This window comes from Rattus norvegicus, chromosome 2 (genome assembly GCF_036323735.1).
Source record: "Rattus norvegicus strain BN/NHsdMcwi chromosome 2, GRCr8, whole genome shotgun sequence".
Lineage (NCBI taxonomy): Eukaryota > Metazoa > Chordata > Mammalia > Rodentia > Muridae > Rattus > Rattus norvegicus.
Genome location: NC_086020.1, coordinates 12668661 through 12740749, shown reverse-complemented (window position 1 = coordinate 12740749; position 72089 = coordinate 12668661). Strand labels below are relative to the sequence as shown.

Sequence of the window (72089 nt, the reverse complement as noted above, 5' to 3'; positions counted from 1 at the left end):
CTTCGAGTGATGTTGGGAAATGATGGAATTAGCTCATACCCTAGACTATTATGCAAATGACAAAGTATCTATTTTGCATCTAGTAGAGGGAAAGAAGACATAGTTTCCTAACCTAGGAAGAGGTATTTTTGCTGCCCATAACTAGGGCATTTCATGTTTAGGAAATGGCAGCGGTCATGTATTAAGGAACAGGTAAACAAAAGATTAATGCATTAAGTTTTGAAGAGTTTATCAAAATTCCTTGTTATTCTTATTATTCCTTTTTATTCTATGTTGAGGCACAATTATAGAAACACCACTATATTATTTATACCTCAAGGTTTATTTTTCTTTCTTTCTTTTTAAACAATTATTTATTTATTTATTTATTTATTTATTTATTTATTTATTTATTTATTTAATGTGTATGAGTACACTGTAGCTACCTTCAGACACACCAGAAAGGGGTATCGGATCCCATTATAGTCGGTTGTGAGCCACCATGTGGTTGCTGGGACTTGAACTGAGGACCTGTGGAAGAGCAGTCTGAGCTCTTAACCCAAGGCTTACTTTTCTATGTAAAAGCAGATACAACAACACTTAAGTTATAGGTTTTTCTGGTGACTGAGATTATACATATTGCTAAGAATATGTATTTAACGAAAAACTGGACAAGCTTGTCTTGTCTCTAGTATTGAAATGAGTAATTAATTGGTAATTCTGAATTGTAGTGGCTTAGATCATTCTTTTTTTTTTTAATTAACTTGAGTATTTCTTATATACATTTCGAGTGTTATTCCCTTTCCCGGTTTCCAGGCAAACATCCCCCTCCCCCCTCCCCTTCCTTATGGGTGTTCCCCTCCCCACCCTCCCCCCATTGCCGCCCTCCCCCTAACAGTCTAGTTCACTGGAGGTTCAGTCTTAGCAGGACCCAGGGCTTCCCCCTCCACTGGTGCTCTTACTAGGATATTCATTGCTACCTATGAGGTCAGAGTCCAGGGTCAGTCCATGTATAGTCTTTAGGTAGTGGCTTAGTCCCTGGAAGCTCTGGTTGCTTGGCATTGTTGTACATATGGGGTCTTGAGCCCCTTCAAGCTCTTCCAGTTCTTTCTTTGATTCCTTCAAAGGGGTCCTATTCTCAAATCAGTGGTTTGCTGCTGGCATTCACCTCTGTATTTGCTGTATTCTGGCTGTGTCTCTCAGGAGCGATCTACATCCGGCTCCTGTCGGTCTGCACTTCTTTGCTTCATCCATCTTGTCTAATTGGGTGGCTGTATATGTATGGGCCACATGTGGGGCAGGCTCTGAATGGGTGTTCTTTCAGTCTCTGTTTTAATCTTTGCCTCTCTCTTCCCTGCCAAGGGTATTCTTGTTCCCCTTTTAAAGAAGGAGTGAAGCATTCACATTTTGATCATCCGTCTTGAGTTTCATTTGTTCTAGGCATCTAGGGTAACTCAAGCATTTGGGCTAATAGCCACTTATCAATGAGTGCATACCATGTATGTCTTTCTGTGATTGGGTTAGCTCACTCAGGATGATATTTTCCAGTTCCAACCATTTGCCTACGAATTTCATAAAGTCATTGTTTTTGATAGCTGAGTAATATTCCATTGTGTAGATGTACCACATTTTCTGTATCCATTCCTCTGTTGAAGGGCATCTGGGTTCTTTCCAGCTTCTGGCTATTATAAATAAGGCTGCTATGAACATAGTGGAGCACGTGTCTTTTTTATATGTTGGGGCATCTTTTGGGTATATGCCCAAGAGAGGTATAGCTGGATCCTCAGGCAGTTCAATGTCCAATTTTCTGAGGATCCTCCAGACTGATTTCCAGAATGGTTGTACCAGTCTGCAACCCCACCAACAATGGAGGAGTGTTCCTCTTTCTCCGCATCCTGGCCAGCATTTGCTGTCACCTGAGTTTTTGATCTTAGTCATTCTCACTGGCGTGAGGTGAAATCTCAGGGTTGTTTTGATTTGCATTTCCCTTATGACTAAAGATGTTGAACATTTCTTTAGGTGTTTCTCAGCCATTCGGCATTCCTCAGCTATGAATTCTGTGTTTAGCTCTGAACCCCATTTTTTAATAGGGTTATTTGTCTCCCTGCGGTCTAACTTCTTGAGTTCTTTGTATATTTTGGATATAAGGCCTCTATCTGTTGTAGGATTGGTAAAGATCCTTTCCCAATCTGTTGGTTGGCGTTTTGTCCTAACCACAGTGTCCTTTGCCTTACAGAAGCTTTGCAGTTTTATGAGATCCCATTTGTCGATTCTTGATCTTAGAGCATAAGCCATTGGTGTTTTGTTCAGGACATTTTTTCCAGTGCCCATGTGTTCCAGATGCTTCCCTAGTTTTTCTCCTATTAGTTTGAGTGTGTCTGGTTTGATGTGGAGGTCCTTGATCCACTTGGACTTAAGCTTTGTACAGGGTGATAAGCATGGATCGATCTGCATTCTTCTACATGTTGACCTCCAGTTGAACCAGCACCATTTGCTGAAAATGCTATCTTTTTTCCATTGGATGGTTTTGGCTTCGTTGTCAAAAATCAAGTGACCATAGGTGTGTGGGCTCATTTCTGGGTCTTCAATTCTATTCCATTGGTCTATCTGTCTGTCTCTGTACCAATACCATGCAGTTTTTATCACTATTGCTCTGTAATACTGCTTGAGTTCAGGGATAGTGATTCCCCCTGAAGTCCTTTTATTGTTGAGGATAGTTTTAGCTGTCCTGGGTTTTTTGTTATTCCAGATGAATTTGCATATTGTTCTGTCTAACTCTTTGAAGAATTGGATTGGTATTTTGATGGGGATTGCAATGAATCTGTAGATCGTTTTTGGTAAAATGGCCATTTTTACTATATTAATTCTGCCAATCCATGAGCATGGGATATCTTTCCATCTTCTGAGGTCTTCTTCAATTTCTTTCTTCAGAGTCTTGAAGTTCTTATTGTACAGATCTTTTACTTGCTTGGTTAAAGTCACGCCGAGGTACTTTATATTATTTGGGTCTATTATGAAGGGTGTCGTTTCCCTAATTTCTTTCTCGGCTAGTTTCTCTTTTGTGTAGAAGAAGGCTACTGATTTATTTGAGTTAATTTTATACCCAGCCACTTTGCTGAAGTTGTTTATCAGCTTTAGTAGTTCTCTGGTGGAACTTTTGGGATCATTTAAATATACTATCATATCATCTGCAAATAGTGGTATTTTGACTTCTTCTTTTCCGATCTGTATCCCCTTGACCTCCTTTTGTTGTCTGATTGCTCTGGCTAGAACTTCAAGAACTATATTGAATAAGTAGGGAGAGCGTGGGCAGCCTTGTCTAGTCCCTGATTTTAGTGGGATTGCTTCAAGTTTCTCTCCATTTAGTTTAATGTTAGCAACTGGTTTGCTGTATATGGCTTTTACTATGTTTAGGTATGGGCCTTGAATTCCTATTCTTTCCAGGACTTTTATCATGAAGGGGTCTTGAATTTTGTCAAGTGCTTTCTCAGCATCTAATGAAATGATCATGTGGTTTTCTTCTTTCAGTTTGTTTATATAATGGATCATGTTGATGGTTTTCCATATATTAAACCATCCCTGCATGCCTGGGATGAAGCCTACTTGATCATGGTGGATGATTGTTTTGATGTGCTCTTGGATTCGGTTTGCCAGAATTTTATTGAGTATTTTTGCGCCGATATTCATAAGGGAAATTGGTCTGAAGTTCTCTTTCTTTGTTGGGTCTTTGTGTGGTTTAGGTATAAGAGTAATTGTGGCTTCATAGCAGGAATTCGGAAGTGCTCCATCTGTTTCAATTTTGTGGAATAGTTTGGATAATATTGGTATGAGGTCTTCTATGAAGTTCTGATAGAATTCTGCACTAAACCCGTCTGGACCTGGTCTCTTTTTGGTTGGGAGACCTTTAATGACTGCTTCTATTTCCTTAGGAGTTATGGGGTTGTTTAACTGGTTTATCTGTTCCTGATTTAACTTCGGTACCTGGTATCTGTCTAGGAAATTGTCCATTTCCTGCAGATTTTCAAGTTTTGTTGAATATAGGCTTTTATAGTAAGATCTGATGATTTTTTGAATTTCCTCTGAATCTGTAGTTATGTCTCCCTTTCCATTTCTGATTTTGTTAATTTGGACGCACTCTCTGTGTCCTCTCGTTATTCTGGCTAAGGGTTTATCTATCTTGTTGATTTTCTCAAAGAACCAACTTGGTTCTGTTGATTCTTTCTATGGACCTTTTTATTTCTACTTGGTTGATTTCAGCTGTGAGTTTGATTATTTCCTGCCTTCTACTCCTCCTGGGTTTATTTGCTTCTTTTTGTTCTAGAGCTTTTAGGTGTGCTGTCAAGGTGCTTACATATGCTCTTTCCTGTTTCTTTCTGCAGGCACTCAGCGCTATGAGTTCTCCTCTTAGCACAGCTTTCATTGTGTCCCATAAGTTTGGGTATGTTGTACCTTCATTTTCATTAAATTCTAAAAAGTTTTTAATTTCTTTCTTTATTTCTTCCTTGACCAGGTTATCATTGAGTAGAGCATTGTTCAATTTCCACGTATATGTTGGCATTCTTCCCTTATTGTTATTGAAGACCAGTTTTAGGCCGTGGTGGTCTGATAGCACGCATGGGATTATTTCTATCTTTCTGTACCTGTTGAGGCCCGTTTTTTGACCAATTATATTGTCAATTTTGGAGAAAGTACCATGAGGAGCTGAGAAGAAGGTATATCCTTTTGCTTTAGGGTAGAATGTTCTATAAATAACTGTTAAGTCCATTTGGCTCATGACTTCTCTTAGTCTGTGTACGTCTCTGTGTAATTTCTGTTTCCATGATCTGTCCATTGATGAGAGTGGGGTGTTGAAATCTCTTACTATTATTGTGTGAGGTGCAATGTGTGTTTTGAGCTTTAGTAAGGTTTCTTTTACGTATGTAGGTGCCCTTGCATAGATATTTAGGATTGAGAGTTCATCTTGGTGGATTTTTCCTTTGATGAATATGAAGTGTCCTTCCTTATCTTTTTTGATGACTTTTAGTTGAAAATTGACTTTATTTGATATTAGAATGGCTACTCCAGCTTGCTTCTTCTGACCATTTGCTTGGAAAGTTGTTTTCCAGCCTTTCACTCTGAGGTAGTGTCTGTCTTTGTTTCTGAGGTGTGTTTCCTGTAGGCAGCAGAATGCAGGGTCCTCATTGCATATCCAGTTTGTTAATCTATGTCTTTTTATTGGGGAGTTGAGGCCATTGATGTTGAGAGATATTAAGGAATAGTGATTATTGCTTCCTGTTATATTCATATTTGGATGTGAGGTTATGTTTGTGTGCTTTTCTTCTCTTTGTTTTGTTGCCAAGATGATTAGTTTCTTGCTTCTTCTAGGGTATAGCTTGCCTCCTTATGTTGGGCTTTACCATTTATTATCCTTTGTAGTGCTGGATTTGTAGAAAGATATTGTGTAAATTTGGTTTTGTCATGGAATATCTTGGTTTCTCCATCTATGTTAATTGAGAGTTTTGCTGGATACAGTAACCTGGGCTGGCATTTGTGTTCTCTTAGGGTCTGTATGACATCAGTCCAGGATCTTCTGGCCTTCAAAGTTTCTGGAGAAAAGTCTGGTGTGATTCTGATAGGTCTGCCTTTATATGTTACTTGACCTTTTTCCCTTACTGCTTTTAATATTCTTTCTTTATTTTGTGCGTTTGGTGTTTTGACTATTATGTGACAGGAGGTGTTTCTTTTCTGGTCCAATCTATTTGGAGTTCTGTAGGCTTCTTGTATGCCTATGGGTATCTCTTTTTTTTGGTTAGGGAAGTTTTCTTCTATGATTTTGTTGAAGATATTTACTGGTCCTTTGAGCTGGGAGTCTTCACTCTCTTCTATAACTATTATCCTTAGGTTTGATCTTCTCATTGAGTCCTGGATTTCCTGTATGTTTTGGACCAGTAGCTTTTTCCGCTTTACATTATCTTTGACAGTTGAGTCAATGATTTCTATGGAAGCTTCTGCTCCTGAGATTCTCTCTTCCATCTCTTGTATTCTGTTGGTGAAGCTCGTATCTACAGCTCCTTGTCTCTTCTTTTGGTTTTGTATATCCAGGGTTGTTTCCATGTGTTCTTTCTTGATTGCTTCTATTTCCATTTTTAATTCCTTCAGCTGTTTGATTGTGTTTTCCTCGAATTCTTTCAGGGATTTTTGTGACTCCTCTCTATGGGCTTCTACTTGTTTATTTATGATTTCCTGGCATTCTTTCAAGGATTTCTGCGATTCCTCTCTGTAGGCTTCTACTTGTTCTCTAACGGAGTTCTTCACGTCTTTCTTGAAGTCCTCCAGCATCATGATCAAATATGATTTTGAAACTAGATCTTGCTTTTCTGGTGTGTTTGGATAGTCCATGTTTGTTTTGATGGGAGAATTGGGCTCCGATGGTGCCATGTAGTCTTGGTTTCTGTTGCTTGGGTTCCTGCGCTTGCCTCTCGCCATCAGATTATCTCTAGTGTTACTTTGTTCTGCTATTTCTGACAGTGGCTAGACTGTCCTATAAGCCTGTGTGTCAGGAGTGCTGTAGACCTGTTTTCCTGTTTTCTTTCAGCCTGTTATGTGGACAGAGTCATCTGCTTTCGGGCGTGTAGTTTTTCCTCTGTACAGGTCTTCAGCTGTTCCTGTGGGCCTGTGTTTTGAGTTCACCAGACAGGTCACTTGCAGCAGAAATGTTGGTTTACCTGTGGTCCCGAGGCTCAAGTTTGCTCGCGGGGTGCTGCCCACGAGCTGTCTGCTGAGGCAGCAACCAGGAAGATCTGTGCTGCCGTTTCCAGGAGCTTCAGTGCACCAGGGTTCCAGATGGCATTTGGTGTTTTCCTCTGGTGTCCGAGATGTTTGTGTAGAGTGCAGTCTCTTCTGGTTTCCCAGGCGTGTCTGCCTCTCTGAAGGTGTAGCTCTCCCTCCCACGGGATTTGGGTGCAGAGAACTGTTTATCCGGTCTGTTTCTTCAGGTTCCAGCGGTGTCTCAGGCGCAGGGGTCCTGCCGCTCCTGGGCCCTCCCCCACGGGAACCCAGAGGCCTTATACAGTTTCCTCTTGGGCCAGGGATGTGGGCAGTGTTGGTGGTCTCTTCTGCTTTGCAGCCTCAGGAGTGCCCACCTTACCAGTCGGCGAGGTCTCTCTCCCACGGGGTCTGGGAGCAGAGAGCTGCTGCGGGCCGGGATCTGCAGGTGTGGGACTCCCGGTAAACACAGGGAGTGCCCGGTCCTAGAGGAATTCTGCCTCTGTGTGTCCCGAGTTCACCAGGCAGGTCACTTGCAGAAGAAAAGTTGGTCTTACCTGTGGTCCCTAGGCTCAAGTTTGCTCGCGGGGTGCTGCCCACGAGCTCTCTGCGGCGGCATCAACCAGGCGGCTTAGATCATTCTTATCTGATTTGAATAGCTGCATGTTGAATGCTCGGGCTCGAACATTAATTTCATTCCCAGCACAGCTTTAGGAGAAAGGCTGTACTATTTACAGTTTGTACCGTTTAGGTGGGAGCTTTTGCTCTGACACCTGTTCTGATGCAGCGGTCTACATGCACTATATTGTGCCGCCTCCTGTGACCATATCCTAAGAACAGGCATTGTATTTTAAATTTGTGAACTTGAGCAAACATTCCATAGTGGCTAGCAGGTTGAGTGTAATGTGGACTAAAAGTAGCTGAAAATGATTTCTCCAGCTTGAGAACAACTCTTAAAAGCATGGACCATAGAAGCAGGGTTCTTAGGTTTGTATTCTAGCTCCACTACTTAGTAAGTATGTAATATAGGGCAAGCTCAGTCTTCTGAGCCCCACGTACCTTAACTATCACTCATTTCAAGGAGTTATTATGGCAGTCAACTACATCCAAACAGTGTCCTTACTTAAAACAGTGACTGACCATTGAGCAGTAGCTGGATACTCTTCGTACCCTTTGCAGGCATCTTTCTGTTACAGAGTCATCCTTTACCTAAAGAAATGCTCAACACCCTTAGTCATCGGGAAATGCAAATCAAAACAGCTCTGAGATTCCACCTCACACCAGTCAGAATGGCTAAGATCAAAAACTCAGGTGACAACAGATGTTGCTGAGGATGTAGATAAAGAGGAACACTCCTCCATTGTTGGTGGGATTGCAAGCTCTACAACCACTCTGGAAATCAGTCTGGAGGTTTCTCAGAAAATTGGACATTGCACTACCTGAGGACCCAGCTATATCTCTCCTGGGCATATAGTCAAAAGAAGCTTCAACATACAACAAAGACACATGCTCCACTATGTTCATAGCAGCCTTATTTATAATAGCCAGAAGCTGGAAAGAACCCAGATGCCCTTCAACAGAGGAATGGATACAGAAAATGTGGTACATCTACACAATGGAATATTACTCAGCTATCAAAAACAATGCCTTTATGAAATTCATAGACAAATGGTTGGAACTGGAAAATATCATCCTGAGTGAGGTAACCCAATCACAGAAAAACACACATGGTATGCACTCACTGATAAGTGGATATTAGCCAAAAAGCTCAAATTACCCAAGATACAGTACACAGACCACATGAAGCTCAAGAAGGATGACCAAAAGGCGGATGCTTCACTCCTTCTTAAGGGGGGGACAAAAATATTCATAGTAGGGAATATGGAGATAAAGTTTGGAGCATAGACTGAAGGAACAGCCATTTAGAGCTTGTCCCAAATATAAATACAGCCACCAAAACTAGATAAGATTGATGAGGCTATGGAGTGCATGCTGACAGGAACCGGATATAGATGTCTCCTGAGAGACACAGCCAGAGCATGTCAAATACAGAGACGAATACTAGTAGCAAACCATTGAACTGAGAATGGGACCCCCATTGGAGGAATTAGAGAAAGAATTTAAAGAGCTGAAGGGGCTTGCAACCCCATAAGAACAACAATGCCAACCAACCAGAGCTCCCAGGGACTAAACCACTACCCAAAGACTCTACATGTACTGACCCATGGTTCCAGCTACATATGTAGCAGAGGATGGCCTTATTGGGCACCAATGGAAAGAGAAGCCCTCGGTCCTGCCAAGTTTGGATCCCCAGTGTAGGGGATGTTAGGGGGGCGGGCAGGAAGGGGGTGGATGTGGAGGGAAACACCCTTACATAAGAAGGGTAGGGGGATGGGATAAGGGTCTTTGGTTCAGGAAAACGAGAAAGGGAATAACATTTGAAATGTAAATAAAAAATCCAATAAAAGAACAAAAAAGAAACTTAAAAAAGAAAACAAAAGGAAGAAAAATCAAGAAAAAAAAAGAACAATGCATGGACTTTCTAGAAATGTTTTAATGTGCAGCATCAGAGTCAAGTTGAGGGGTTTTTAGCACTAAATATCTTTTTAAATGTTTAATTCTGACTTCACATCCCAACTTCACCTTTACAAAATTTAAACGTGTTGAAAATATTCATATAGGCACAATATATTAAAAGTTCGAGTTGACCTTTTCTTCAGAAATGGCCTCAGATTAGAAGTGAATCTAAAACATGTGACCAGGCAAGATATAGTGGTTCTTGCTTGTAGTCCCAGCACTTGGGAAACAGAAGGATAGCTGTGACTTCTAGGCTAGTCTGAGGTTTGCAGTGAGCTCCACCAAGAAAATTCTGTATTAAAACAAACAAACAAACAAACAAACAAACACAATTCATAAGCATCCTCCGTCCCAAACCCAGACAAAATCAAAACCCAAGTGAAAGCAACAAGCCACATGGAATCACATTGTCTATTTCCTGTATGCATCTCTGTGGGTGCGGGACATGGTGAGACGTCTCAGCCTTTGTTCTCAGCTCAAGGCAGAGTTAATAAAGTAGCAGTATGCACAGTGCATTGTACTTCCCAGGAGAGACGTGTTATATTAATACCTGTCTCACAGTGATGTTTTCAGACTTAATGATGGAAAGTTTGTAAATTGCCTTGGAAGTCCCAGACACATCCTGATGAAGCATCATTTTGTTTTATTGCAAAGAGCTCAAAGTTACACTGAGTGCAAGTTAAGGGGGAGATCATATCCCAGCCATTCATTTATAACAGAAGCACATGCAATAAGGAAAAGTCATTTTACTCTATTTGTGAATGGTAAAGTTGATAATTTTTATCTTTTATTCCATGTTGGTTTTGGGAGGAGGTAGGATTTATAATGCAGTTCAACCAAACACTTGTTTAGAGTTTATAGTGGCAGAAATAATTATCATGATACAATGAGATCTTTAAAGATAACACTATTCAAATATTTAAAATTTTAAATTCCAGTTTTAAAAGAGTCAAACTCCCTTTATATGATTACTATTAAGTTTGACATTTTTGAAACATGTCTCAAATCAATACTGGTAATACTTACAAATATCAGTAGGGAGAGCAGTATTGTAAACACATATTCTTGCCGTAGGGTACATTTAAATGTCTAAATACTAATCAATAGAGCAAAATTAAGTATTGACTAAAATAGCTTTATAATAAGTAATTATTGGTTTGCTCTTTTAGAAATTAGACATTTTCACTTTGGGAATAAAGAGTAAATTTACTGTCATGAAATTAAAGTGTTTTTGACCTTTTTGTGCAACTTTCCGCTATCTATGAAATGATTAGGTTTAAATATGATTGCACAGCTGTATTATGTTGCAAGCATCAATTTTTAATTATTATAAGGTCAATGTTGGAACAAATGTGATTGGTGTACTACCTCAGTGCACTTGTTTGCTTTCTACTCAAAAACCATTCTCTGTTAGCCCAAACTAGCGAAGTCTCTCTGTTGATACAGCAAATTAGACTTATGCCAAATCCCATTTGGTTCTTAGTGTTTATCTTTGTATGGTATTTTGTCAAATCTTTCCATTTTTAAAAGTATAAATTGCTTCTTCTTTCTTTCATAAAAGGATGTTTATTTTCTGTATTATCTGTGGGTACACATCCCCTTCATGTGTATAAGCACATATAACAGTAGTTTCAAAATCCTTTCTTATAGGTCATGAACATTTTTTCATGTAGTGTTACTGAGGACTGCTGTGTATGAAGCCTATAAAAAGAGAAAGAGAGTTACTTTTCCAGCCAAGGATTTCTATGGTTCTATGCTTTTAGGAATTAGTCATGGGTCCTTTTGGGTCTAGTGCTGTATGACATGGACCTGGCTACTTAAGTTAAAGTATACAGCTTGTAAAAATCTCTAAAACAATGCATGCATTATTCATAAAATAATAAAAATATGTAAAATTATAAGTAAAATATAATAAATAAGTAAAACAAAATATGTATGATGATTTCATTCAAGGTATCCCTTAAAATTGTCAGATATTTTAGCTTAAACAGTAGTTAAGTTTTTTTTATAAGCAAGTGGTTATTTAATTCTATCAAAATATCTATTGTTTTTATCTCATGTGTATGACTGTGTGTCTGCATTGGATGTATGCCTGGTGCCTGAGGAAGTCAGAAAAGAGAATTCTATCCTTTGAAACTGGAGTTACAGATGGTTGTGTTTGGCTCCTGCCATTCATAAGGTAGGAGCCAAACCCAGGTCTTCAGCAAGAGAGCACGCTTTCGTCACCTCTAGGTCATTTATAGTCTCAGATCACTTAATTCTTAAGTAATTATCAGACTTTCACTTTCTGTTGCTCTATGATTACAAATTTTAATTAAATTTATTTTTGTGTGCTAAGGATCAAGAGTTGGAGTTTTGAACATTTTAGGCAAGTGCTCTAACTCTGAACTATATTCACAGCCTATTATTAATACCCGTCATCAACCGTATTAGATCAAACTGGTGGGGGTGGTGCACACCTGTACTTCTAGCACCTCAGAGGCAGAAGTGGGTGGAGTTTTAGGCTAGCCTGGTCTACAGAGTGAGCTTTATGATAGCTGGCACTACATGGAGATATTCTGTCTCAGAAAATAACCCCCCAAATACTAATATTGGACAATGGACTGTTCTTTTCCCTTGGAAAAAAGATTACTCCCACTTTCTGCATTCCTGAATTTCTTCTAGACCTTTATTTCCAGAAGAATCAAAACCCAAAACACAAAAAGCAGCAACAACAAAAACCAAAACAATATTAGATCGAAAACTGTTGATATTTTTTATTTAAACAGCATATGGTTTTCTGCAAAAGATGAAGTATGAGATGTTAGATGTGCTCTCCTTGCAGGGATGTGATAATGTGGGGAACAGGATATCATTTCCTGGGACAGGAAGATAGAGGGCTAAGAAGAACCCAAACCTTTCATACCATAAGCAAAGCTATGCATGGTGGAACATGGCTATAATCTTGAAACTCAGAAGGCTGAAACAGGAGGATTGTGAATTTGAGATATCCTAGGCTTCATATAATGTATTATAAAAAAGAAAGCACCAATGAGGAGGTAGGTGATCATAAAGAGTTAAGAAGATAAAGTTTGTCTTTAATTGCTTCATGCTCTTTGTCAGTCAATTAAATATATGAACTTATTTCTCTATGAAATGATATAGTCTCTCCATTTATCATTCATTGTACTATTTTTTTGAGGCATGTATTCTGAAAATAGTTTCTATTAATAAAATGCATAAGTTCTTTTTGTTCAAAACTTTCAAGGTTTTATTATGGCACTTCAAGCCTTTGGGGATTTGAATGTTGAATTTGTAAGTTATAATATTTTGAGTGGCTTTAGACCACCCCAGTCAAAGCAGCCGATGCTATGGGCCTATATGGAATGCTTGTGCATCAGTGCTCTAGGACCTCTGGCTATACAGTGTGGCCGTAGAGCAAACTTGCATTTCAGTCCCCAGTTTCAGAAGACACACACTTTGTTGCTAGAAGATGTAGCCTTGATCTACTTCTTAAATTTGTGTCTGTTCTCCCAACTGTTTAACAAATCAACAAAAATGTAGTTGCAAAATTGTATTTTCTTCATCATGTTTACATTGTCATTGTATAAGTACATTCCATGATTTTAAAACAAATCCAACTTCCACATTTTCCTAATTTCCCCACTTTTGTTTTTCTTCCTGCTTTTACTTGGGTGACTCAGAAACTAAAACATTTATGAGCACCATACCATACATTTCCACAGAAATTCTTTTACTCACAATCAGGGAAACATGAGAGCTAACAAAATATTGCCATTAGATGCTCAGGTGTCAAAAAGACCATGCGTGCTTTAGTGGGGTATAAAACTTTCAACAACATTGCTAATTACAGTTAAAATCCTTGCTTTTCCACGTCAACCACGGAAGATGGGCAAACTCTTTTGGACCACTCATGTACAGTTACATTGGCAGTTCTGAAGTTTGAGTTAGAGAGCAACAGAGCTCTTTATCTGCTGCTTTCACTCAGCCTGCCTCTCCACAGGACACATTGAAACATCTTAAAAGAAAAATAAGATCCAGTCTTGATCCTTCGTTTTAAATTTCCAACTCCTTTTCATTTGTTATGACTTTTAAGGTTGTACTAGTTTCATCCAGAGTTGCACTGATCATGATTTACACAGATTATACAAGTATATAATGTACACAAATTATACAAATGTATGATATACATAATGTATACTACATAATGCAAATTGTTTTCTGTTCAACTTAGTTGCCAGAGTAGTCTAGTGTAGGGCATGTATATATCTGTGTCCACAACATGAAGACGTGAGCAGTATCTATAGCTATGGCTTTATAATCAAAGGATATCAGAATGTGCTTTATCCACCCTCTTTTGTTCAGATATCGAATATAGGTCATAATACATTTGCTATTTTCTTATTTGATGTGATAAAGGAAACTCAAGTATCCCACATAGAAAGTGAAGGAAGGCTTTTGTTAGTCACCAATTGTTATTGATGTTCCTGAATGGTCCATTTGGAAGTATAAGACTTCACTCACACTGAAGCACACTGGCAGGGATACTTGTCTAAGCCGTGTTCCTTTAATGACTATTATGAAAGGAGTGATTGAATAGCCTGCAGTCTTCTTGCCTAGCTAGTCATATCAGCCTCTCTCTGGTGTTATGAAAAAATTCATGAAGTCATGTGAATAGTTAATTATAATCATGAAATCATGATCAAACCCATCAGTAAAATAAAAACTACCATCATAATGAGATAGTTTATACTCATTAGATAGTAGATATTACATAGAGGGAGCAATGAAATTTATAAGTTATTGAAGAGAGTATCACCATGTGCAACCACAGGGCAATATTCACAATGTTTAAGCACTGTGTCAGGCAGTAAGACATTAGTTACTGAGTTTTGGGAAAATCTCTGGTGGTGAGGATGCTGACTTCGGGTGACCTTGTCCTAGTTTACCAGAAACTTCTCTGAGTTAAAGGTAATTGGCATATGTCTCAGAAACATTCTCAGTCTTAGCAAACTACGATAGTTTTGGTATTCCTGTTGTTCATACCAACTACTGAGGGAGTCTCAATGGATATTTTAAGCACTATTTGTCATGTGTGGAAGTATATGAATATCTAAGAATACATATATGCATGTGTACCTATATGTGACTATGAATATATATATATATATATATATATATATATAAGATTTTGATACTCATTTTGGAAGGGCTCTGACATTTGTCCAAGAATATTAAAATATTGAAGTATTAATATACCTTCTGATTCCCAGCTTTGGTGGTAGATCAATTAAATCAACTTTTGAATAATATACTAGGTGGTATGCTCAGTAATTTCACAGCAGCATGTAATCATTAATGGAACATCTATATTATACCTCTCTCCCCAAGGGCCATGGAACATCGTGGAAGAAAGGGCAGAAAAATTTTAAGAGTGAGAAGCTGATGAAGAGTGTGGCACTGTGGACATAACAGGACAACTGCACTTATTAGCTCACAAGACTTGTATACAATCAAGCCAGTCAATTCCAGTACAAATGGGGTAGGGGACTCCCAACCACTTAGTCATAGCTGGAAAGGCATTGACAGTTGATGCATGTTAGTAGAGGGACAACTAGTACTTTTTAGGGGCACAGTCCCTGGTAGGTTGATCATTTATCGGGAGAAGGCTGCATACCCATGTGCATATGGATGACAAAAATTGTATTTGGTGAAGTATAAAAAAAGACATGAAATTGTGCGAAGGTGTGTATGATGGATTACATCTGGAAGGAGTTTGAAGAAGAAAGTATGATCCAAACACATTGTATGCATACATGAACTTCTCCAAGAATAATTGGAAAAGGTTATCTAAAAGATGAAGAAAATCAGTATATACTTGCAGCTATATTGTGATGCTTTGTTTATACAATGGAATATGGTGGAGTAACACAACAATGTTACACATATAAAGACATCAGTGTGAAGTTACTACAGAGCTGAAGAAATGAATAAAACATACAAAGTTATAGAGAAAATAATAGGATTAGATACTAGAAAAATTTTTGACAATGACTCCTGGGATAAAGGTAGGAACACCTAAAATACTTTAAAAGTTTTCTAATTTCTACTTTTTTAAAAAAACTAATTATATATGACTAATTTTGTATTCTTTTATCTATCCTTTTAATTGTTAGTAATGTCAAATAAGAATTTAGAGTTCTCCAAATCTGTAAAGAAGAAAGAACACATTAATAAATAGCTCAAAAAGCAGTGTAGTGTATGTGTGTGTTTGTGCGCGTGTTTATACATGTGGCCTAAGGTTAATTTTGTGTGTCTTCCTCTACTGAGCTCCATGTTATTTTCTGAGAGTGTCCTTCATGGAGCCTCACGCTCACTGATTTTGTTGGACTAGCTGGGGAGCCTCTAGCGACCCTCATCTTTTCACCTTCCACTTTCCAGTACTGGGAATACAGGCAAGTGTCACTGCTCAGTTTGTATGTTATTGCTAGAAATCTGAATATGCAAACAAACACATCATACAAATAAAATAAAAAGTAAACGTGAATAAAAGCAATTGTATTTACAAAGAATTAGGCAGATAAACAAAGATACACAATAGAATGCATGGTGCTGGTTCCTCCATTTGTGGAGGTCAGCATACAGAAGAATGTAAATCGAGCCATTCTTATCACCCTGTACAAAACTCAAGTTCAAGTGGATCAAGGATCTTCACATAAAATTAGATACACTCAAATTAATAGAGAAAGTGGGGAGGAGCCTCGAACACACGAGGATTGGGGAAAATTTCCTGAAATGGCTTATGCTCTAAGATCAAGAATCAACAGATGGGACTTCATAAAATTGCAAAGCTTCTGTAAGGCAAAGGACACTGTCATTAGGACAAAACGGCAACCAACCGATTGGGAAAAGATCTTTACCAATCCTACATCCCATAGAGGGTTAATATCCAAAATATACAAAGAACTCAAGTTAGGCTACAGAGAGCCAATTAACCCTATTAAAAATGGGGTATAGAGCTAAACAGAATTCACAACTGAGGAATCTTGAATGGCTGAGAAGCACTTAAAGAAATGTTCAACCTCCTTGGTCATCAGGGAAATGCAAATCACAGTGACCCTGGGATTCTACCTCATACCAGTCAGAATGGCTATGATCAAAAACTCAGATGACAACAAGGATGTGGAGAAAGAGGAACACCTCCATTGTTGGTGGGATTGCAGACTGGTACAACCATTCTGGAAATCAGTCTGGAGGTTCCTCAGAAAATTGGACATTGCACTACCTGAGGACCTAGCGTGCACGTGCATGCACACACACACACACACACACACACACACACACACACACACACACACGTACTCACTGATAAGTGGATATTAGCCCAAAAGTTGAGATTAGCCAAGATACAAACCACTGACTACATAAAGCTCAAGAAGAAGTACGACCAAAGTGTAGATGATTCAGTCCTTCTTAGAAAAGGGAAGAAAAATATTCATAGGAGGGAATAAGGTGACAAAGTGTGAAGCAGAGACTGAAGGAAAAATGATTCAGAGCCTGCTCCACCTGGGATTCCAGCGCATACACATACAGTCACCAAACCCAGACAATACTGCTGATGCCAAGAAGTGCATGCTGGCAGGAGCCTGATACAGCTGTCTCTTGAGAGAGCATGACAAGCACAGAGGCAGATGCTTGCAGAGCCATTGAGATGGGGTCACCACTGGAGGGATTACAGAAAGGAATGAAAGAGTAGAAGGGGCTTGCAACCCATAAGAACAACAATGCCAACCAAGCAGAGCTCCCAGGATCTAAACCACAACCCAAAGAGTACACATGGACAGACCCATGGCTCTAGCTGCAGGTGTAGCAGAGGATGGCCTTGTTGGGGACCAATGGGAGGAGAAGCTCTTGGTCCTGCCAAGGCTGGACCCCCAGTGTAGGGGAATGTCAGGGCGGGGAGGTGAGAAGAGGTGGGTGGTTGGGTGGGGGAACACCCTCCTGGAAGGAATGGGGAGGAGAGTAGAATAGGGGGTTTATGGATGGAAGATTGGGAAAAACTATAACATTTGTAATGTAAATAAAAATATCCAAAAAAGATGAATGTATTAAGAAATTCTGTTTTTTATTTTTATTTAGGAATGATACATTTTACCATCAAGGTAATATTTTAGTACTCTAGAACAATGTGAAGCAGTATTGTAATATATTATTTTCTCAAAATCTCATCAGTCATTGGTAACAGCAAAATTGCATCATTTTGTACGTAAACTGAGGCCCGTAGCATTTAGTAAATGCTCCAACCCTAATACATGCGAGTAGGAGTGACAGATTCCAGTTGAAGTTTGACTTCTAATCTAGGCTGTTTCGTTTACACTTAATCTTATACTGCTGGCGATGTCAGACTGCATAAGGAGTCTTCGTAAGTGTGTGTTGATTTAACACTTGTATAAGAATTGAGCTATCACCGTTAGTAAATAGCAAAGAATGTAAATACAGGGAGAAAATTATGAGGTACTATTCAAAGAAAACTATTTGTTTCTGAAAATCCAATTTCATTGAGAGGCCAGAAGGAAATTTGTATTATCAAATCAATGGAGTACCGGAGGAAAACAGAGCTGGTATGTGGTTACACTGTGAGCTACTGTCTCATAAAATGAATGCCACCTTTTGGAATCCTTTAATGGCCACAGCTTAAGAACTGCAGGGAACTTGAACTCTCTTCAAGCATCTGCTCTGAAGTCAGTGGTATTGACAATGTTTTATCCAAGTAAGCATCCGTCCTTTGTTGTCAAACATTAGTAAGAAACAGCAGGCAAGTGTGGCAAAGAGAGAATATATTTATTCTGATTTTAAAATGCTAAGTGTAGTAGTTATTAATTGCAGTAAAATATAATTAGATTTGCATAGAGCGAGAAAGCAGTACACTTCTCTGTAATTTCCCAGTCATTTTAAATGAAAACATAGGAAGCCAAGAAAGCAATTTGATTAAAACTCTTCACTTTCAACATTGGTAATTACCACAATAATTTTTTATTGCAGCAGCTTTGAACATTACTTATCTATTTAATTTGATGATGCATGTCATGAATGTACGTAACTGCTAGAAGATGATAAGGTAATGTGCTTATCATTAGTGCCTACTGATGTGTGAATTAAACATTGACAGAAAAGATGCTTCTCACAGGCATGTAAATGTTAATTAAATTGATAAGTATAAAAACACTTGAACAACTTTCAATTTAGGCAGTTAGAGGGAACGTGTTACATGTCAGTGCCATCTCGCTTAGGTATCTTTGGGTTAAAGGAAAATAACTTCGGCCGGAATACCCTTCTCTAGGCTCGTTAAATAGAAGTCTTTCTCAAATTTAGTAATTTGATATAAATTTTGAATATTACAATGAAATAAAGCATCATTTATGGGATAATCTACATGTGACTAGAAAGAAGAAACTGGTAGGAAACTCTAGCATACTTTTAAAATTGAATTTGTTTTTAAATTTATTTTTATTTTATGTTTAGGAGTTTTTTGCCTGCATGTATATCTATGCACCACATGTATCCTGGTGACTGCAGATGCCAGGAGAACACATCGAATGCCCTGGAATTGGAGTTACAGACAGTTATGAGCTTCCATGGATGCTGGGAACCAAACTTAGACCCTATGGAAGAACAGAGTCCTCTATCTCTCCACGTCTGGAATAGCATTTGAATGGTTTCAAGGGTCTGGTGTAAAAAGAGGTAGAAGAGGTGGGGCTGCTGTGCTTCTAGTTGGTGGACACGCATATGGAAGCCTCCCTTACCCATAGGAGATGCAGTGGTAGTGGAAAGAGAGCACCCGGCATGGGGCAAGGGCAGTGCTATGAGGATGAAGCCTTCTTCTTAGGGAAGATGTTGAATCTGAAGGGGCAAAGGCGTGGATATGTTCTAGCTTCTCTTCACGGTTTGTTTTTGTTTGTGTTTTCCTGAAAAAGCTCTGGCAAGTTGCTGTTCTTACTGTATGGGTTAGTTAAATATTTAAGACTTCGCCACTATCTTTATCTATTGCTGAATATTACCTGTTCCAAAGTAATCAAAGGCTATTATGAGTGACAGTTTTTATTTTTAAAATATGGCTACCATAAGACCTGTTTAAATCCATTCTCTATAAGAAATGAGCATTAGGGATTATAATATATAGTATGTGCATGTGCTTGTGTGTGTGTGTGTGTGTGTGCACAGGCTCATATATGAAATCAAGAGGTAAATAAGAACATATCTCACAGTCATAGAAAGTATCATATGCAGAGGACCCTCCAGAGTACCAGCGTTTCAGAATCACTGGCCACAGGTCAGTCCTGGCAGCTGGAAGAGACATAAAGAAGGCAGGTCTGCACCTTGAAACTTTGCACTTCCTCTTTCCAGGCAGCGCCAAGCAATGGGCATCTCTCGGGACAACTGGTACAAGCACGGCAAGACTGGGTGTAAGAGAAAACCCTACGGCAGGAAGCAGAAGCATGAACTGGGACAGCAGTCAACACTAAGAATGGCCCTTGCAGCATACACACAATCCGAGTTCAGGAGGCAATAAGAGGTACTGAGCTATGAGAATGAATGTGGGGAACTTTTCCTGGGGCGCTGAGTATTGTACTTGCAAAACAAGGATCATTGATATTGTCTACAATGCATCCAATAATGAGCTTGTCCGCACCAAGACCCTGGTGAAGAACTGCATTGTGCTTACTGACAGCACACCGTACTGGCAGTGGTACAAATCCCACTGTGCACTGCCCCTGGACTGCAACAAGGGGACCAAGCTGACTCCTGAGGAGGAAGAGATTTTAAACAAAAAACAAACGAAGAAAATTCAAAAGAGATATGGCAAAGGGAAAAGCATGCCAAAATCAGCAGTCTTCTGGAGGAGCAGTTTCAGCAGGGCAAGCATCTCGCTTGTATAGCCTCAAGACCAGGCCAGTGTGGCAGATGTGCAAGGAGCTGGAGTTCTCTCTGAGGAAGACCAAAGCCTGTAAAGACAAATGAACCATCATTCATAGCTCGTATAATAAAGTTATTTGCTGATTATGTATATATGAAATATATAAAACTTCATATCATATATATCATCTGCAAACCTTCAGTCAACTATTTCCATGTTATCAATTTTTGGAAGAGATTTTTGTGGGGCTGAAGTGGTAGTTGGTTATTCGAGTGTTTCTAGAGGACAGGGGTTGGCTTGGAAGCATCAGCATAGGGTCGGTCACAAGTGCTTGTAACTCCAGCTCTATTAGATCTGATTCCTACTTCTGGCCTGTGTGCATGTGGCAGCACACACACACACACACACACACACACACACACACACACACACACACACACACACACACACACGTGACAGCAGTCCAGAGCTTAGTAAACTCCCAGATACTTCAGCACAACTGACTCCATGGTTGAAGTACTGTTTGGGTTGTAGAACTCAACATGTGGACACCACCACCTGCTACAACTAAAACAAAAGCCGAATCCATCAAAGTTCATAGTTCTGGGGAAGTCTCAAAATGTACTAACTCTGCTTTTTGGATTCTGTAGTTTTGCTTCTGGCTAACTGTTCTCGTTTACTGAAGTATGTCAACAAAGAACATGATTTTTGTGCTTAAAAGCTCACCCTGAGAAAAGCTCTGGGCTATGTCAAGATCCTGAATGCCCAGTTTAGTCAGTTGCTAGCTAGATAAGAGTGAATAAAGACTTTTGAAATCCATGTTTGAGTAGTCTTCTCTGGTGGATACCTCACAAAACACACACACACACACACACACACACACACACACACACACACTCACTCACTTTAAATTTTCCTAATATTTGTATTTTTGGGGGGGGGGAATTCCACATCATGTACCTCAATCCCACTTATTTCCCAGGTCTTCCCAACTCACCTCATCTTGTGACTCCCCTCAAAAAAAAGCAGCAGAAAAAACAAACTGTCTGATTTGTGCTGCCCATATACTCACTGGAGCACAGGCAAACTCCCAGTGACAAGGTCCATAAAGAAAACTGAGTCTTCCCTACCTGCACTCTGTCAGAAGCCCTCAACTGTGCAAAGCTGTATTTCAGAATCCTTATCACAAATTTTAAGAGTTTTCTTGTATGGCTTCCTGTCTAGGATGTTAATTTCTTTTCGGATATGGGATGGGGTCAGGGTAGTGCTTGTCACTGAAGCCTTCTGTTGTCCCCTCTTCTCAACTGTGAGTCTGTAGTCATAGATGCAACTGCAAAAGTTGCTGCCTTGACATTTACAGTAAGTAGGAGTACAGATCATGGATATTCATAGGGTCTCAGGTGTCAGTACAGACCACAGACATCAACATGGCCCTCTGCTGCAGCACTGACCAGACACCATGGTCTTTCTCCACAGCAGCGCAGCCTATGGACATCAACACGGCCTTAGGCAGCCACACAGACGATGCACTTCTGCATGGTCTTTGGTGGTAACATGTGCCATGGATATCAACATGGTCCTCAGCTGAAACAAGAATGGACCCAGACATGGCCTTAATTAACACCATGACCCATGGACACCAACACGGATTCAGGTAAACTTTGGTTTCTTTTAAATACAATTTTTGTTGAGTATTAAATTTATTGAAGACATTCTTAACATCCTAAAGTCAAGTAGAGCTCCAACATCTGAGGTCTGGGCCTCCTAAACTTCAATCAATAAAATGTTGTAATAGAAAGTCAAAAACCAACTTGACTGAAACTAGTAGTTGTTCAGTTGAATATTGTCACATGTACTTGGAAGTTAGATACAATAGTTATAGCTATCAGAAAAAGAGGCATTCTACTCTTTCGTTTGAATGTTGCTATTTTAGGAGATCAACGTCTTCCTCCCCTCTCTTCTCTTCTCTTTCTTTCACTTTTTGGTATTAGCACTGGACCTTGCAAATGTTAACCTAGTGCTGTTTCACTGAATTTAACTTCTGGCTCAGTTGAGTTATTTTATTACATATTCATGTCTATTCTGTATGTGCATGTGCACATGTGTGCAGATGCCTGTGGAGGCCACACGGGAGCATCAGAACCACTGGAGCTTGAATGGCAAGCAGTTGTGAGCCACCCAGTGTGGGTGCTGGGAAAGCAAACTCTGCGCCTCTAAAAGAACAAGAAAAGCTCTTAGCGTCTGAGCCTTAATTACAGACTTTTCCCAATGAGAAGAGCTGCACTTTTACTTTTCAGGGTGAGACAAAAAAATGATGAAGCTGAAAGGTGAGTGGAAAACTAATTTCTTTTACTGGTAGTGCTACTTATGACCTCAGATAGAGGCAGATCTCAAAAGAAGCAGTGTGAACTGTGAGCAGAGGGTGTTTATAAATTTCCTGCCTTTGCTTCCACTTACTATTTTAAATCATTGAATCATGGAAAAAACATTTTTCTGTCATGTACTTAAAAATGTTTCATGATCCATATGCTTGCTTATTTATTTATTTATTTATTTATTTATTTATTTATTTATTTATTTATTTATTTATTTATTCATTTATCTATCTGTTAGCCACTACGGTCTTGCTACGACACTCTTGTTCAGTGCTGATGTTAAAACTGACCTGTACCTGGCACTAGCCTATGATTTTGCCTTCATCAATACAGTGATCCAATGCTCAGTTCCTCACTTTGATTCAAAGTGAATACTTGTGTGTGGGTCCTGCAATTATCCAGAAACTATTTCCAAACCTTTCATTTGATTTATTTAGTTTTCAGTAGCATTAAGAGATGGTGCATCCCTTTATTTCTAGCACTGGAGGAGCAGAGAACTACATGGTGAGATCCCACCTCTAATGTAGTAGGAAAATTACAAATCATTACATATAAATTTATACTGAAGGAAGCTGCATTTATGGGAGGAACATCATAAAATCTATTGAAGCCTCTTAGCTATTTGAAGCATGTTATAATCTTGAAAGCACGACTTAATAGTACAAAAATATCAATCGTACAAAATTAATAGATATATGTAGTGGAATACTAACTATCACCAATATAAAAATTTAAAAAATAAGCTGGATCATACTAATCAGACATTAAAAAATGAGCCACAAAGAATAACCCAAAAGGTAGGAAAGACGAACAGGAGAATTATTTATCTTAGTAGATATAATATACAGCATTAAAAATAAAAACTATCAAAAATGCTATTGTTTTAGTTCTGTGCATTTTAAGTCAGAGTTTCACTGGCCTGTGTCTGCTTCCTGAGTGCTACATTGGCAGCACACACGATGCATTGTGTTCGGGTTGTGATTATTATAGAACCACACGTGTGTTTCTAAAGAGTAATGTAGAATGCTCAGGCTAGTATGCAAAGGATTTAATAGATGATAACTATCTGGGAATAAATGTTTCATTTAACAAAACAGTGTTAACACAACCAGTCATTCATTTAGAAGGAAGTAAAAATCAGTTTCTTTGACTCTTGCCATCACAGACAAAACGTAAGTTGTAATAGAAGTAATGGTGCACACAGCACTAAGCCCTGGAAGATGTTACCAGGTTTCTACCGTTTACTGGCAGACATCTTCTTTATGTTTTCCCTCCTTTATGTGCTGCTGAGGTCGAAAACAGGACTTTTCTTGTTAAGCAAGCACTCTACAACAGAGATACATTCTCAGGCCTAATTTAGAGATACTTTCTTTTGTTTTTATCATTGATTTAAATGTTTTTTATTTAAAAACATATTAAAGACCTTCATGGCACAACTTCTTCCCAGCACAGTTATGTCTTAGCCATACCAATTACAATACAGTTACAACCAATAAATCAGAGAGGGGAATTCTGACTTTAAACTTCAAAAGAGAGGAAGGGCACACTTCAAAGCAAAGTTAAAAAAATACTTTCAGAGTTAACTGCCAACACAGCTGTTTTATATTGGCATCCATCCCACTGTCTAAACAATACAGACACAGGAAGTGCTGGGAAATGGTGTCCCAATACAAGATATACAGATGAGGTAATTTACAACACAGAAGCTGTTACTCTGTAAGCCCGGACCCTCCCTACCCTCCACCAACTCAGATCTTTAAAACGCTCCACATTTCTGCAGTGACTGCTTGTTTCTTTTAAGCTTCAATTTATTTTAGCAAGCTCTTAGGTGGCACTCCGGAATCCTCTGCATTCACCCTCAGCTCCTGCAGAGGTCTGATGTACCAGGAGGCCCAGTTACCTACAGCTGTCCACACAAGTCTATAGAGACTTTGAAAGCTTGAAGATAAATCATGGTGTATGTGTGGATTTCCAGTTGTGGAAGTCTTTGTAAAGGATACGGAAATGTGGCTTTGTTGGAGGCGTGCCATTGTATGTATGAATGACTCTGAAGTTTCCAAAGTCCATTATGGTGCTGTTATTTCTCTCTGCCCTCTGTACATGAATGAAGACATATGCTGTCATCTCAGTTACAGCTCTAGCACCATGCCTGCCTGCCTACCATCATGCTTCCCATCATGATGGTCATGGACTCACCCTCTAAAACTGTAAATCCCAATAAAACAATTTCTTTTATAAGTTGCAATGGTCATGGTGGCTTACAACAATGTAGAAGTAACAAAGAGAGTAAGCCACCACTCCCTTCCTAAAATGAAAGCCACAGAAACTATATCTAAAATTTTAACATTGTTACCTGGAGAAAGGAAGTTTTATAGAAATGTAAACTAGCAAGACAAACATATAGAAAAAGAGAAGGAAGTACAAATTATTACATAAACTCTAATTCCTACAATAAATTCCCTTCACCACATTTTCATGGTATCTCTGAATTTCTGAATGATTTCTGGTATAGATTTTTCTTTCTCAACCTGGACTTCCCCCCAAAAATGTCAGTTATTAGACTTTTGATACTGGGTTATGGAAACCAGGAGAGTCTTGAAGAAATGTGGCATGATGGCTTCTGCTTGTAATCCCAGCACTTAACATACTGAGACAGATGGAGTCCTATGACTTCAGGTCAGCTTGAGTTACAGAATAAGACCTTGTTTATCAAAAATGAAGATGAAGGACAAGGAAGATAATGGTGAAGATGAGGTCATCAGCACTTCAAAGAGATCTTTTGCTCCACTGGAAGAACCTTGGGTGGTCTGTTGTTAAGAGCTTGAGCAGGAGTAAAGGGCATGTTAGAGAAATCTTGGTGAAAGCTGGAAAGAAAGGACTGTCTTATCATATGTCCCAGGAAAGTTTATCAAAATTGTCACAGCAGTAATGTGGCAAGCAGAAAGTGGATCCAAGGAACACACAGACCTAACTGAGAACATTCAGACATGACTAAATAATTTCAAAATAATTTTTGTAATGAAGGAGACGTGAGAAGCATATCAGCCTTCATAATCCAAACTGAGTATTTTTGAACAAGATTCAGAAAAAAGGAATAGTTTTAAAACAAAAATATATAGGTGATATAAAGAAATCAGGATATTTTGTGTTTAAAATGAAAATTGTTTCTTTTCTTCAGCTTCTTTCTGACAAAATACTGAAGTTAGTGATGCCATAAGAGCAAGGTCACGTCTAAGAGGGCAGGTACTGATTTCCTTTGTCGTTTTCCTTTTGTCATGTGTGATGTGATGTGTAATTCAAAATAATGTGAAGAAACTATAAAAATTTAACATACATATACATAGTGTATTTAATCATTTCTCCTGCAACACTCAGACTTTCTAATATATTTCTCTCCCAATTTCCTGTCATCCTCCCCACTTCTCCAAATCAGCATAACCCACTGATTCCATTTAATCTTTACTGGTGTGCACAACACATATCATGATTTCTTTAAATGAGCATATGATTGGTGGAAACAATCATCACATTTTGTGCCTTGCCTGTTTCTTTCCCTCTATAAGGATCTTCTTGATTTTATAACTTTCTAACATCCTTCAAAGAAGTCTTTGATGTTAATTTCAGAATTTCAAGTAAAATGTACTCTTCCCTGATAATTTTGCTTGCTGCTGATTCATCTTCTCTGAATTTGAGATATCATCTGTCTCCTGTTAATTGGCACTCATCTTGTTTTCTCTCAAATTTTCAGTTTCAAGGAGCAGATCCTTTTCTTTTTCTTTTCATTAACTTGTAAATGTTGTGAGATCCTTAGTATCTTGCATGGTCCAATTAGGGCCAATCATAGTTCTAAGTCCAGAAAGAGAGAAAGAGAGAGAGAGAGAGAGAGAGAGAGAGAGAGAGAGAGAGAGAGAGAGAGAGAGAGAGAGAGAGATACAAAGAGGCAAGAGGTACCCACACAAACATAAGCACACCACAAAGACACACACACACACACACACACACACACACACACACACACACACACACACACACAAATCACTTAGCGATTGTAGCTACTCCAACCCGTTCTAGAACGCCTTTAAATGTGAAGTACAGGTGCTCATATTCTTGCTGCCTTATAAACCCCACTGAGTTTGTTTAATGCAAACTCCTAAGGACCATGTGTCTCTTTTCTAAGTCTCGTCGATCTGAAAATCATTGCTATTATGCTGCCTTTAGTATTTTTTATTAAAAAATCTCTTGAGGAGATAGATATCATAAGGAGAAGATCTCATTTTCTTCTGCCTATGACCTTGGTAGTTTTTCCAATATGCCCAAGGACTGTTGGATTGAGACATTCTCTGTCATTTGTCTCCTTATATTCTTTTTTTAAAAAATTTTTTATTAGCTATATTTCTTTTTTTTTATTAACTTGAGTATTTCTTATATACATTTCAAGTGTTATTCCCTTTCCCGGTATCCGGGCAAACATCCCCCTCCCCCCTCCCCTTCCTTATGGGTGTTCCCCTCCCCACCCTCCCCCCATTGCCACCCTCCCCCCACCAGTCTAGTTGACTGGGGGTTCAGTCTTAGCAGGACCCAGGGCTTCCCCTTCCACTGGTGCTCTTACTAGGATATTCATTGCTACCTATGGGGTCAGAGTCCAGGGTCAGTCCATGTATAGTCTTTAGGTAGTGGCTTAGTCCCTGGAAGCTCTGGTTGCTTGGCATTGTTGTTCATATGTTGAACTTGAAGAGCCCCTTCAAGCTCTTCCAGTTCTTTCTCTGATTCCTTCAATGGGGGTCCTATTCTCAGTTCAGTGGTTTGCTGCTGGCATTCGCCTCTGTATTTGCTGTATTCTGGCTGTGTCTCTCAGGAGCGATCTACATCCGGCTCCTGTCGGTCTGCACTTCTTTGCTTCATCCATCTTGTCTAATTGGGTGGCTGAATATGTATGGGCCACATGTGGGGCAGGCTCTGAATGGGTGTTCCTTCAGTCTCTGTTTTAATCTTTGCCTCTCTCTTCCCTGCCAAGGGTATTCTTGTTCCCCTTTTAAAGAAGGAGTGAAGCATTCACATTTTGATCATCCGTCTTGAGTTTCATTTGTTCTAGGCATCTAGGGTAACTCAAGCATTTTGGCTAATAGCCACTTATCAATGACTGCATACCATGTATGTCTTTCTGTGATTGGGTTAGCTCACTCAGGATGATATTTTCCAGTTCCCTCCATTTGCCTATGAATTTCATAAAGTCGTTGTTTTTGATAGCTGAGTAATATTCCATTGTGTAGATGTACCACATTTTCTGTATCCATTCCTCTGTTGAAGGGCATCTGGGTTCTTTCCAGCTTCTGGCTATTATAAATAAGGCTGCAATGAACATAGTGGAGCACGTGTCTTTTTTATATGTTGGGGCATCTTTTGGGTATATGCCCAAGAGAGGTATAGCTGGATCCTCAGGCAGTTCAATGTCCAATTTTCTGAGGATCCTCCAGACTGATTTCCAGAATGGTTGTACCAGTATGCAATCCCACCAACAATGGAGGAGTGTTCCTCTTTCTCCACATCCTCGACAGCATCTGTTGTCCCCTGAGTTTTTGATCTTAGCCATTCTCACTGGTGTGAGGTGAAATCTCAGGGTTGTTTTGATTTGCATTTCCCTTATGACTAAAGATGTTGAACATTTCTTTAGGTGTTTCTCAGCCATTCGGCATTCCTCAGCTGTGAATTCTTTGTTTAGCTCTGAACCCCATTTTTTAATAGGGTTATTTGTTTCCCTGTGGTCTAACTTCTTGAGTTCTTTGTATATTTTGGATATAAGGCCTCTATCTGTTGTAGGATTGGTAAAGATCTTTTCCCAATCTGTTGGTTGCCGTTTTGTCCTAACCACAGTGTCCTTTGCCTTACAGAAGCTTTGCAGTTTTATGAGATCCCATTTGTCGATTCTTGATTTTAGAGCATAAGCCATTGGTGTTTTGTTCAGGAAATTTTTTCCAGTGCCCATGTGTTTGAGATGCTTCCCTAGTTTTTCTTCTATTAGTTTGAGTGTGTCTGGTTTGATGTGGAGGTCCTTGATCCACTTGGACTTAAGCTTTGTACAGGGTGATAAGCATGGATCGATCTGCATTCTTCTACATGTTGACCTCCAGTTGAAACAGCACCATTTGTTGAAAATGCTATCTTTTTTTCCATTTGATGGTTTTGGCTCCTTTGTCAAAAATCAAGTGACCATAGGTGTGTGGGTTCATTTCTGGGTCTTCAATTCTATTCCATTGGTCTATCTGTCTGTCTCTGTACCAATACCATGCAGTTTTTATCACTATTGCTCTGTAATACTGCTTGAGTTCAGGGATAGTGATTCCCCCTGAAGTCCTTTTATTGTTGAGGATAGCTTTAGCTATCCTGGGTTTTTTGTTATTCCAGATGAATTTGCAAATTGTTCTGTCTAACTCTTTGAAGAATTGGATTGGTATTTTGATGGGGATTGCATTGAATCTGTAGATTGCTTTTGGTAAAATGGCCATTTTTACTAAATTAATCCTGCCAATCCATGAGCATGGGAGATCTTTCCGTCTTCTGAGGTCTTCTTCAATTTCCTTCTTCAGTGTCTTGAAGTTCTTATTGTACAGATCTTTTACTTGCTTTGTTAAAGTCACACCGAGGTACTTTATATTATTTGGGTCTATTATGAAGGGTGTCGTTTCCCTAATTTCTTTCTTGGCTTGTTTCTCTTTTGTATAGAGGAAGGCAACTGATTTATTTGAGTTAATTTTATACCCAGCCACTTTGCTGAAGTTGTTTATCAGCTTTAGTAGTTCTCTGGTAGAACTTTTGGGATCGCTTAAATATACTATCATATCATCTGCAAATAGTGATATTTTGACTTCTTCTTTTCCGATCTGTATCCCCTTGACCTCCTTTTGTTGTCTGATTGCTCTGGCTAGAACTTCAAGAACTATATTGAATAAGTAGGGAGAGAGTGGGCAGCCTTGTCTAGTCCCTGATTTTAGTGGGATTGCTTCAAGTTTCTCTCCATTTAGTTTAATGTTAGCAACTGGTTTGCTGTATATGGCTTATACTATGTTTAGGTAGGGGCCTTGAATTCCTATTCTTTCCAGAACTTTTATCATGAAGGGGTGTTGAATTTTGTCAAATGCTTTCTCAGCATCTAATGAAATGATCATGTGGTTTTCTTCTTTCAGTTTGTTTATATAATGGATCACGTTGATGGTTTTCCGTATATTAAACCATCCCTGCATGCCTGGGATGAAGCCTACTTGGTCATGGTGGATGATTGTTTTGATGTGCTCTTGGATTCGGTTTGCCAGAATTTTATTGAGTATTTTTGCGTCGATATTCATAAGGGAAATTGGTCTGAAGTCCTCTTTCTTTGTTGTGTCTTTGTGTGGTTTAGGTATAAGAGTAATTGTGGCTTCGTAGAAGGTATTCGGTAGTGCTCCATCTGTTTCAATTTTGTGGAATAGTTTGGATAATATTGGTATGAGGTCTTCTATGAAGGTTTGATAGAATTCTGCACTAAACCCGTCTGGACCTGGGCTCTTTTTGGTTGGGAGACCTTTAATGACTGCTTCTATTTTCTTAGGAGTTATGGGGTTGTTTAACTGGTTTATCTGTTTCTGATTTAACTTCGGTACCTGGTATCTGTCTAGGAAATTGTCCATTTCCTGAAGATTTTCAAGTTTTGTTGAATATAGGTTTTTATAGTAAGATCTGATGATTTTTTGAATTTCCTCTGAATCTGTTGTTATGTCTCCCTTTTCATTTCTGATTTTGTTAATTTGGACGCACTCTCTGTGTCCTCTCGTTAGTCTGGCTAAGGGTTTATCTATCTTGTTGATTTTCTCAAAGAACCAACTTTTGGTTCTGTTGATTCTTTCTATGGTCCTTTTTGTTTCTACTTGGTTGATTTCTGCTCTGAGTTTGATTATTTCCTGTCTTCTACTCCTCCTGGGTGTATTTGCTTCTTTTTGTTCTAGAGCTTTTAGGTGTGCTGTCAAGCTGCTGACATATGCTCTTTCCTGTTTCTTTCTGCAGGCACTCAGCGCTATGAGTTTTCCTCTTAGCACAGCTTTCATTGTGTCCCATAAGTTTGGGTATGTTGTCCCTTCATTTTCATTAAATTCTAAAAAGTTTTTAATTTCTTTCTTTATTTCTTCCTTGTCCAGGTTATCATTGAGTAGAGCATTGTTCAATTTCCAAGTATATGTGGGCATTCTTCCCTTATTGTTATTGAAGACCAGTTTTAGGCCGTGGTGGTCTGATAGCACGCATGGGATTATTTCTATCTTTCTGTACCTGTTGAGGCCTGTTTTTTGACCAATTATATGGTCAATTTTGGAGAAAGTACCATGAGGAGCTGAGAAGAAGGTATATCCTTTTGCTTTAGGATAGAATGTTCTATAAATATCTGTTAAGTCCATTTGGCTCATGACTTCTCTTAGTCTGTCTACATCTCTGTTTAATTTCTGTTTCCATGATCTGTCCATTGATGAGAGTGGGGTGTTGAAATCTCCCACTATTATTGTGTGAGGTGCAATGCGTGTTTTGAGCTTTAGTAAGCTTTCTTTTACATATGTAGGTGCCCTTGTATTTGGGGCATAGATATTTAGGATTGAGAGTTCATCTTGGTGGATTTTTCCTTTGATGAATATGAAGTGTCCTTCCTTATCTTTTTTGATGACTTTTAGTTGAAAATTGATTTTATTTGATATTAGAATGGCTACTCCAGCTTGCTTCTTCTGACCATTTACTTGGAAATTTTTTTTCCAGCCTTTCACTCTGAGGTGTGTTTCCTGTAGGCAGCAGAATGCAGGTTCCTCGTTGCGTATCCAGTTGTTAATCTATGTCTTTTTATTGGGGAGTTGAGGCCATTGATGTTGAGAGATATTAAGGAATAGTGATTATTGCTTCCTGTTATATTCATATTTGGATGTGAGGTTATGTTTGTGTGCTTTCATTCTCTTTGTTTTGTTGCCAAGACGATTAGTTTCTTGCTTCTTCTAGGGTATAGCTTGCCTCCTTATGTTGGGCTTTACCATTTATTATCCTTTGTAGTGTGTAAAAAGATATTGTGTAAATTTGGTTTTGTCATGGAATATCTTGGTTTCTCCATCTATGTTAATTGAGAGTTTTGCAGGATACAGTAACCTGGGCTGGCATTTGTGTTCTCTTAGGGTCTGTATGACATCAGTCCAGGATCTTCTGGCCTTCATAGTTTCTGGCGAAAAGTCTGGTGTGATTCTGATAGGTCTGCCTTTATATGTTACTTGACCTTTTTTCCTTACTGCTTTTAATATTCTTTCTTTATTTTGTGCGTTTGGTGTTTTGACTATTATGTGACGGGAGGTGTTTCTTTTCTGGTCCAATCTATTTGGAGTTCTGTAGGCTTCTTGTATGCCTATGGGTATCTCTTTTTTTAGGTTAGGGAAGTTTTCTTCTATGATTTTGTTGAAGATATTTACTGGTCCTTTGAGCTGGGAGTCTTCACTCTCTTCTATATCTATTATCCTTAGGTTTGATCTTCTCATTGAGTCCTGGATTTCCTGTATGTTTTGGACCAGTAGCTTTTTCCGCTTTACATTTCTTTGACAGTTGAATCAATGATTTCTATGGAATCGTCTGCTCCTGAGATTCTCTCTTCCATCTCTTGTATTCTGTTGGTGAAGCTTGTATCTGCAGCTCCTTGTCTCTTCTTTTGGTTTTCTATATCCAAGGTTGTTTCCATGTGTTCTTTCTTGATTGCTTCTATTTCCATTTTTAATTCCTTCAACTGTTTGATTGTGTTTTCCTGGAATTCTTTCAGGGATTTTTGTGACTCCTCTCTATGGGCTTCTACTTGTTTATTTATGATTTCCTGATATTCTTTCAGGGATTTTTGTGTCTCCTCTCTATGGGCTTCTACTTGTTTATTTATGTTTTCCTGGAATTCTTTCAGGCATTTTTGCGATTCCTCTCTGTAGGCTTCTCCTTGTTTATTAATGTTTTCCTGTGTTTCTCTAAGGGAGTTCTTCACGTCTTTCTTGAAGTCCTCCAGCATCATGATCAAATATGATTTTGAAACTAGATCTTGCTTTTCTGGTGTGTTTGGACATTCCATGTTTGTTTTGGTGGGAGAATTGGGCTCCGATGATGCCATGTAGTCTTGGTTTCTGTTGCTTGGGTTCCTGCGCTTGCCTCTCGCCATCAGATTATCTCTAGTGTTACTTTGTTCTGCTATTTCTGACAGTGGCTAGACTGTCCCTATAAGCCTGTGTGTCAGGAGTGCTGTAGACCTGTTTTACTGTTTTCTTTCAGCCAGTTATGGGAACAGAGTGTTCTGCTTTCGTGCGTGTAGTTTTTCCTCTGTACAGGTCTTCAGCTGTTCCTGTGGGCCTTTGTGTTGAGTTCACCAGGCAGGTCACTTGCAGCATACAAGTTGGTCTTACCTGTGGTCCCGAGGCTCAAGTTCTCTCGCGGGGTGTTGCCCACGGGCTCTTTGCGGCGGCAGTAACCAGGAAGACCTGTGCCGCCCCTTCTGGGAGCTTCAGTGCACCAGGGTTCCAGATGGCCTTTGGTGTTTTCCTCTGGCGTCCGAGATGTGTTTGCAGAGAACAGTCTCTTCTGGTTTCCCAGGCTTGTCTGCCTCTCTGAAGGTTTAGCTCTCCCTCCCACGGGATTTGGGTGCAGAGAACTGTTTATCCGGTCTGTTTCCTTCAGGTTCTGGCGGTGTCTCAGGCAGGGGTCCTGCCGCTCCTGGGCCCTCCCCCATGGGAGCCCAGAGGCCTTATACAGTTTCCTCTTGGGCCAGGGATGTGGGCAGGGGTGGGCAGTGTTGGTGGTCTCTTCTGCTCTGCAGCCTCAGGAGTGCCCACCTGACCAGGCGGTGAGGTCTCTTTCCCACGGGGTCTGGGAGCAGAGAGCTGCTGCGGGCTGGGATCCGCGGGTGTGGGACTTCCGGTAAACACAGGACATGCCCAGTCCTAGAGCTCTCCTTATATTCTTAACAGCACACATGCCATTCCTCTGAGACAACTCTGATATCTACCTCAAGCAAGCTTCACACTCCACTTTTATCATTATTCTATCATTTGAATTTATTTTCTTCATAACATTGACAAAAATATCAAATTACTCTCATTTATTTATACTATATTTCTGTTTATTTTTGTTTCCATTCTAAGCTCATATATAAAGTCCAAGAAAATGATACTTCTATTTCTTTCTTCTACTAGTTGTCATATTCATAAATTATGGCAGAATGCCACACTGCTAGTACCAGAGAAGTATGAATAGATACTCATCCAATAAATGGCTGGATTCTCATATTCTCTCATTATCATGGAAACCAGCTCACCCCAGCAGTTCTTGATTCTAGTATTGGCCTAGTATTGGCTTAGCTCCAGGCCAACCCAGGCTGGAAACTCCAGTACCATGGGAAGGAAACTTTAGGTTTGGAAAAAACCTCAAGTCACTTATAAAAGGGATTGAAATCTTAGATTTCCTATTATTTTTGTGTCTACTAGTCAAAATATTGGTGACTGCCTGTAATAGTTCTAAATAGGTACTAATAGTCAATCATCTATCCAGAAGGAACTTATAGAACTCTACTTTTCCCTGATGAATTCTTGGTTACTGATGAATTCTGGAGAGTATTATTTTCAGTTACTTCATTCCTGAGGAGTCAACTAGACTCTAGTAAAGAGTTGCAAATACATGTCACACAGATGCTCCTATATACACTCAATGGATCACACAGCACAACTCCACAAAATAAGAAAAACCATGAATGTGAAAAATAACTTGTAAAGATGGTGGGGAGTAGAGGTAGGAGAGGGGTGACAATGAGAATGCTTGTTATACATATGTGACATTGTAAAAAAAAAACTTGGTGAAAGTTAAAAAGAGAATGTTTTTATGCTTCAATAATCCAGATTTGTGATGACCATATCAAAATAGAATTCTATCTTAAATTACTACTTGTCTAATTATAGAAAGGTTTGACAATATGTAAAGATAAGTGCTTTCTTTTCAAAAATATTTTATTTTGTGCATATATGAACATTTTCCCAGCATGGGTAGATGTCAGCCACTCGCACGTCTGTTGCTCACAGAGGCCAGAAAAGGGTCTCAGATATCTTAGAACTGGAGTTATACATAGCTTTAAATCATCAATGGGAACTAAGACGTGAACTCAGTTCCCCTGAAGAGTGGCCAGTGGTCTTAATCATTGAGCCTTCTCTCTAGTCCTGATACATTATTTCTTTATTTTAGATAATAGTCAGAATTTTTTCTCATTTCAGTGCATTTAGTGTCTTAAATAACTAACTGTCAATCTTATTTAATGTCAAATAGGTAAATTTCTCTCTCATTCTATAAAAGTATGGAGTCCAGAGAAAGTCTGGTTAGGTTCAGCTTCTACAAAGTGATTTACCATAACTAACTTGGAAACGTTTTCATTCTTATAAAGTATTCAGCTTGAGGAGCTACAGCTCAGTTGCGGTGAGTGGGTTTAACACTGCAAATCTAGCATAATAATAGCACCAGGCTCTCCTCTAGGTTCTATTCAACCACAGGCTGTGATTTCGGTTCTGATGAAGGTGCCAGTATGAATTTCATCTTGTGGCATTCGAGCCACTCAGAAAGTGGTTCCTCCAGTAACATTTGTGGCACTGATGCACCAGCAGGCATATCTTGTCAGGCCAGCTATTATTAGAGTTTTCAGGGTTCACAATGGCTGCTGCTATTTACTTCTCTCCTGTGATGCCTAGCACCTTACAGCTGTCATCCTGCATCAGAGAAGTTTCTTTTGTAAGTAAGTGGTGATTAACACAGAGATCCTCAACTGCTCAATGTGTAGAGAATAAAAGACTGGAGTATTAAATGACATTTATATAAGACCACTTCTCTGAAAGCTTAAGTATTTTTACAGAGGAAAAAGAGAAAAAGATGAGAGCCAGAGTGGTGGATGACTATCACTCAACATTTTCTGGATAAAACTGGGGCATTACATATATGCACCCATAAAGGCGACAGCACACTGAAGGCTTTGTCCAGACAAAATACCAGCATGTTAACAGGAAGTGAGCTACATGAGGAGTTATTGCGAACTGGTAGTTTCAGAGAATGGGAAAGTCAGTTTTCTTTATGGATGTGACACCTAGTGGGCGAATCCTACTCCAGGGTAAGTCCCATTAGCAAGTATTTGGACAGCACAAGTTGAACCTGATGGGTTAAAAAATAGAGGACAATACCTTTGGTAGATAGCAAGGTTGGGGTCGACCAGAGAGGAGCTCAGGAAGGGGAGAAATAGCATAAAATTACATTGTATGAAATTTTTGAAAAATTAGAAAAATGTTATTTAAATTAATAAGCAAGAGGGAAAAGAGCAATTCAGATGACTAACATGAACATGTTAAGCACAAAACTGCTGTCTGTATTGCCACATTTGTGTGGAGGAAGAGGGCTTCATGGGCAAGATCAGATTTAGAACATCCATTCTTCGCCCCGGTTTCTAATGATAGTGTAGGGCATGTAAAATCTTGAGAGTTAGAATTAATAATTCTAGGATAATTAGAATTAATGATTTCAGTAGCAGTATGGATTGGTAATTATTTTTCTATGTATACAGTTTAAATCTGTGAATGGCGGTTATTTCACTATATATAATCCACTTGCAATTACAGACTCAGTGCAAATGTCATGTAGTAAGAATTGCAAGATGTCAGCTCCTTCCCACTCTATGTATATTTTTCTTCTGTGCTGGGACAACTCGTGTCAACCACTGTGAATCATTAAATTGCATACATTAAGTGAGAGATTAAGTGACTAAGTTAAAGTCATTCTGTACTTTTAATGAGAAATAGACAAATGATACCTTCTAAAAGGGGGAAAAGCTTATCTTGCTATCTAACTTAAAAGAGGTAGACAAAGAGTGAACTTGATTCCCAACTATATTGACTCTAAGATTACCTAAGAGATGTGTCCCTAAGCTGGTTTGAAAGGGTTTTCCTGGAAGGGTTAACTTAGGACAAAGCTACCTCCCCTGAGTTGGGGGCACTGTTTGACAATGACCCAGATAGAAAGACATCTGAGAGAGAAACAGCTTGTTTTGACCTGCATACATTGGTTGCTTTGCTACTTGCCTGTGCTCCCACTGCATGTTCTTTGCTGACATCAGAGCTTGGCTCCTTTGACCTTTAATCATGGACTGAAGAGCAATAACTCCCCAGGAGTCCTCTAGCTTCAGTACTAGGTGGGGACTGCTGAGTCTTGGGGTTCTCTGAATGAGCAGCTAACAGGTTCTTTCTGGTGTACATATAGCCATTGCTGAACTGTCCAGCCCATGGCCCACAAGGCAATCTGACAGAACCTCTTTTTTGTAGTACGTATTCACTCTAACATTTCTGTTCCTTTGGCTGATACACAAGGCTAATGTGAACAATGGATCACTAACAATGGGTATGTAGAATCTAAAAAGTCTTTTGCTTTGATCTAGCTTCTCATTATATTTCCCAGTTTGGCCTTAACTGGTGGTTCTCCTATATAGACTCCTAATGCTAGGATTACAAGTCTTGGGCCCTATGTTTGGTTCTAAAATGGCACTTGTAAGAACACTGCTCCTCAATGAAATCTTAGAGATGTGTTTAAATCCAGCATTTAAAAAAGAGGGAGATACAGGATAGCTAAAACTATCCTCAACAATAAAAGGACTTCCGGGGGAATCACTATCCCTGAACTCAAGCAGTATTACAGAGCAATAGCGATAAAAATTGCATGGTATTGGTACAGAGACAGACAGATAGACCAATGGAATAGAATTGAAGACCCAGAAATGAACCCACACACCTATGGTCACTTGATTTTTGACAAAGGAGTCAAAACCATCCAATGGAAAAAAGATAGCATTTTCAGCAAATGGTGCTGGTTCAACTGGAGGTCAATATGTAGAAGAATGCAGATCGATCCATGCTTATCACCCTGTACAGAGCTTAAGTCCAAGTGGATCAAGGACCTCCACATCAAACCAGATATACTCAAACTAATAGGGGAAAAAGTGGGGAAGCAACTCAAACACATGGACACTGGAGAAAATTTCCTGAACAAAACACCAATGGCTTATGCTCTAAGATCAAGAATCGACAAATGGGATCTCATAAAACTGCAAAGCTTCTGTAAGGCAAAGGACACTGTGGTTAGGACAAAACAGCAACCAACAGATTGGGAAAAGATCTTTACCAATCCTACAACAGATAGAGGCCTTATATCCAAAATATATGAAGAACTCAAGAAGTTAGACCACAGGGAGACAAATAACCCTATTAAAAAATGGGGTTCATAGCTAAACAAAGAATTCATAGCTCAGGAATGCCGAATGGCTGAGAAACACCTAAAGAAATGTTCAACATCTTTAGTCATAATCAAAACAAACCTGAGATTTCACCTCACACCAGTGAGAATGGCTAAGATCAAAAACTGAGGTGACAGCAAATGTTGGTGAGGATGTGGAGAAAGAGGAACACTCCTCCATTGTTGGTGGGATTGCAGACTGGTACAACCATTCTGGAAATCAGTCTGGAGGTTCCTCAGGAAATTGGACATTGAACTACCTGAGGACCCAGCTATACCTCTCTTGGGCATATACTCAAAAGATGCCCCAACATATAACAAAGACACGTGCTCCACTATGTTCATAGCAGCCTTATTTATAATAGCCAGAAGCTGGAAAGAACCCAGATGCCCTTCAACAGAGGAATGGATACAGAAATTGTGGTACATCTACACAATGGAATATTACTCAGCTATCAAAAACAATGACTTTATGAAATTCATAGGCAAATGGAGGGAACTGGAAAATATCATCCTGAGTGAGGTAACCCAATCACAGAAAACACGCATGGTATGCACTCATTGATAAGTGGCTATTAGCCCAAATGCTTGAATTACCCTAGATGCACAGAACACATGAAACTCAAGACGGATGATCAAAATGTGAATGCTTCACTCCTTCTTTAAAGGGGAACAAGAATACCCTTGGCAGGGAAGAGAGAGGCAAAGATTAAAACAGAGACTGAAGGAACACCCATTCAGAGCCTGCCCCACATGTGGCCCATACATATACAGCCATCCTATTAGACAAGATGGATGAAGCAAAGAAGTGCAGGCCAACAGGAACCGGATGTAGATCGCTCCTGAGAGACACAGCCAGAATACAGCAAATACAGAGGCGAATGCCAGCAGCAAACCACTGAACTGAGAATGGGACCCCCGTTGAAGGAATCAGAGAAAGGACTAGAAGAGCTTGAAGGGGCTCGAGACCCCATATGAACAACAATGCCAAGCAACCAGAGCTTCCAGGGACTAAGCCACTACCTAAAGACTATACATGGACTGACCCTGGACTCTGACCTCATAGGTAGCAATAAATATCCTAGTAAGAGCACCAGTGGAAGGGGAAGCCCTGGGTCCTGCTAAGACTGAACCCCCGGTGAACGTGATTGTTGAGGGGAGGGCAATAATGGGGGGAGGATGGGCAGGGGAACACTCATATAGAAGGGGAGGGCAAGGCTGTAAGTAGGGGGATGTTGGCCCAGAAACCGGGAAAGGGAATAACAATTGAAATGTAAATAAGAAATACTCAAGTTAATAAAGAGAAAAAGGCATACAAATGGAGAAGGCAACACGTTCCTAGAGTAAAATACTAAGAATGGCTAACATTCCAGACTAGTTAGAGTAGACGTACTCCTTCACTGTTAATAAATTAATCATCAAGGGAAAAGTTGGAAAATTCACACCAAAATTTAAAATTATACATTTTTCCTCCTCTTCACTTTAGCAATGTATGTAATAAATCTATAATCTAATGTACATGTATAATCTAAGACATTAAAAGACACAGTTCTGCTGAAAATTTAAATAACTAAAAGAGAGAGAGAGAGAGAGAGAGAGAGAGAGAGAGAGAGAGAGAGAGAGAGAGAGATAGCTCAGTTGGTAAAATACTTGCTATGCAAGCATGGAGACTTGCAGTCACATCCCAGGGTCCATGCCAGAAGGCCAGGTGTAGTGGTGTGTGCTTGTTATCCCAGTGCTGGGGAGGCAGAGACAGGTGGACTCCAAAGGCCTGCTGGTCAGCCAGCTTAGTTTAATCAGTGAGCTCTGGATTGCAGTAAGAAACCTTATCTCAAAAATCAAGATGTGGAGGCAGAGGAAGGAGGCCTCTGAGTTCAAGGCCATCCTGGTTTACAAAATGAGTTCTGAATAGCCAGGGGTCTGCTGCACAGAGAAACTGTGTCAAAAGCCAAAAACCAAAAATCAAAACACAACAGAAAAAATCAAGATAGATCAAAAACGACAGTTGGGATTGATCTGTGTTTCCCACATGAATGCACGTCTGCATGAACATCTTTCTACCCATGTGTATGTGTCTTCCAAATATACCTGGACTCACCCCTTTCTTCTTTTCTTTTTTTTTTTTTTTTGGTTCTTTTTTTCGGAGCTGGGGACCGAACCCAGGGCCTTGCGCTTCCTAGGCAAGCGCTCTACCACTGAGCTAAATCCCCAACCCCTCACCCCTTTCTTCTTTTGCAAGCATACAGGAGGTATAGTCTTCCTCTTTAGACTCTACTTGAGCAGTAACTCATTCTGGTCAATGGTCTCTTGAGATGTAACTCATTCTGGTCAACAGCATCTGAGCAGAGGAAGAGAATAATTTTATCATGGAATCACGGTCATAGGATTCTGAAGATTTCTTTGCCTTGTCTTCAGTGTTTCAGGAGGCTATGTACAACAGACGATGCAGCCATGTAAGTGGGAGAGCCCCACAGTGTCTTAGGAGGCTACACACTGCAGGTAGTAGGAGAGCCTCCATACACAAGCTGCCTTAGTGACTCTGAGTGATCTATATGGAATGTGTAGCACTGGCTTCTGAACCACTGTGCCCCTAAATGACTGCTGGTGAGTGAGTGAGAAATTATTGTGTTTGGATCCTTATATTTTGTGGTCCAATGTTACCACATTATACTCAAATCTAAATGTGTAATGTAGTTGGGAAATGGAAACTGCCTTGAGTTTTTTATTAGCTCATCTCTAGTAGGATAGATTTATAAACATTTTATAGATACTTCAAACTGTCTCCATATATTTTTTACAGAAGTAATTTGTACAACATGTGTTTTTTAAGGGGAATACTGTCCCAAGTTTTCTTAATAGTTTTTAATTAAAGCAAAGCAATCCACTGAATACCTGTATAACCTGACAAAGACACCTGATTCTATGTAAACACAAAGTGGAAAATTCAAACTTCTGTGATTTTAATTCAAAAAAGCACCCTTTATTCCCACCTAAAAGTGGCTTTAGCTCTTAAAACTTGTTAATTTTTATCTTTCATTTTCCATAGAAATTAAAATTTGTATTATTACAAATTAATCTTGTTTGCTAATTCCAAAACTATCCCAAAGCAAAAACAGCCCTCTGAGCTGCAAGACTTTGAAATAGAATAGTAAATCACTGGATAGATAGCACCATATATCATATTAAACACAGGGAACTCACCACAAAATCATTACACTAAAAAGAGACAATTTTGATTGATTAAAATGGTATGGGCTGCATAGTGTTAAATCACTGTGAGTGATATGACATTATGATTTTACATACCATAATTCTGCCAAGACAATGAAGGCAAAAGGCATTGTCATCAGATGATAACAGACAATAAGAGGATTCCTGATGTTAGATTTATTACCTGGTTTAGATTTAGAAAGAAGTAATTCTTGTCCTGTTCCACTTATCAAACGACTGTAAATTCAGTGATGATGTAAAATTCTAAGGCAGAGCCACTTATAGGTTTGACAAAGTGCCAGCCATAAAATATTTATTGTTCTCAGTGGTTCTGCCTTACACACTTAAATATTTATCAGAAACATAAGCCCCTCTGATAAATGTTTCTAATCTTTGGGACTAGACTTTTTTTTTTTAAAAAAATACTTAGATTTTTCATCAAAAACCACTTCTATAGTTTTATTATACTAATAATGTTAAGCTTATGATTTGAAAAGGCAGGATGTGGGTTTTGAAATTTTATTCTTAACTTCTGATGTTTAAGTGTGGGATTTTTGAGGTAGTATTTACCATGTAGAAGTGGGGAAGTGTTCTTATTTCACTACTGGTCTACAGGAAGTCTAGCTTTCTGAGTGTGTCTGTTTCCTTACATTACAGTTGGCTTCTAGATACAGTCTGAGAAAGTCTGTGGGTGTTCTCAAGTGTGTAAGGTGGCAGTGCTAATTACTTCTACCTCCTCACTGGTTTTTGAAGGGCACAGACACAGGAAGTTCTTCTCAGGAGACGCACCAGTAACTGCCGAGGATTGCCACCTAAATCAGAAGAGGGAAACAATAGACTAATCAGTAATCTGTGGGGTAGCATGTCATGTCTTCGGGTCTGGAAGGCAGGAGTGGGATGTTCTTAATAGAAGACAGGAGACTGGACTTGCATGAACAACTTGAAGACATTCAAATATGAGGGTCCGAATAGCGAGCAGCTCAGAAGCACAGGAACTCACAGACAGACAATTGGACAGCCCTGAAGGGTACCAAACCACCGCACGTAACAGTCGCGTGCCAGCGAAAGAAGACAGTGGGAGGAAGTGGTAGCAAGCACAGTAAGATCTGAGAAACTGGATCAGTGAGACTCGGCTGCCCAGACACTGTGTCCCATGCTACAGGTGGCCGGGTTTGTAGAACGAAGCATTTGAAATCACGATCGTCTTGTTTTGCACTTCTCTGTGTATCCTGACAATAGACCAAGTTTAACTATGTTAAGCTGCGCTTCTTATTCTTATCTAAACTCTAAAAAGCCTGGCACATTAAAAAACACAATGAAGCATAATATTGCACAATTATAATTTTATCTTGCCAATGTACCCCTTTTACTTATAATGCAGCATTTCAAAGCACTAGAGGATTATGGGGTCAAGTGCATTTCCTAGCTTCGCCAGGTGAGCAGGCCCTGCCTGCATCAGCTTCTCAGGACCATGTGTATCTGAGGCTGTTGCTTCTTTAGAGTCAGACAAAGTGATAGCTACGCGCATGCTCTGAGCAGTGAGTGATGATAAAATCTTACATTATTTGATTGTGTAGTTTCTTTTCCGAGAGCTGGTTAATTGAACACATTTAAAAGCAAACATATAATGAGATGTGACTCTTTTTCACCATTTCTGTTTTCTTAACATGTTGTCTTTATAACTGCACACCCTCATACAGGTAACGGAAACCAGAAAAAAAAAAAGCCAACAACGAGCTATCGATCTCTTGTCATTAAGAATGTCAGTGGATTAAGGAGGTTTTATAACCATCAAAATTGGTGCTGGAAAATTCATTGCCCTAGTCTGGCATTTGGGGTTCACAAATTGCATGGGCAATGGGGCAATGACAGTTTCTGGCTAATTTACAGTTAGGTCTCCACACTTGCCTAGATTCATGGATTAAAAATGGAAAAGGTTTTGTGTTCTGGAACATTTTCTGATTCAAGGATAAGGAAGGTTAGTCTGAAGCAAAGCTCTTTGACCCCATAGTAATTCACAGGGCCTTCTCAGCACATTCTCCTTCTCTTGAATATCAGAGGGTAATGAATATTTTGAATAAATCAGAACTTTAGTCTCAAGGAAATATTACATGTCTGTTGAGCAAAGTGTTTCACAGGAGGAACAATTAACTCAATGCAGGAGTGTCTCTTAATTTCAGTCACTGCTGTTAAAAGACAGTAAGTGTTATTAAAGCCTCTTCTGCTATGCATGCTCACCTGAATGTTCAGTTAGGCTTTCCCTTTTGAGAAATTCAAAGCCAGAGGCTGGCTCTCACGTTCATGTGGGCTTGTCTCAGGACTCATACAGACAATCTTTAGTTCTGAGCTGGATCTGAGTCGTGAAGTAAATTGAGGGCTTGGATTTATTTTCTAGGAAAATTCACAAGTCTGAATTTATCATGAAAGGGCTTCTGGGAATTGGGATGATTACTGAGACTTTATTTGAGACCTTGAACTTGGGAATATAAAAGTCTTCCATATTTCTCTATTTTAGAGAATTTTAAGGAATGTGGAAGGTCAGAGCTGTTACTTACTCTGCAATATGAGTTCTTTGAATTTGATGGAACATTTATTTTTTTTCCTGAGAGTATTGTACCAAAATTCTATAGAACACAATACTAAAAGAAGCTTAGAGTCATTGTTCATGCAAAAGAGAATAATAAGAAGTTAAAAAAGTATAGGGAAGATCCTATAAATAGAAAAATTGTACATAATTTTAAATGTCCCCTAAAGGAGATCTTAGAATGATCCTCTAAAGGTTCAGGACTGCTAGCATTTGCAAAGGAAGTCTCGAGCATGTCTGAGAAAAGAAATAAGATCATTTTAATATCCTCATTACTGTTTATGAGCTGGACCTTTGTTTTAAAAATTAGTTCTAAAGGACTCAGAGGACTTTGACGCTCAAATTTTAAATGGCTCTCCCTAGTTTGATGCATATTCATTATGTGCCACTACTCTGCTTGACCTGGGATTGCTCTCGACCCTCAAGAGACTGACTTGAAAGGCAGTAGAATACCACATATTGAGTGTCTTCCTCCATACAAAGTGTGTGATAACATTGGTCTACCAAATGCTGTGTAAGGACAGACATCATGGTGAATACTGATTCTAATAGAAAAAAACCCAGCCTACATAATTGTGGATGCTTGACATTATTAATTGTTACTTTATGGAACTGATAGTGTTTTGAGGTTCAACTTTCTACATTTGGGTTTTCATGTATTTATTCTATCTTTCCACTAACCATTCCTATATTTCTTATGTTTTGTACACACACACACACACACACACACACACACACACACACACACACACACACAAACATTTCTTACTGTTTAGTTTTAACACATATATGTATAAATGTACATATGCATACATATACATGCACACACATATTGTTAAGGTTGTTTTAAGAAGCTTATTTACATTGTAAGATATCTCACATGGCATCTTGAGTTATGGATTATTGAGCATGGTTGGGGTGACCATTGTCTACTGCAGCTGGGTGCTGAGTTCCCTCAGAACTGCTATGAGAATAAAAACTAGGAGCCCACGGGCTCCAACTGGGATATCGGTGTGAGTCACTCTAATCGGCTCTATCCATTTGTTGTTTTGAAGAATAACTCATTTGAAAATAGTTTCAAAGACAAAGCTAGTGGTTTGATTATCATGGGAAGTGGGATTTGTTTTTAAGAGGAGCACCTTTCTTCAGTGCTTCAGCCAGCTCTACTGCAGAAGTAAGAGCTGTCAGAGGCTCATCACCCGGTTTGTGAGTTGTCTCCAGAGGCATCATCATCTATTTGGGGAGGTTTTCTGAGCAGTCCATTACAGTGTGGCTTTCCCCATGCCTGGAGTTACTACTGTGATACTTCTCAAGGCTCCGAAGTAGGGTGATTTCAACATTAACTACATGTAGGTTAGGTCACATTAACAACACAAACTTGCCAATAGTACAGGATTTATTTCCTGTTCTCCTGTAACAAGAAATCATGAAGCCAGTGACTCAAAACCATAGCAAACACTTCCCTTGCAGTTCTGTAGTTCAGGAACCTGATGCAAGTCTCACTGACTAACATGAGGGAGCTGGGTGGCAGCACTGTCTTCTGGAAGCTCCGGGGGCTCCATTTTCCTTCTCTAAGCCTGGGCTATATGAGATAATTACTCAGTGAGTTCCAATACAATGCAACCCAACACAACAAGCAAACAACCAACAAATAAGAGAAAGATGGATGATAGATAGACAGACAGATAGATAGATAGATACACAGACAGACAGACAGACAGACAGACACATGATAAATAGACAGCTGGTGAAGTGAGTAGGTAAAGGCACTTTTCTTGAAAGCCTGATGACTTGAGTTTTACCCCAGAACTCATGTATGCATACATGAAAGGAGAGAACTGACTCCAGAAAGCTGCCTTCTGTTTTGCTTGTGCCATGACATTAGCACGCACCAACAAACCCCATCAGAAAGAACTTAAAAAAGAAAGGCATCTCAGCATAGATTTGATACTAAGTCTACACACAGCAGCACTCCTTCATTCACACTTGTGTGGACTAAGTTCTATGCTTCTAGTCCCACCTACAAACATGAATCTGCTTAATCCCGTAGACATAGGTCATCTTGTGCCTATGGAGCCTCTAGGACCCTGTTACAAGTGTAGGGTTAATGTCCTGGAACCTGCTCTATGGGATGTGTTGGTGACACTATCCACTATGCTTTTTTATACAAATTAATTTTTAAAAAGTTTATAGATGACTGGATACTCAGGATTATCCATTAAAATGATACAGGGTGTGGTTTAGTAATAAAACTCATGCTTATCATTTTCAAAACTATAAGTTTGATCTCTATCTAGTAAGACACACACCACCACCACCACCACAGCACCCTGCCCCACATGTGGCCCATACATATACAGCCACCAAACTAGATAAGATGGATGAAGCAAAGAAGTTCAGGCCAACAGGAACCGGATGTAGATCTCTCCTGAGAAACACACCCGGAATACAGCAAATGCATAGGCGAATGCCAGCAGCAAACCACTGAACTGAGAATGGGACCCCCATTGAATGAATCAGAAAAAGGACTGGAAGAGCTTGAAGGGGCTCGAGACCCCATATGAACAACAATGCCAAGCAACCAGAGCTTCCAGGGACTAAGCCACTACCCAAAGACTATACATGGACTGACCTTGGGCTCCAACCTCATAGGTAGCAATGAATAGCCTAGTAAGAGCACCAGTGGAAGGGGAAGCCCTTGGTCCTGCCAAAACTGAATCCCCAGTGAACATGATTGTTGGGGAGAGGGCGGTAATGGGGGGAGGGTGGGGAGGGGAACACCCATAGAGAAGGGGAATAGCAATCGAAATGTAAATAAGAAATACCCAAGTTAATAAAGATGAAAAAAAAAAAAAGAAAAGAAAGAAAGGATTTGAATCCTCAAAAAAAAAAAAAAGAAAGAAAGAAAAAGAAAAAAGAAATGTTCGACATCCTTAGTCATCAGGGAAATGCAAATCAAAAGAACCCTGAGATTCCTCCTCACAAAAAAAAAAAAAAAAAAAAAAAAGATACTGTTGGATCATAAAAGGCAGTCTGGTTTCCGGTTGAGCTACTGAAGGGATAGTGTTTTGCCTGACTCCTTGTGAACCTGGTCCATTACTAGCTGCAGTCCTACATAGATTCGTGGCCATCAGTCACATAAGGGCAACACCCCAAACCCTTCCACAGGTAGAGGACTTCCACACATCCTCTTAGGCTTAAGACAGATCTCCATTATACTGAGGCACCTAAAGGCTTGGAGGCTTAGCCAATAACCTTTCCTTCCCAGACACTCCTCACTGCAAAAGGTATTTAATCTCAAGCCCACCCTGAGAAGCAGGGTACGGTTTTACTTATCCACCTTTCGCCATGAGAATAAATGCCTTAAAGCCATGAACCACATCTTTTCATTGGGATCCGTCATAGGGAGCCACAGGAAAGGCCTTTGCTGCCATCTAATCTCCCAAAGAAGACCTCTCTGTGCTCCCAGCCACGGCTGCCACCAAGCCTGCAGCTTGCCACCATCAAGCCAAGGACTATTCCTGTGGAACCAGCTGTTTCCCCCTCTTTCCCCCTTGGCCCCGAGGCTAGATCCAGCCTGAGGGCCACCACTCTGTTCTCAGCTCTTTTACTGCTTACAGACGGATGCCAAGAGCCTGAGACTCCAATGATCCAGCCTCCTTGGAGGCCCAGGGACCCCCAAGCCAGCTCAGGCTGTGTCCTGTGCACTTCCCCACTCCTGGAGCGGTGTCCCGGGACTGCTGTATGACCTGACACCAGCCCCGCAATTGCGTGGGGTAAGCATGGTCAACTTCCTGCATCCTGCCTCCCAGAGTGGCAAAGCCCTGTGAGGAGTGGGCTCCGGACCCCACAAACCTACAAAATACCATGCTTATGGCTTATGGCATGTCAAAATACATGAATTGGTTTGTGGCATCGCTCTCTCTCTCTCTTTCTCTATACCCCACCTCCCCCGTGTGTGTGTGTGTGTGTGTGTGTGTGTGTGTGTGTGTGTGTGTGTGTGTTTGCGTGGCAGTTTATGCCTTCACGGAAGCCAGAGGTTGGTGTTAGGTGTCCTCTTCTTCTACCAGTTCTACTTTAAAGCAAGGGCTAGTATTGACCTTGGAGCCTGTGAACTGTCTATATTACCAGGCTAGGCCTAGACACCTGCCCACATATATGTCTGCATTGAGTCAGTGCTAATCTTGCTTCAAGTAGCAAGGGCTTTATTAGCTGACCCATCTGCCCAGCCTGGGTTTGTTTTTCACACAGACTCCCTTTTCAAACTTAGAGTTGATGGTTCACCCTGACATGGCTGGTTCTCACCACAGCCAGTAACTCTGGGAATAGTAGTCTTCCCGCAACTCCACTAGCTCTGAGTCCCAGCTCTGACATATTAGTAAGATAAGTTCCCTGGAAAAAGGTTTGCTTCAAGCAGGGCTTCTCTGGTTTTAGCTTTAGTAGCCTCCCTGGATATTTGGGAAGGAACATTAGGTGCCTTGCCACAATCTTCTACTCCAGAAGCTCAGCAGAGGTTTCTATGTGAAGAAGCCAACAGAAACATGGCCTGTCTGCAAACCAGAGCTGTGGGAATAGAAGGATTTGGAAACAAGTATCAGGATATGAATTAATATCTCCATCTAGTGTTTAACTTTTCTTGGGGGTGTTTTTAAATGTTACAAAAGATGAAAATGCAATGACATGTCATTAACTATGTTCCCACTCATCTTTTGCAGGAATATTTACTACAATGAAACTCAAGGTTCATGAAGAGTCAAATGATCGAGACAATTTAGGGAATTTTTTTGCATAATAAAAATAGACACCAAAGAATTTTAATCACAGGTTCCTGAAGCTGCTCAAGATTCCTTTCGGCACAGGTGACAGAATCTATTATCAGTGACCTTGAGCAGAAGGAGAAGCCAGACCCACTGGAGGAATGAGGACTTCTGACGCTAATGGGCATTTAGCACCCAGACTCTGTCTAGATGCTAAGTCTAATGGTCTCTGATTGAAATGGTTCTGCACACAAGCCCTTTCAGATGGTATTCAGGGCGACCCCTGGCAGCCTTAGAATCTACTTGGTGGTAACTCCTGCCAAGAGGGAACTTTATCCTGTGGGTCCACTTCAAATGAAGTCTCTTTTCTTACATTTTTGGTTGTGAGCCTGACCTTTAATGGCTGAGCCATCTCTCTAGCCCTGAAGTCTCTTTTCTTACCTATGTCCCTCGCCTGCATGGTTACCCATGAGTTAACATTCCTGGCTTCCTTCCTACCTTCTTTCCTTCCTTCTTTCCTTCCTTCCTTCTTCCTTCCTTCTTTCCCCCTCCCCTCTCCTCTGCCCCTTACTTCCCTTTCTCTTTTCTTTCTCCCTTAAAAAAAATTAAAATAGAGTACATTAATTTCTCTCTTCTCTTTGCAAGTCACCATTTCCACTTTCCAGTTAATAATCTTTTTTTCTTTACTATTGTTACATGTATATGCATATGCATGTACACATGCACACAAACACACACATATGTATATAACTTGCTGAATTAGTTTTTGTTGTTTGCATGTATATCCTATATTCTTGGACTTTCAGGATGATCACTTTGCATTGGCCAACCAATAAGAGACTCATTATTGAGAGAGGCCAATTCTCCCAACAGTTGTTATTTGACTATAGTTCTTTGTCTAGGTGTGGGAATACCATGAAATCCCTCCCCTTCTACAAGCCTATTGATATTGTCTTTGTTTTGGTCTTGTGTATAAAGCCATTTCTAGTATAGAGTGTTTCAAAGCACACTTCCTGGTATTCTTATTCTTAAGATCTTTTCACTTCCTCTTCTGTGATTTTTCTCTGAGCCATATATGGAGGAAGTGTGATATAGATACACACACACACACACACACACATATATACAGAAACACACATGTGTATATCTCTATATTATCTATCTATCTATCTATCTATCTATCTATCTATCTATCTATCTATCTATGTATCTATCTATGTATCTATCTATGTATCTATCTATGTATCTATGTATCTATCTATGTATCTATGTATCTATGTATCTATCTATCTATCTATCTATCTATCTATCTATCTATCTATCTATCATCCATCTATCATTTATGGGCTCTCAATGATCTGTTGGGCAGTGGGCTGTGAAAGATACCCTGATTCTTGGTCGAGGTAGGATGAATCCCCGGGAGACCACAAAAGGGATGGCAGGTGCATTCCCAGTCTCCCAGATCAAGGCCTTACTAGTTGCAACTGCCCACAGACTCCTGTTGAGAGGTTTGAGACAGATCAGTCACATAAGGCAATGCCCCACCTCCTCCACCGGTGAGGATGTGACCACAGGTTACATAGGCTCAAGACAGATCAGTCACAGAAACAGGACAACACCCCCGAATATGTAGGTGAGGTCTTCCCAAGCTCTCAGGCCAAACCAATAGGAAGCACCTGTTTCAGACACGGACCCATCCAAAAAAACTGTATTTAAGAGTCATGTTCAAAATTAAAAGTGTGCAGGAATTATTCCATTGTCTGAGAGCGTCTGTCGTAAGAGCTGTAACACCGCCGCTTGGGGAAGAGATCTGCTCTCCTGAAATCCCAGCCAGAAGCTCCCCTGCACCCCTCACCAGCTAGTCTCCTGCTAGCACAGCCTGGCCCAGGCAACTGAAGAGGCAGCAGCAGAAAGGAGCAGGACCGGCAGTGGGGGTGGCAAAAGCTGTTCCTCCTCCCTGTCTGAGTTCTCTCCCCCATCACCCCAACTTATGCACCTAGCTGGGCAGAGATCTCTGTGGAGACCCCCCCCCCCGCCCCAAGCACAAGAGCCCTGCAATGATCCATCTGTCTCTGCATTGTGATCAGTTGGTTTTTCTATTTGCTGTAAAAAGAGGCATCTAAAAGCCTTTTTTCTTTCAGTTTAGCTTGCAGATTCCCAAAAGTACTATATGCAAGCTGCCAAGGGAAGGAAACAATTAAACAGTTCCACCAAACTGCAATACCTATGAACCATGGCAATCACCAGCATAGCAAGCTATCCATAAAGATGCAGTAAGTAGCATTCATATGCTGGTAGCAAACCAAGAGCTGTCTAATTAGACATATGGTCCATTCAACCACAGAGAAATGGTACCCCAGGCTAGAAACCTAAACCAGCTTCCCAGAACGAGTGTGGTCACGGACCTTAGAAAAGAGTCTACTATTGTTACTTTGCTCTGTCAGCATAAGTCATTAGGAGAGAGGTGCACTCAGCAGCACACTATACGACGTTTAAAAAATTCAATTCAAGGAAAATTAATATTTTAAAAATGATTTCGATAATTTTGGGTAGGGTTTGGCTTTTTGGTGGTTTTATTAGAACCAAGACTAAATTTTTGTTAAGGGAGTAAGGTAAGGTGCAAGATTGAGTGGATTATTCATTTACTTAAAAATGACATTTTGTTCAAATGTCTGTAAGGCAATGTAGAAATGGGAGATGCTGGCATGGTGGAGCAGCAAAGGCTTGCAAGGGTCCAGAATGTCAATCTGACAAACTTTCTCGGAGAGAGTTTCACTCGGCCATGGGGATTTGGTGCTCACAGACTCGAGCATTAATAGTTTTTTTTCCTCCAGAAAAACCTTTGGAGAAGGCAGTACAGGAGTGGCTCGTGGACTCCTGTCTCTTTGGATGTGGTGCTCAGGACACTGCATCTGATGTGAAGTTCAAGATCAGAAGACTGCCCTTTGATGGGCCCCTGGTTTGTAAAGGCTCAGGAGAAGGAGAAGAAAGTGGGACCTCCATTCCCCATGGATTTTGATAAATTAGCACCACACGCCTACCAAATTAACACTCCTAATTCACTGGTGAAAAGACAAAAAGTGTGTAACAGTACAACCAAAGGGAGGTCTAAAGAAATGGGACCAGGGAGAGACGTTCGTACTGACCAGTTGGGAAACACTCCTTTTTCTCTCCAATGTTAAGAAGCCATGTCTTCAGGAGACAAGGTATTCAGGAAAGCAGATATTGGCTTGAAACTGGTTAAGAACTGCTACACATCTGAATTTTCCAGCTTTTCAACCTTACGGTTACAAGCAGCTGGTGTTTGCTCAGTACCTATGCAAGATTACTATGCTGGCCTCTGAGCTTAGGGGAAAATCATGTTGTAAAACATGGCCATGACATCACAGCGGACCCAGAGAAGGCAGAATTGGAAAAGAGGTACTACCAAGAAGTCTGTCTTCCTGAACAGGTCTCTCTTGAGCCATGCCTAGAAGATATAAATTCCAAGTAAAGGCAACAGCATGAAAGGGGCTCAAAATGGATCAGTGTTGGAGAATTGATAAGGTGTTTGACTGGTGGTGTATCCATTGCAAAACCTTACCAAGGCAAACTAGCAAACACATTAAACACTCTTTTTGGGAAGCAGGAAAAGGGTGGATTGGACCCATCAGTGCGCTCTCTTCTCTCTTCTCTCTCTTCTCTCTCTCTCTCTCTCTCTCTCTCTCTCTCTCTTTCTCTCTCTCTCTCTCTCTCTCTCTCTCTCTCTCTCTCTCTCACACACACACACACACACACACACATACACACACACACACACAAACTCCATAGATTAGTGTCAATGTAGTAGCTGAAATTTATGATATTAGTAGATGAAATTAAATGATATTTCCAGGACACAATAGTATTGGAGAGATGACAATGAGGTCATGTCTTTGTGACTTCAAAATACTGATGTGTATGTACTGTGGTGACTGCAAGGATGGGAAGTCTAGGTAAGGATGGGTTGAGGAATTTATCCACAACTTTGTTTAGCTGCCACGGAGGAGGAAGAAGCACATGCCTCTGCGAGGGCTTTGAACATACTTTTTTACTTTGAAAAACTTGATCACATATTGAATGATTGTTTGGCATTTTGAATGTAAGAAATCAGTGATGAGCGAATAGGAGAAGCCTTGAGTTTGCGCTGTTTCACACAGGCAGGAATTAAGCAGACATTGAGCATTGTAAAATCAAGTCTCCTAGAGAGCACACAGTCAGGCAGAAACAGTCGTGAGCTGTGTTTGTGAGCTTTCATGGACAGAGACGACCCTTACTGTAATAGCTTGTAATGTAGCAGTTTCCCTTTTTGTACTTTGGAGAAATAGATTAATGTTGCCTCATTGTACCACTAGATGGCACCAGAAGATTAACATTAAGTTGTTATTGCCTTGTCTTTTCCTCTTGCACTGCATCCAGTGTGTGTGTGTGTGTGTGTGTGTGTGTGTGTGTGTGTGTGTGTAATGCATTAACAAGTAAAAACAGAAACGTTTTTGGAGGAGCTTTGAAAATAGTGCTTTACTTCTAAAAACATTTTATTGTGCTTTATTACCTGTGACAAAAAAATTGTACCTTCCAATTTTCAATGAGTTTGGATTTAACAGTGTAGCAGCCATTCACTTATCTGTTCAAAAGTAGGGGCAGTTGAGATTTGGATTTTGGGTTTCCCAGTTGGGATGAAGTTAATTGTAGTTTTAATAAACAGAAAGGAGACATATGTTTTCTCCTTGGTACGAGACAACATAGGGGAGAAAATGGTATTTCTGTGACCTTGTACAGGTAGAACTTTTTTTTATTTTCAAAAAAAGCTGTTCCCACTGTAGCTTGGGAATTCACTACGTAACTCAGAGTGTCTCCCATCCTCAGGCATCTGGTTACAGATTTCTGGGTCTTGGATTAGAGGTAGGAGGAACCACCATGCTTGGCAACCCTCTTCTTTTATTTATATGAGCTTTTGTTTATATGAGAGAGTGGGATTACAAGCATTTCCCCCGTGTATCATATATTGGGAAGCTTTATGAAGATGTAAACTATTACTACAGTATGTAATTTATACCTGTTTTCCTTCCTCCCTCCCTCCCTCGCTCCCTCCCTTCCTTCCCTTTCTTTCTCACACTGGCATTATGACTTTCCAGCTTGTACCCAGAAAGCACAGTGGAATCACAAGCAAATAGTGCCATGACAAGTTTCTACAATGCCAGGGATTGAGCCCAGGGCTTTGTGTGTGTCAGACAAACACTCTGCCCTCTGAACTACATGGTCTTTTTAAAGCACACAGCACACACATGCTGGCATTTACGGTTACAGTGGGGCACTTAGCTGGAATAGGATTCATCAGCCAGAAGTCCTCTCTTGCTAATGTAATGGGATACTGCTTGCTCTCTGAAGGCTCTGAGACCTCACTGAACCCAGACTTTCCCACTTGCATCTTGAGGCGGACTTGTTATCAGGGTTTGCCGTCTAACACGGGACCAGCCAGGCTGGAAATGATTTTTGTCAACAGGAGTTAAACTTTGAGTGTCTTGTCAATATTAAATAGTGAATATACGTGATAATTAAGGCTTAATGGGTCCAAAACCAATTTCTAATTAGTATATACTCCATTGTTTCAATGGCATGTAGTTATGACCCTGAAGAAAATATGATGCAGATTGCATGAAGGGAAAAACTGCGGAGTTCTGACATTAAGCTAAGTGTTAAGTCTCTTGTAATACCCTGAAAGGAAAACAAACTGGTTTTAACTTCTCTTTGAGTGAATCCATCTAACAGACACTTTGGATGAGCTTCAGTGGAATCCAGGTTCAGTAAATAGAATGCAGTCTATACATTCTCATCAGCTTCTTTGAAACATTTTTTATTTATTTACTTATTTATCTGTACATGTTTATATGTGTTCGTGTGTGTGTGTGTAGTGCTTGGATTACAGCTCTACACTAAACCTTACTGAAAATATAAAATTTCAGGCTCCAGGTAAGACAAACTGAGTCAAAGTTCTATTTAGCAAAATCTGCAAGTGACTTTTTGTGTACATTATAGTTTGTGAAACATTGATTTAGGTTATGGTTAAAATGAAGACTATTTCACCTGGTTGACATTTGAAAAGACCCTCTTCTTCCCCTTCTGCTTTTTTTGCACAGAGCACTTGGAGAATATTATTACTTGAGAATTTTTTGGGACAACAGAGAAAGAAGTTCTTCATTGTTTCTCAGTCCAAATCCCCAGGCAATGGAGAGAAGCCCTGAGCAAGCTTCTGCTGTGAGAGAAGCAGCACTCAGCTGCCTCAGCTGTGTGTCCGACCCAGTCCCAGCCAAACAGTTCGACGGACCCCTAATTTAGCAGTCTTTATTTTCCTTTCTTCCCTTTGTCTCTTGCAGCCGTGAAATGAACCGACTTCTTCCTGTTCCGCCTTCCACCCGCACCTCTAGGCTCCAGTGATGGTTAGCTGACAAAAGCTCGTGAGAACCGTGCTGCTCTTACTCCTTCTTAAGGCTGCTTTTCCTGTGGGCCTTTGAGGGTCTCGAAGGTCAATACTTTGACAATTTGATGGCGAGGGTAAAGCTGGGGACAAGACGGACAAGTTTGCAGTGATGCAGCACTCTGGCTCGGTGACAGTTTGAACTGTCTGCTTCTAGTCCAAAATGGGGAGATTTTAAAGCACATTAGATTACAAACAGCATACATAACACGAGGATTTGTTTGGCTTTTGAATTTGATATGGCTGCGTATACATGTCAACTGCTTAAAGAATATAGTATTTATTTCTAACAGGTGACACACAACATTTTATAATTTACAAACATTGGGGAGAAAACAAATGAGACTCCGGTCTCCAATGTTACCCTACTTGCATGTGGCTCAGAACTGCCAGACTTCACCAAGGCACTGCCGTCTGGCTGTCACCATTTCAGACACGGGGAATGACGTTATAAATGCTGCAGTGTTTGTTTACGATCACACGCCGTCTAGACCTCCAGCAGTGGACAGAAAGAAAACACTGATGGTCAAATCTACTGTCGTCTCATTCTATTCCCACTGTAGCCTACTTACTCTTTCTTTTTCTCTCCACAAAGGACATAACAGCTTAGAACATGCCCTCCCTACTCTGCTTTAGTTAATTTAAACATGTAATCTGAGTGGTCAATTTTTTCCTTGGCCTGTAAGGTTAACTGTAGGCCAGAACTGTTTGTTTCTTTCATATTGACTTAACTCTGACTGCTGTTGACATTTTTAAGGTCTATTTCTTTTAATACTACATAATTTAAGGGGGAAATCAAGACTAATTAGTTGTTAATGAGAAACGCACATAATGAGAAACAAATGTAACATTAATGTCATGTACAATGTATGTCTGTGTGGTTTAAAAGGTAGGAACACAAACATTATTCAAAATTAGGGAATGAAATCACTGTAATAATTACTAACAGATGTGTTGTAGCTTGTGCTGCAAGTCAAAATTTCCTTGTCAGCACGTGGAGGATACAGCGTTTGATAGTACATGTTTGATATTATTTTTGAAGGTTTCATATTTTTTATGCACACACAGATACATATATATAGACACCCAGCTGACAGAAAACCTTTTCTTCTGCTCACACATTAACTGCTGCCATATGAGCACAGAGGGTATTTGTGACATTCTCTGGTGTCACATTTGTTTCTGTGAGCTCATCTCTTTGCCAGGTAGTGGTGCATCTGTGTGCTTACAAATTATGTTTTAATAGCTCAAGTCTGTGAATCCTGTACGGGGGCTGGAATGTGGTCATCAGGTGATCTTATGGACTCTTGACATTCCTCAGTGGGGAATCCTCATCCATTGTTTCTCAGCTTTCTGCACACAGGTTTTTGTCTCACTCAACAATATTATAAAACAGTCTTTCTTTCTACTTTCCGAGAACTCTGAACAAGAGGGAACTCCAAGGCAACGCTGTTTTAGAATTACTGAATAGCATCAGTGAATGACTGAACCAGGGGTGTGAAGACTGAGTATGAAGGCAAGGAAGGGAATACAAATGGAGTGCTGAACCTAATCCCCAAATACCACAGCTATGGGCTTTCTAACCCCTGAGGTGTTGACTGGTGCAAACCCAAGGAGACGAACAACCCCCAAATGTCATTGTCCCACCTGTCCATTAACTCACCCACATATTTACAACCTGCTGTCCGCCTACTCATCCGTCTCCCATTTCACAACACATTCGTATTGGATGTCCCCTACAGGTGAGAGAGAGAGAGAGTTATGTCCAAGAGCACACAGACGGCCCGCTTTTGTGAAGCTTATATTCTATACATAATACCTGACACTGCTGAGAACTATCTATGTGCAGTGCATGTCCACATGTGTGCTTGTGTGTGGGCTTGCATGTGTGCCTCTACACAGATGCCAGAGAGAGCTTTGGGCATCCTGCTCTGCTTCCCTGTTTCTCTGAGTGTCTCTCACTGCTCTCGGGTTAGGTTGGCCATGAAACTGCAGCAATTCTGTCTCCAACCCCTCAGCTTTTAAGTGGGTCCTGGGGATTTGAACTCCCGTCTTCGAAGCTTACATGAATACTGAGAGAATTCTCTAGTCCATGACTTTTTATAGCATACTCTAATTTTTTTTAAAAAATAAGCTACAAGAACGTGATATAAAAATATAAGAAAATAAAATATTTATCTTTATGGGAATATCTACTTGTATGAAAAATTAAAATTTACATGCAGTAAATATTCAAGCTACTGGAAGACTTATTTATAGATAACATGTAAGAAAATCCATTTTCTACAGCATGTGTGTATATTTTAAATAATGGGGGAAAACTCGATGTGATATCGAGACTAATACCAGTCAAACAAATGGCAGGTGAAGGAAAGCCTGTGTGTGCGTGAGAGGGAGGCTTAGGATTTATGCCAGTGCCGCCGAGTGGCTGAAAGCAGACACAGGCAGGTGTGTGACAACTGCTGGGCAGCCTCCTGAGCTGGCCAGTTTGTAGGTGTCTCCAGTCATCGTGTCACCGCAGTGTTTAAGTCAAATAGCTAGCTGACTCTTAGTCATACTGGAGTTTGAGAAACACTGATGTAGAGTGCAGTTTTCACAGTCTAATATCTCAGATGGTTGCTCTCTATTTGAAATTCTCAAAGAGTTATGTTGACAGCTGGTGAACATCTGTCTCGAATTCTAATACAAGCAATAATACTGTGTAATAACATACAGTATCCATTAGTGTTGAACAAGGGTGTTTGTTCTCTGGCATTATGAAACCTAGAATATTGCTTTTCTTTCTGTGTGTATTATGAACCAGTAGCATAAATCTCAATTTTTGTCTAACTTTATCTCTGATGGCTGTTCTTTCATTTATCATACCCAATGCTTTAGTTTCTTTTTTCCTTGCTATTTTATTATATACTTGATCTTCCCTCAGAACCAATTTCTTTTTAAAAGTTGTTTTGCCAATATTTGCTTTCAGGAGGGTAAGAACAACCAATTACTAACCAACCCATGATCAGCTCAGAGCACTAAATCATTATGTGTACTTTCTGTTCAGCCCTTAGGGCAAGAAAGGCCAAGTGTCTGTAACAGTTTCAAAATCTCAGAGGCTTAACAGACTCGCTCAGAGTCTAACGTGGGTGTGGGGCCTTTGCTTCTCAAAGACACAGGGGACACAGCTTCAGGAGGTTCCATTCCTACAGCTGTGTTGTCTGCAACACATGCTTCTCTGACAAGTAGAGAGGGTGGATAAATGCCCTCTTAGCTCTGAAGTGCTTCCCTCAAGAAGGCGCACAAGCTAGGTTCTGTCACAGAGCATGAGCCTGAACTACTTGTACGGCCGCGCCCTGATGGGGAGGGAAGGGCACATGTGGCGAAGCACATGTGCATGTGGTGGGCACTGTCACTCGAACTCTTTCTGGTGACTTTGAATTTCCATTGCAGCTGTACCCTGTTTGCCGTGATCTAAACAGATGCAGATGACTGGGTGTGATTTAACCTGGAGGGAGGAGGTGTGGACACATCGCTGCTGAAGGATCCATCGCTGCTTTCAGCCAAGTGAAAACATTTGCCCCCCTCCCCCTGAGTCCTAAAAACAGGACAAAAATTAAAAAATATTGTTTAAGCGACTGATGGAGAAGAACGATGCCACAAAGAAGAAAGAAACCATTTGATAAATGAGACCACCATGGAAGGATTGAAGCTCACTCTCCCAACCCCCAAGTGCTGGGAATTCAACCCAGAGGCTTCCTGGTGGTAGGCAAGACTGTGCTACAAGCCCAGCTCCGACATAGTTTGGACATGTGACATTGCAAACAAAAAGCCAAAATAGATGGATGCTAAAAGAACTTCAGACTACTTTTTGTTTCAACTTTGCTTTATAAGTAATGTATTTATAAACGTGCCAAGGAGCCAAGGGTATGGAAGTGAGGAAGCAGAGGGAAACTGCTCTGGTGCTGACCTGACTCAGGAGAAGCTCACAGGCAGCATCCATTCAGGCGTGGCCAGGCAGGCTTCTGTCCTTGTACGGTTATCTCATTCAGTCCTTCAATAGCCCCATCAGTCAGCGCTCATGAAACTCAGGTAACTTCAGGACCTGAGGATCTCCCCCATGAGCCAACAGTAGGTTTAGCAATGTGAAAATCATACGAAGTGATCATTTTTATTATTATTGAATATTAGGTTTTCCATGCAACTCAGTAATGCATTTCTAAAAACTATGATTGGTCCTGCCAAGGTTGGACCCCCCCAGTGCAGGGGAATGGGGGGCGGTAAGGGGGATGGATGGGGGGAATACCCGTATGGGGGAGGGGGAGGTGATGGGGGTTTATGAACAGGAAACTGGGAAAGGGAATAACATTTGAAATGTAAGTAAAGAAATATATCTAATAAAAAAAAAAAGAAAAAACATAAATGAAAAAAAAAACTGGAACAGCCTCTTACCATCCTCACCTGCCATTGATCTTGCTGACAAGGCCCTGGACTTCTAGTCTGTATGTATTTCCAATTGCATTTTACTAGTAACTCCAATGTACAAACCACCATATAATATCTTAACAAAACACGGATTTGTTATAGCAATCAGATTGGAATGTAAATGTGCCTCACTGAATTGAATTATGCTATGCACAGTGTTGGCTCACTTCCTGTTCACCGTTAGAGGTGGTTTGAACCCTTGGCCTTCCCAGTCACAAGAGTTTGGTCATATTCCTCAGCTCAAGGTTCCTGTCCCCTTACAAACTGTGTAAATATTCACAGGAGAAATTACTCAAGGTTAAGAAGCAAATAAGTCATCTGCCTTCTAATATTTTCATGGCTGCCAGAAAGCTCAGGACATCAATCTACTCGGGTGCATAACAGCTTCCCTTCTGTAGACATTTATTCCAGTGTTGTAATATTAGCTATACGCATCCATGTATCAAATTCATTATGGGACATGGATACAGTATTTATTTATTTTTTTAAAAATGAGTAATGTAAAAGTTGTTACTTACCCTGGAGATTCGTCTCTTACTGTGGTACTAACTTAGCATCTCCGAGCCCGGGGTTGACCCGCAGTTTGACCTTTTAGAGCAGGTTGTTGTTGAATACCCATCACTCCAGCATTGCAGTAGTGGAGGCAGGAGAATCAGAACTTCAAGACTACCAGTGGCTTTCTAGTGAGTTCTGACTTTCTAACTTTCAGGCCAGCTTCGGCTACATGAGACCTTGTCCCCAAATAATTCCTAAGATGCCACATTCAACTTCTGGCTAGCACTTTCGGGTTAACGATTTAGAAAAGTATATACCTGAGAATAAAGACATGCTACAGCTTTTATAATACTAACAATGGTATTTTATAATAACAAAATCACCAAAGGCAGCGTGTTCTGATAACACTGTCCCACCTCTCAAAGCCATGAGGGACAGAAGTTCTGAGCGGCAGATTGGATCTAATTGTCAGGCAATTTGATGAAAATGTAGAACACAGCCTATATTTCTTTGTCATTCCTACAACTGGATCTACTTGGAGCCCGAGAAGAAGATTGTTTAGGCTCAATGTTTAGGGAGGCAGGACGTATAAGCAGACACCTGTCTTATCAACTGACCAGAAGTATGAACAACGTCCAGTATTTTGGGCAAGCACATGGTGCTATCTACCTAGGTACCATGGTGTGAACAGGCATGCAGTATTCCGTGTCTGCCAGATGGGTCCATGGGTGTCCTGACCTCAGCTCTCTGGAATAATGTCAGCCTTTAAATAAATACTACCTAACTTGTAGAAATCACTGGGGCCAAATGGCAAATAGCAGGCACCTCTGGAAAAAGAAGTTACTTTGTTTCATATTATTAAATAAGACTGGAGAGCCTGCTTGCCGGTGGAACTGGTCATAAAAAGACACCTTAGATTTTTTTTTTTAGAATTAATATTTGAGTTTTTTGTTAGAGTCAGCACTGAAGACTGAGGGACACAGTAGACATTTTTGTAACTGAATTCTTGGTGAAGAACAATCAAGCTGATCAGGACAGAAGGGATTCCGTGCTGTTTGCTCTCCTGACTGGACTTTGCAGTATAGCTTAAGGAGCCAGGCAGATATCGGTCATACTTACAATGGGAGCTATCCCTGTTTGCATTCCAAGATTCAGAGTTACAGACCCTTTCAGAAGTACTTAGTTTCTCATTCTCATTGGGCTGTAGACAGCACAGCAGCCTTGGCACCCAGGCCCTGAGCAGTCACAAGATGACAGCCTCGTATCCCAGAGTAGTATATTCTCATGGGGAGCAATTCAAGGTGGCTCAGATACAGTTTGCTTGTCCCCGAGAAGGAGCCAAATGTTTCCTGTGATTTTCAGTAGTTAATGAGTAGTTTCGGTAAAGCCTTTCTTTATTCCAAGAGCACCTGTAGTTCTAACTACAGAGAGTTTCTTCCTAGTAGAGAGAGTGGTTGCTCTGTCTCCTACATAATCAGTTAAAGGGGATTTGAAAGCAAAGCCAAGGAGTGATACCCAGAATCTTTATCTTCTGTTTCTCTTGGGAAAACCTCTGCTAGGCACCGAGAAGCACAAAGTCTCATCTATCAAGCCTGGGGTTACCTGTGGCTGTGGCTAAGGCAGGGCAGAAATGTTTCTAATAATGGCACTGAACATTACGAAGCCTTATATGTCAATAAGAATGAGCCAGAGTCTCCTGTATACTAAAGCTGGCATTTTTACTCCTGCTTTAGTTTCAAATGCTTTCAGACCCACACAGAGAACAAGATAATAAGGTGTGTAATTACCAAGAAAAAGCAGTAGAGTTCACAGACAATGATAGTTGTTAGTTAATGGCAATCTAACTTCATCCCACCCCATGTGATACCGGCAATGTCTGGAGACGTTTAGTGCTATAAGGATAAGAAGCGAAAGTGAAACCATCTGATTCAACTTGTGAATGTCTTTTACTGCACAGAGAAGCCCTTTCTCCAATCATTTATGAGGTGTCAAGTTTCAGCACTCAAACAACCAAATCAAACCTAACCTAGCCAAACCTAGCCAAACCTAGCCAAACCTAGCCAAACCAAACCAAACCAAACCAAACCAAACCAAACCAAACCAAACCAAACCAAAATTAACCTGTTGCAAAATGTAATGAGAAAAGTATATTAATAGTGGATTTCAAAACAGTCAAGGGGAATCATTTAGTTATAAACTTCACGGTAATGTAGCAAACCTAGTTGAAGGTTTATTAAATAGGAATACTGACAGAATGAAAGACATTTTTCTGTCTTGGTAAGAGTCTCAATCATATCATCATGTCAACTCTCCCTAAGTTGATTTATAGGTTTAATATGTCCCAATAAAAAATGAAACAGCATCCTTTGTTTGATTTTAGACAAATAGCAGGTAAAGCTCATATGGGAAATAGACTGACTGTAAGAGAAGTTAACAGGACAAAACTAAGAATGCATGGAAAGGAATTAGCTCTACCTGATTGAAATGCCCACGTGCTTCCTACGATGACGTTCATGAAATCTCAATTCTCATGCCTTAACTTTCCAAATGTTTGGATTACAAGTGTGCTGTACTAAGCCTTTGATTTAATTTAAAGTTCTAGACCCCCTAACTTACAGCCAAATAGTATTTTATATATAGTCTACAGCATACGATTTAGATAAGTAAACACACAAAAAATTGAATGAAAATATTTTAGAACGTGAGAAGAATTTAACCAGAAATTTCTTTTATGTTCTCTAGAGCAGATGCTTGGAATTACAGTTTGTTAATGTAGACAAAGGAACATATTTCATTCCTTAGATACAGGAGACAGTGGATTGAAATTGTTTGCTATTGTCTATATTCCTTTTAGAAAGAATCTAATGAGAGTTTAGAACTTTTTCATAGATAAAATTCTTTTTGCAAGATGTCCTTTAACCTTCGCAGATCCACATGTGGACTGTGGTACATACACACACACACACACACACACACACACACACACACACACACACACACACACACACAGAGAGAGAGAGAGAGAGAGAGAGAGAGAGAGAGAGAGAGAGAGAGAGAGAGAGAATTAACCGGAAAAGAAAGAAAAACTCTTATTTCAGCTAACAAACTATTTCCTTAATACACCTTAACATACCATTTACTATAAGGATTTGTTTAGACAAGAGTGCAAACATTCCTGTATCATCCAGTTTTAGTGAAACAGAAATGTAGCAGCAATAACATTTAAGACTGTGTTAGTGTTCTTACTTTTGTTTCATTTGCCTGTTTTAAAATACGCTCTTATTCTGTAGCTCTGACTGTTCCGGAAGTTGCTATGTAGACAAGGCTGGCTAGCTCTCCAGCACAGCCCAGCCAGCTCAGCCCATGCCACAACTGTCAGGGGGCAGCGTCGGTGTGCCTGAACACATCCACCTGAGCCAGCTCCACTGTCCTATCCAGGTGAGGTGGGCATTGAACTCATGGCAGTTCTCCTGCCTCTGACTGATATGTACTGGGATTATAGGCAAGTGGCAACACATTGGGCAATATTTGTACCACTATAAAAGTTGTATTATGCATATATATGTGTCTTTATTAGACTTTTTTAGTAATCTAACTGAAGTTGTGTTTTTTTCTTGTTAAAACTTATATCTACACTGGAGAGCTGGCCTTGTGCCTTGCCTGGGCTGCACATCAGAACTTGCCCTGGTGGGAGGGGTACTGATGAGCTGGCCCCACCATTTTTCTGCTATGAGGTGGTTATGGCAACGGGGTGTTGCCCTCTGCCCTCTTGTCCCTTACCAGGTGGAACGGTACCAGGGTGGGAAGAGCATTATTCTGCAACACTCAGAAAAGTGGATCCTGCATCTCCCCTAGGCAGGACATTAGAGCTGATCCTGATGAAGGGGGTGTGGGAGAGCCAGCTGGAGGATGTGCACAGGACAGAGTTGGCCCAGTCACATATGTGCTATGAGGTACACATGGTCTCTAGACTGATGCCTTCCCCACCTTTTTACCTTGCCCCCTGCAGTGCTGGGAAAGCTTGGAAGTCACTAGAGCAGGAGAGCTGTCCCTGCCGCTCAGAGGCTTCAGCACTTGAGAGCAGGCCCTTTCAGTTCAGGATATTGGAACTGGTTCAGGAGGTGTGAGTTCCCGTGTGTTAACCTGCCCCTTGTCAGCTGTGGCATTGGGCAAGCTATCTGGGCAGTTCTGGAGAGCTCTCCCTGGTGGCGGGGATACAGGAGAACTGGCAGATGGCCATCTCAGCTGCCACCCAGGCTCAGATCCAGGGCTTTGAGTTGGCCCATCCCCAAATCTGCCTCATCTTTTAACTGTTGCAGCATGTGATTGTGTGATCCTGAGCAGCAAGGTTTCCAGGACACAGGGCAACAGCAGGCTAACTGAGAGGAGTCCCAGTGAGGATCCAGTACTGACGGTGTAGCAGAAGCCAGAAGCCTGGAACTAGACCAAAGCCTCATTGAAATCAGCATTTACAAGTGCATATGTATGGACAAAAAGTTATACTGTGGGACACACTTTAAGATGCTACAGCTTCCGTGGTGATACTTTCTATGATTTGCCTTGTTTTGTTCATTATTTTATTTTTTAATTTTCTTTTAAGGGGGAGGTTGCAAGGGCAGATGATGGATATGAAGGGATGGGGAGATGAGTGGGACTGGATTGTATGATGTGCAACTCACAATCAATAAAGAGTTGAAAAGCCTTGCATCTAAAAGAGAATGCATTTCCATGGTCACGCACTGCTTATCTATTGGTTTATGTTGACACGAGAAAACATTGTCAGAAATACAAGTGCATTCTTAGGCAAAGTTCTATGACAAGAATCTGCTATGCTGTGACATATTGAGGCAGAAGGATGCCATGTGTTTGAAACTTGACTTTTTTATGTTTCACTTTTGATTTGTCATGTGGGATAGTTGGTGGCTCGGGACCTTGGAAGTACTTCTGAATCAGAATGTTAGAGCGAATCAAAGCATGTGCTGAGGCAGCTCAATGGGGATGATAGAAGAAAATAAAGAAATAAGTGTTTAATAATGAAAATTAGCCAGCGTTTGAGGAGACGCTCATGAGGAGAAACAGGTTGTTTTGATTTCCACTTAGAACTCTCCTTTAGAACTCTTTTTAGAGTCTCATTTAGGACAGCTCACTGGAAATGAAATGTGATTGGCATTTAAGATGGACTTAAGTAAACTGAAGATGCCAGGAGAGGAGGAGAAATGGAGTCAGGCTCTTGCACTATTTCCCTCTGACCCGCTTACTTGCACTTGCACACACTCCACATTTTTTCAACCCAGCACAGGTGCACCCTGCAAAGTATGGAGAAACCTGGCATCAGAGCTTGTAGTGACTAGCCTGGTGCGGTGGAACTGCATTCCTGTCCCACCTTCCTTAAAAGAATTATCAGTGGCATTATCTCCAAATGCTGACACGATCCATCATTCTTTGCAAGAATTGGGCCCTCTACTGTTTCTCACAGTGTCCATGATAGGATGGTGATGATGATGATGATGATGATGATGATGATGACGACGACGACGATGATGATGACGGCGATGATGAAATCTGTCAGAAGGGAAGGTTGAGTGAAGCTTTCTTTTACTTGTTGATATCATTTTATTTTAGAGTAATGAAAAGAATAACTTAAATAAAAGACGTTTACAAGTTACAAACTGGATCCCAGATTTAGAATTGGTATATCCTGTTTGTTTTAAATTCAAACATTTTTCTTTTAAAAAGTTGAGATGGTTAAAGATGATTAAAAAGACTTCTACCCAAACGCTGCATTGTGTCTGCCTTCCTTTTTGTTGTAAATAAATTAGAACTGCACATAGTTGGAATAATTCCAAGTAAAATACAACTGATGAAAGCAAAAGCCTTTAATGATCTATGTCGGTGGCACTGAGGTGACCTGATGACACAGTAATCATTCATGTGCTAGGGATCCACATGACAAGAGGGTGGCATGGGTGTCGTGGGTAACATGCTCATCTGAGAGACATTCTGCTAATTGTCAGGATTATTGGGAGTGGAAAGGGAACACTTCTTCCTCGAGAGTAGATCTTTCATCATTGACTGTTGGAACGCTCACTAGATGCCAGGGCAACTGTCACTAGATTTTGTCTCCATGAGACACGGACTAGGCATGAAGGATGACACACAGTCATGATGACAACCCGTGCTCTGTTTATTCGCTAATACACTCTGCCTTATGATGTTTCTTAAGGTAACTGATTAGAAATAGTGCATTCATTCATTCAGTGTGTGTGTGTGTGTGTGTGTGTGTGTGTGTGTGTGTGTGTAGGTAAGTGCACACGTGTGTGGATCTATATGGATCTCTGGAGACTTCTTCAGTTGCCCTTTGTCATTGATATACTTTCTCAGCCAAATCCAGACCTCTCAGGAAAGGGCTAATCCAATGAAAAAAAGAAAGGAAGGGAGAAAAGGAGGGCTGATAGAGCTCAGCAGTTTACTCTGGCTTTGATCCCACATCTCTGTCTTCTTAGCCCTGGAAATAAAAGGCGGCTGTGGATCCAGGGACTCAGACCTGCACTGTCATACTTGAGTTCGAGAGTTCTTTATCAACTGAACCATGTCCTACTTTCTACCATGTTTTAACCAGCATTTGTCATGCACAAAACAGTAGGATTCACTATTTTCCCTGACATTTTTATACATGCATTCAGTGTGCTTCAGTTGTATTCCTCAACATCCTCTTCTGCCCTTCCTCACACTTGCTCATATCCCCTTTCTTCTCGAATACTTTCCACTTCTGCTTTCTTTTTGTTAAATTTTTAAATTGGGGTTTCCTGTGTATGAGGATTGACATGATATTTGTTTTTCTTCCCCATTTCAGCTAACAGGGCACTGGCTAGTTCTATGAAATACTTCACTCATAAAACTTCACTTGTCTTCAAAAATAAGCAGCTCTCCCTCTTATTCCTTTACACACCCCAGCATTTCTACGCCGCATAGTTCTTTCCCAGTTGTGCGATGATCAGGGTCCATTCACAGTTCTCAAAACCTTATTTAAAAATTATTGAAGATGAAATTTGCAATTTTTTTGGGCTCTACTCTGGTATTTTACTTGTTTGCTTCTGAAAGTTTTTTTTAAAAGGTCACTTCAATAATTTCTTTGAAGAAACTCTGATGACCAATTGGAAAGGAAAAATTTAGTTTTTCCCAACAGAGTCCTACTGGGTATACAAACCACTCCTATGGGCAAGGGAAAATATTGGGCATTCTTTAGACTCTGTCTTCCTCCTTCCCTCTCTCACCTCCTCTCTCTCTCTCTCTCTCTCTCTCTCTCTCTCTCTCTCTCTCTTTCTGTCTTGTGTTTTGAGACTGAGTCTCATGCAATGCAGCTTAACTCACTTCATAGATGAGAATTACCTTAGACTTTTTGTCTTTCTGCCTCCCGCTCCTGAATGTCAGGATTGTAGCCTGTCCTTCTTCGTTTAAAGCTCTCCGAGAAACCAAAGAGGAAATTAGACTAAATTGGGTGTCTTACATAAGTGTGAAAAAATTAAAACCTTCATGAATGGTTAATAAAATTTCACTTAAAAATAAGTTTTTAGATACTTAGAAGTGAGGCAATATAGGAAGAATGGGTTCCTGGGTCTTTACTAAAAATAAAACACACTATTTCATTCACATCACTTTCTACCTATATTTTATGCAGCAGAAGACCTTTATATTAGTATCTAAATTATTTTAATGGAAACACTAAATAGAAAAATATTTCAAGGCTGTGAAGGTGTAAGAGACTTCATAATTGTATACAGGCATGCATATGACTATATAAGCAGGCTGTTGACTTGCAGAATCCTTTATGAATATAGAGATCTTTCATAAGGTAGAAAGACTGACACACAGGAAAGGAGAAGAAAACTGCTTTCGGGTGCAGAGTAGTAAATGCATAATTCAGTAGTTAAAAACAATAAATTTATGGCCAGCTAATCAGTTAACATTTGTGGCTTCCTGTGGTTCCTTGACATAGCTAATTCCGTTCTCTTTCATTAGCCCACAAACAACTTTCATTTGCCAATATGAGAATTAAGCTGACACACTGAGTAAATGGGTTTCAAAACCTCCTAATAAAATTGGAAGTTTGTAACTCTTTGCCTGTTGGTGTCCATTTTAGCCTTCACACAAAACACTAGCTCTTTTCCCAGAAATCTCAATTCCATTGGTATTCATTTGGTATTAGACGTTAGTTATTTACTTATAAAATATGTGCTCATTACAAAGGTCTGTGAGTGCAATTCATTAATAATTTATCATACAATTCTGAGACACAGTGCAGGTTCCGATAGGTAATTCTAGGTACTGATGGGAAATGTTCCACATGAGAGCCCATGAGCAAGGTTTCAGGAAATGGAGCATGGATTTGGGAAATATGAACTGACTGGGGACTTTCAGTATTTCTCTTAAGTTTTGTACTGTTTAGGAAGATAAAGTAAGATAATAAGAAAATTAGAGGTACCCCTCTAAAGCCAGTATATCACAAATACGCCCAGAGGACATAAGATATATTAGCTTAAGATCTTTTTCAAGCCTCCAGTTTCCTAGCCTGAGTATAAAATAGGAGTTACAAAATGGTAAGATTATAAGCATCAGGCTTGTTTTACACTTTTATTGTTTTCTTGAGATAAGGGCATATTAACTTGACACATGACTTTTACCTGTATCAGACAAATTAGACGATTTATTTTAAATAGCACCTTATTTCTGAAACACTAATTTCCCTAGAATATATGTATACTTATATCCTAAGTTGACTTTCCAGTTTCCATTTTTAAGAAAAAAACCCAGATTTAGTTATTAATGTTTTGATTGCACCTATGGAATCAACACAATGTGTGTTATACACATACATAATAAAACATGTGCACGTCTCATAAAAACGTAAACTTTCTTACCATAAAAAATCTGGACATTTTGCTCCCATCTTCACAGGTGCATTGCTTTCCTGAACTGCCAATGGCAGAAATTTAGTGGACAGCTTTTTCCTTGTTCATTTGTGTACTCATTTATATGTGTGTTCAGATACACACACACACACACACAACATATACACTCACATATGTATTTGTTTCTCTGCAATAGTGGAATAAATTTGTCGGGAGCTATTAGGGCAAATCATCGCTTGCATGGGGAGATAATTGCTTTTATAATCATTAGCTCACTATTTTCTTTTGGGTTCATTTACCTTGTGTAAATTGTAGAAGTCCTTCATTAACCGTAAATGTTGTGGTCTTTTGTTCCATGGTATCAAATGCAAATTGTTTGGAATATATTGCGGGCTTAAAATTTTTCTTTCTAATTAACAATGATGATATATTTGCATTTTCTAATTAGATAAGGTAGAAAGTTATCATTGAAAAGTAGAAAAAGGTGTGCAAATGTTTACTATTTGATCTTGCAATGAGAGAAGAGGATGCATGGTAAAAAGTTTGTCTTTAACTTCCCTGGGAAACACAGTGAGCTAAAATTTATTTCTGATATGTCAAGAATCAGAACCCTACCCCTCCATATCCTCCAGTAGGAGAGAGTTTTATTTGTTAATATTCTTTATTTTTAAAATGGTTTTATTTATTTATATTCCAAATGTTGCCTCCTTCCTGGTCTCCCCCTTTCAGAGTTCTTCACCCCATCCTCCCTCTCCTTGCCTCTGAGAGGGTGTTTTCTTACCCATCCTGCCGTCTCCCTCATCCCCTTTCCTTGGGACATCAAGTCTCTACAGGATTAGGCTCATCCTTTCCCACTGAGGCCAGAGAAGGCAGTCCTCTGCTACGTATGTGTTGGCCACGGATAAGCCCATATATGCTTTTTGGTTGGTGGCTTACTCTCTGAGAGCTGCCATGTATCTGGGTTAGTTGATGTTGTTCTTATGGGGTTGCCATCCCCTTCAGATCCTTCAGTCCTTCCCCCAACTCTTCTATTGGGGTCCCTGACCTCAGTCCAAGGTTTGGCAGTAAGTATCTGCATCTGTCTCAGTCAGCTTCTGGTAGAGTCTCTTATAAGACAGCCATACTAGACTCCTGTCTGCAAGTACAACATAGCATCAGTAATAGTGTCAAGCCTTGGTGCCCCACCTTGAGATGGATACGAAATTGGGCCAGACACTGGATGGCCTTTCCTTCAGTCTCTGCTCCATTTTTGTGCCTGCATTTCTTTTATACAGGAATAATTCTGGGTCAAAACTTTGAAGGTAGTTTGGTGGTCCCATCCCTCCACTGGGGGCCCTGTCTATCAAGTAAGGGTGCTTCAATCCCACTTAGAAGGGGAAACAAAAAAATCAGGGGAGGCAGAGGAAGGGAGGAACCTAGGACATGGAGAGGAGGAGGAGGAGAGGAGAAAGGGGGGCAGAATCAGGTGTGGGGGTGGAGACTGGAGAGAAGTTCAGAGGACTAGGAGAATGAATGGGAATATGCAGCTCCCAGGGGTAGGGGAACTGCTAGAAAGTCTGAAAGACCTGGGATGTGAGAGGCTCCCAGGACTCAATAGGAGTGACCTTAGCTGAAATGCCCAAGAGTGGGGAGATGGAACCTCAAGAGACCACCTCTTCCTTTTTAAAGATGCAAAGACCCTTACTTTTCTTAAAGGGAGGAGGAGGAAGGGAAGGTACAGGGATTACAAGTGTGGCACGCATTGTTCAGACAGTATTATTTCTCATTGGGAATTTTATATTTGAACTTCAAAAGTACTCAGACATAAATAAAATAGTTCAAACAGTGCAGGGAAATTTTCTAAGTCTATGGCGTTATTTTGTTTTACTTCTATTACCTTAGGCACACGCACGAGTGGCTGCATATTTGTCTGTGTATGTCTTGAATCTTCAGGGTTCAGAAAAGAACCTTGGGTTTCATGGAACTGAAGTCACATGTGATTGTAAGCTTCCCAGTGTGGGTGCTAGAGGCCAAACTGGACATCTCTGCAAGAGTGGCAGTGCTCTTAACTGTTCAGCTAGCCCTCCGGTCCCAGATGCCGGATCTATTATTGTGGTGTGTATGAGATGTGTGAGTGGGTGCCCATGTACTAGATTGCTTCTGTTGGGGTTTGCTTCTATCTGTGTGTGGGTTTCAACTCCATCAAATCAGTTCATACAGTAAGGCTCTTGTTGAGATATCTCACTAGCTCCATATTTGTTACTAATTCTATCCCCAAATAATTTTTTTTGTTTTGAATTTTCTTTTCTGAGAGAGAGACTCACTATGTACCTTTACCTGGCCTATAGCTCTCTCTGTAGGTTCGATGTTGGCTCAAATGCTTCTTGTCTTTGCCTTTCTGAGTGAGTGTTGGTATAAGAGACCCAGGCCATCATGGTTTTCTGCTTTGTAGCCCCAGCAGTCCAGAATGAAATTATTTTAGTTAATCTGGTTTTGATGAAATCTATGAAGAGATATGTTATTTAAACAGTAGGTTCCCATGTTGTCAAAGTATGTAAGTCCTCAGACACAGGAGGAGACCTGTCACCTGTCATAGTGCTTTGGGGTGCTGACCTTTCAAGTCAGACTCCTTGGGAATCTCTTTCTGCCTGTGGACATTTTGACACTAGGAGAGAAGAGCAGTTTGTGGTCTGGACATGTGGATAAATATCTGGAATGCCAGCACTTGGGAGTTGAAGCCGTGGCCACCCTTGGATACATAGAGTGATCTTGGTTTTTAATTTTTAACTTTTAATTTTCAATTTTTATTTTAGTACTACTTTGTTGTAACAAAACCTGAAAGGGAGTGGGCAGGGCCGTGGAAGCTGTGTTGTGAATACGACAGGTCTCTGACACTATGGAACTCTTAACAGTTGCACTTGCCTATATGTCAGCCAGTAAACATTCAAACAAAAGTCGGGTGCTCCTTTGCTTCCTGCCCTTCAAAGGGAGCTCATGACAGTGTCAGGCTGCTGAAGAGATGAGATGATAGTCTTAGTGGTGTCATCCTGGTGAGTGACTTGTGGGTCAGTAGATGGCACTCCATCTATCTGCTTTGGAGTAGCACTGGTGAGACCTAGAGGGCCATAAAACAAAGAAAGCAGCACAACACAAAAGTTGTGAAAGTTCCTTTAAGAAGGAAGCTGGATCAAGGTACTGGCTGTGGTCGGCAGAGGACAAGGGGAGTGGGAGGGATGAGTGGGACCACAATGTATTACACATGCATATACATTTTTCCAAGGGTA

General features: G+C 40.3%; 1 long non-coding RNA gene and 1 pseudogene across 2 annotated transcripts; both read left to right on the top strand.

Annotated features, from left to right (window-relative positions):
- On the top strand, positions 19695–20368 carry Rps8-ps1 (ribosomal protein S8, pseudogene 1; annotated as a pseudogene).
- Positions 46559–48531, top strand: LOC134485710 (uncharacterized). Of its 2 annotated transcripts, XR_010063973.1 has the most exons (3): positions 46559–46876; positions 47329–47484; positions 48424–48531. It is a non-coding gene; the product is annotated as an uncharacterized LOC134485710 (long non-coding RNA). The 2 variants fall into 2 exon arrangements; XR_010063972.1 differs by having other exon boundaries at positions 46559–47484.
- Positions 48532–72089: the final 23558 nt, after the last annotated feature.